This window comes from Ixodes scapularis, unplaced genomic scaffold, assembly GCF_016920785.2.
Source record: "Ixodes scapularis isolate PalLabHiFi unplaced genomic scaffold, ASM1692078v2 PGA_scaffold3__209_contigs__length_174095766, whole genome shotgun sequence".
NCBI classification, from domain to species: domain Eukaryota; kingdom Metazoa; phylum Arthropoda; class Arachnida; order Ixodida; family Ixodidae; genus Ixodes; species Ixodes scapularis.
This window is the reverse complement of record NW_024609868.1, coordinates 74872438-74944526: the sequence shown is the minus strand read 5'-3', so window position 1 is coordinate 74944526 and position 72089 is coordinate 74872438. Positions and strand designations below refer to the sequence as shown.

At 46.3% G+C, this 72089-nt stretch overlaps 1 protein-coding gene across 1 annotated transcript; it reads left to right on the top strand.

Annotated features, from left to right (window-relative positions):
• Positions 1-18308: 18308 nt before the first annotated feature.
• Positions 18309-50194, top strand: LOC120846642. The gene is made up of 6 exons (XM_042293019.1): positions 18309-18464; positions 22993-23165; positions 23261-23349; positions 45754-45840; positions 46727-46798; positions 49992-50194. The coding sequence occupies exons 1-6, from the start codon at positions 18309-18311 to the stop codon at positions 50192-50194; spliced, it is 780 nt and encodes a 259-aa protein (XP_042148953.1).
• Positions 50195-72089: the final 21895 nt, after the last annotated feature.

Here is a 72089-nt window from a genome sequence, read left to right as displayed (position 1 = left end):
TGAGATATTAGCTGGCGTCTCAATTTAGCGACATCGTTCGAACGAGTTGCTTTTTCTATACGCAAGAAAACAGGTAAGTGATCGCTAATATCGGCAGCGATGCGACCGGAAAAGAATGCGTTGTCATTATTAGTAATAATTAAGTCTAAAGTGGAAGCAGAAGAAGCTGTAATGCGCGTTGGACTATTTATAACATTTTGAAAACCTGTTGAATGAAGTGTGAGTAACATTTGCTGTTGCATTGGGCTATTCGTACCCATATCAATATTAAAATCGCCAGCTATGATGGACAAATAATTTTCAGAACTAAATAAAAACGTTTCACGTTCAAATATCTCCCAAAATTCGCCAAAGTTTCCATGAGGTGGTCGATAGACAACCGAAAATATATTACGTCCAGATTTCACGGTAAGCATTTCAATATCAGAGTTGGAAAAAGAGTGATCAGATAACATATCACAGGCATAGCTACTTTTTATCAGCATAGCTACGCCCCCGCCACGCTTTTCTGTGCGATTGATATAAAAAGAATTATACCCCGGAATACGTACAACATCACTATCAGCCCGATACCAAGTTTCAGACAAGAAAATGACATCGAAAGAACACGAGGAACGCGTTAGATCGTCTAAGAGGACAGTTAGCTCATCAGCTTTATTCACGGCAGATTGCATGTTAAGATGTATAACTTGAATATATTTATTCGCATCTAGTGCTATAGACGCATTAAACTCAGAAGGTGTGAAAAGAGGGGTGTCATTCATGAGGGTATAAAGAATCAGGTAATAAATCTATGAAACAATGGCGCCATTTACGTCATTTTGGACAAGTCAATCAGAGAATAGATCCGGAGGACATTAGAGTCGTCTGTCTTCCGTGCGAAAACAGCGCCATTCCTTGTCCACACGTGCTTCCAAGATACTTGTTTCTTTCTAGAAATCGTAGCACCAAGTAGCCGTTTGTTTTCTGGCGTTAGATGCTCATTAACATAGACACGCTGGTCTGGTCCTTCGAACCCGATTTTAGAAGTAGACAGTTTCAGCTTCTTGGCAGCGGCCAGGAACACGTTGCGCTTTGACCTAGACATGAACCTGACAATTATGTCAGGTTCATTTCACCCTTCGCCGCTCGACTCCGGCAAGGTTCACCCTTCGCCGCTCGACTCCGGCAAGGGTCGCCTCCTCGTCCCAGTCAGGCTCCTCTTCGTCATCAGAGTCCTCTTGAATAAGTGCGGGCGGAGGGTTGTCGAGAATCGCACTTTGGCCTGTTGCGGGGGGGGGGGGGGGGAGGGGGGGGGGGAGGAGGGAGGGAGAAGGAATGAGCTCTCGCGCGGCTTCGTGTGCTCTCTCGTTCCCCTCGATCCCGGCATGGCCCGGGACCCAGGAGATGGTGCCCATCTCCTATGGGACTGTGTGGAGCTCAACCGGACGCGGGAAGAAGCCATTCGAAAACTGCAACCTAAGCTGCGGCCGTGGTGCCTTCGGGACTGAATACACCCGAGGGGCGCACCGCTGCGCCGCAAAGCCATATTAGACTCGATTCTTGACTTTGTCGCTACAGCAAACATCCAGGACTCCATCTGAATAGAGACATTTCTGGTACCCTCCTACCTATCCACACCCCATTCCCCCACCCCCTTCTCTCTCCGATGTCAGTGGACAATTGATTAGAGAGAGTCGTACGCGCTTTACTCCTTTCTTTATTAATAAAACATGCTCAATCAATCAATCTTGTTGCGTGATGAAGAAAGGCAGGTGTATTTCACCCACGACCTTTACCACTCCACGAAACTCGTACTGGGGTGATGTAAACACAACGGAAGCATCCGTCAAGATGACGTTCTTGGCCCAGTGTACCCAAAGTCACTGGATCTGGGAAAGTAGCACCATTGCCTTTCCACCTGCTAGGCGGACTCAAACAAATACCAGCATAGAGACAACAAAACCTAACAAAGTGCTTGGCTCATCGATGCCGCTTGTCATGGCGATCGCCATTTTGAACCTTTCAAAGCTTCGAAGCTACGAAAGGGTCGTTAAAATCAGTTGAACCAAGATCGATATGGAGCATCATCGTCGTGAAAGCGTTCCTCGGCTAACATGAGCGCCTTTGGCACTGTGCATGCAATGAACTTATCACTCATGCTTGTTTCCCCCGATCTCTTACAATTATGTTGCTTTTCTTGCGTGCTTCAAGACACAAATATTATTTTTCAATGCCTCCAAGCACTGACGTTGTGTGCGAGGCTCGTGAGGCTCAGGTGGTGCACCGTCTTCATTGATGACAGCCGTCCTCCGCGGCGTATCTTCGTATGACCGAAGACAAAGTTGCTCGCAGCAGCCAAGAAGCTGACGCTTCAATTCAGGGTCCATTTTACGCGCAGTTCGCACAGAACACAAAAGCTACCTGGGGTTTCCCCAGGAATTGAAATTAGAAAGAAGGGGGGGGGGGGAGGGGGGTTCTAAATTTTTAGGGGGGGGGGGGGGAGGGGGCATTAAGAATAGAGGAGCCGTTGCGAATTAAGGGAGTGCCTTCAGAACAACAAAGGGGCGGGGGGGGTGGGTACATTCACTTTAGGGTGTGTAAAGGGGGTGTAAGTAAACCACTGGAAGCTACGAAAGGTTGCAGTACGCACACAAGACGCACCGGGAATCGAGACGCTGCGTACGTCGTTCAACCCTTAGACTCCGCAGCCAGGTCAATCCAAGAACGAGAGGCGTTGCGTACTTCTCTGCGCGCGCGGGGCGAAAGAGCGTAAGATTCAAGTGTGGAGAGGTTGTTACCCCGACTAAATTACCTCCTGTAACATAATAATTGCTAAATTCTTTTTTTTTTTTTTTTGTTTCGCGGAAGATTAGTCTTGTGAAATGCTTGTCCCAATTAGGCTGTTGAAAAAACACCTCTTTTTTCTTTTTAGTTACTCTGGAACGCGATAGCTTTATCGGGCCCCGTTCGCAAAGTCTTCTCATATAATCCCACGCTCGTTCCCAAGCCTTGCAAGCGTGTGCGTGGCATAGTCGGTAGCGTCACTTGTCTGTGTAGAATCACGTGTCACGTGACGCCACAATGACACGTGACGCCACCGTGACGTCATGTGACGTTACACATGAGCGTTGTGTGTTAGTAATACCACTCAAGGTCACATGGCCTGACGTCACACGCGTGACGTCACGCGAGGGTGCTACATCATGACCCTATCCACTTGCCAACTTTTCCCAAAAATTTTACCGCTAAACTTGGCGGTAAAAAGTTTCCGCTATATTTGGAGGGAAACATTTTCGCTAAATTTGGCGGGACAAATTTCCACTAAATTTAGAGGAAACTTCTTGCGCCAAGTCTAGCGGAAAATTTTTCCGCCAATTCAGCGGGTCGATAGGGTCATAACGCCACTGCAGAGTGGGACGTTAAAGTGGCTGTGACGTCATCACCCAATCGACCCACTAAATTTGGCGAAAGGATTTTCCGGTAATTTTAGTAGAAAATTATTCCGCCAACTTTGGTGAAAAAGTTTTGCGCCAAATATGACGCCGCCGGATTTTCTACGGTACGAGCTCCTCGAAGGGATACCGCAACAAAATTTCGTCGCTTCATTCTTGGCCTATTCGTGTTAACGGAGCAGTATCACATCAGGCCCACCAATCTCTTGTTAAAAAAGTCACGAAAAGGAGTTTTAAAATGTAATAAATGATTAGCAATGAGCACCTGGTGGATGTCGCTAAAGCCTCGTTTGTAATGCCCGTCAAGGAACCTTTACAAGTAGTGACAATGCCTGTCTCGCCTCCGGTCACCAGGAGAGAAGAGGTGAAGGAGGAACTCCTCTATCACAGGGACTCTTTCTTGTGTGTCCTATTGTCCCTCTACAAGATTATAGAGCAGGAGTGGCCAGGCAGACCCGGCCTAGGAGCCGCAAACAAAACCACGAAAGTTACAAGAGCATCAGAAAAGGGGGGGGGGGGGGGGGGCAGGGGAGGGGGGGGGGGAGCCTTTAGAGCAATAAAGGAAACTCGAACTACTTTCAATCTATGCCAGTCAAAAGCTGTCCAACTGTACTACCTTGATCACATTTAGCGGGAACGCCGGAGCGCGTGGCAGCGGGTACTATCAGAGCAGGCGCAAGTTCCAGCGCATGCGCATCGCGCCTGCTGAGGGAATATGCTCTCATCGCGCGCATCGCGTCATCGGAACGCTCGCGCGTCGTCTGGTACGGGCGTCGTCTTCTACGCGAAGCATGTCGCATGGAAGCGCAGGGGTTAAAATGCGTGTAAATGAACTTATCTGCCCACGGGCATGCGACAAGCATGCGAATATTTTGATGTATGATACAGTATCATACCTTTTTTGTTTCTTATATTTTATTTAAAAAAAATATTCGAGGCCCCTTCCCCCGCATGTGGTGTGCTTGATAAATTTAGGCGCCTTTGCGTTGCTGTCAGAACGATTGCTGCACCTCGTCATGGCCAGAGTTCCAGAGGCGGACAGGAGATTGATCATCGAGCTCTCCCAGAAAGGGCACTCGCAGCGGGCCATCGGGGCCCTTGTAAAAAGGCCTCTAAAGACGGTTAATAGGATCGTTCAAGCTTTCCGTTATGTAGGCCGGATCCACGACGCACCTCGAGGGACTCCCCCAAGAGCGACGACCGAGGATGAGGGCCGTTACATTATTCCCGCTGTCGTCGAGGACCCCTTTCTTTCGGCCAGGGAAATCCGAGAGGAGCTGGAATTGGACGTTTTGGACGTGACAATTCGTCGGAAGTTGGCAAGCGCCGGCCTGCACAGCGCCATGGCAGCGCAGAAGCCCCTGCTATCTCCTTAAAACAAGCGAGGCTTTGCTTTGCGATGGGACATGCGTTGTGGCGGCGGATGACTGGGGCCGGGCCGTCTTTTCAGACGAATCGACGTTCTCTACCAGGCAAGACAAATGCGTGCGTGTGTGGCGACCCCGCGGCGCACGGTAAGGCCTGCTTAGTATGCTAGCTGTTCTACGTAGATCTTGATGATTGTTTTCGTTGCGAAAATATTTCGTCGTTCGTTTACGTTCTCGCTACACACTCGTGATTTACTGCAATTCCGTTTGATAAAAGGCTGGGGTCCCTTAACAGTTGAATTTTCTGCTATGTTATTCGCAATGTATCCATTGTTAGTTAAAACTAATTACATTGTTTATTTGTTTTTTTATTATCGTTGGCTCATATGTGTAGTCGTGACAGTCTTTGTTCCTTTCTCCTCTTTACCTGCGTAATTTCAGTGTATACAGTTCGATAGCTTGGCTGAAAAATCACACCGCCCAACTAGGGTCGATGCGCTCCTGCAGGAACGATCCTGCCTACGTGCAGCGTGTTGCATCCAGCGTCAGGACGTCCGTGAACGTTTGGGGTGCCATCACAAAACAAGGCCTCGGTCCTCTGCACCGCATAGTCGGGAGGCTGACATCGACCAGTTACTGCGACGTGGTGGACACCGTCCTTATACCCTTCGTTCGGAGTGGTCTCTTCCCCGACGGGAACTTCCTTTTTCATCAAGATCTCGCGCCCATCCACACTGCGCGCACCGTGAAGGACCACTTGCGGCAGTGCGGCATAGAGGAGTTGCCACGGGTTCCGAAGGGCGCGGACCTCAACATCAATGAGAACGTGTGGGGCCGAATGAAGGCGGCCATGGTGCGGACTCCTATTTATTCCGCCACAGAAGACCAGCTGTGGGACGCAGTCCAAGCAGAATGGGAACGTTTGAAAGGAGACGCGTCTTTCGTGTCAAGTCTTTACGACTCGCTGCCGCCAAGGATGGCGGCTGTAGTCAAGCTAAACCGTGGATATGACCCGTTACTGAGCCTGTTTTAGTTGACTTGATTTTTCTTTGACTGCAGGTAGCAGCCATTCAATTTTACTTCAGCAATGAAGTTTGCACTTTTCTTACCCGACACTACTGACACAACGTCGTCGTTACAGCAATTGGCTGCAGCAAACCTTATGGGCAGAAATCTTAGACGTCTGCACCCCACAGTCACCAACACACATCTATCACAGGCCAAAAGGCAATAACAATAAGGAAGACAAAAACCACAAGCTATAAATGCAGTTATCAAAGTCAGGACCACGTTAATTAATGATGCAGACGCGCTGGCCGACAATTAATTTATGATCACCGCGCCCGAGATAGCTCTATAGACTTCACAGGAAGCGGGGTCGGCGAAGCTGGCGCAGACTGACGCGAGAAGAAAAAAAGTCACAATGTTTATTTGCTTTAACAAATACTGAAACTAAACCAGGAAAGCAGATGAGCACATTGGAGGAGCTTTCATTTTAGGGTTCACCACCTTTCGGGTATGCCAAAGTTCTTTCTATCACCAGTAGCATGCGCTAGACAACAGCCGTATCAGACAACACACGTAGCAGACAACAGCCGTAGCAGACAACACACGTAGCAGGCGAGGCGCGTAGCAGACGACAGGCATAGCAGACGACACGCGTAGCAGACGACAGGCGTAGCAGACGATACACGTAGCAGACGACGGGCGTAGCAGACGACAGATGAGCGCTCAGATGACGTGATGCGCGCGACGAGAATATAATCTCGCCGCACGCGCGATGCGCATGCGCAGCAGTTGCGTACCAGTCCGGTAGAGCGCTCTGATAGTGCCCGCGGCCACGCGCTCCGGCGTTCCCGCTAACTGTGATCAAGATAGTACGTAAGGTGGCAGTACCACCATGCCTATTTTCGAAGCGCTTGCCAGAGGGGACCGTTTATAACTAAAAAGACAGCCTACAGGCTCAAAATACAAACGTGGGAATGCAAGATCCAAGATGCAGCCGCTATTATCCTGCCCCTTGACAAATTCAATATAACTATAACTTTTATAATATCAAATTTTGATTGCACAGGAAAAACTAACTCACGAGCGAGCTCACTCACCTCACTCACCCTCACCGATGTGGCGTGAGCCTGAGGGTGAGTGAATTAGTATGCCTCGAAAACTCACGAGTTTGAGGTTGTTTGAGGGGCGTGAGTTAAGTGAGTTAATGAGTTGGGAGAGTTCATCAGTTGGGTGAGGGGCGTGAGTTCGTGAGTTCGGTGAGAGGCGTGAGCTTGTAAGGTCGGTGAGTTTGAAGGGTAGTCATCTGCCTTTTATTTAGTTACATGTATGCACATTCGATTACAGTCGAAAGTTGGCGATGGTATCCTCTGTCACGGGCCTTGAGTGGATCTCTAGGACTCTTGTTCTTTTCTCTTGCTTGCCCTGGCTGGCTCTATATCACTCTCCCCTTCGGGAAGGCCACGGCACGGGTTGCCAATGCACATGTCTGCAAATTGATGACTTGGTGGGAAATCGTGCTGGTTGTCGCAATGCTGACTTCGGTAGTGTCTGGGGCGAAACCTGCACACTCTCAATATAATCGGGTTTCAGGCGATCAACGGACACCATGTCCATGTCTGTTTCCTAGGTCTAAAAGGAAAGTCTTGGGACCGCGTTGAAAACTGTTCGTCATAAGGGGCCTGCAGTGGTTTCGTCACTGCTTCTGGGCCAACAAAAACGTGTGTACACGTATCTAAGTATTAGCTTATGAAAACATTCCTGTTAAATGGTTGCCGTGTAGGCGGTGGGAGGAAACCTTAGATCGTCAGCTTCAGTCTCGATAAATAAGGATGCATGTCTGGCACCGCATCCTCTTCAAGAGTATGGAAAAACTCGCCTGGCAGTCAGGGTCGTGTGGTAAACAAGTTCAGGCGGTGTGGAGAAGAGATATGGTTTGTAGACCAAACGAAGACCCAGTAGAAGCAAGAGCGCTTCTGGCCAGTTTGCTGGATTTTTGCATGCCTTCAGTTTATCCTTGCAGAAAACAAACAAACAAAAAAACAGTATAAACTGGATTATACCGTATTTGTTTCGGTGGGCTGCCTTCGGGTGCCGAGCAAACCCCTCCACTAGACCGTTTGAAGCCGGCTGATAAGACGTGGTTCGGATTCGCGTCGCAGCAAAAATCTGTAAGAGTTGAGAAAAAAAGGCGTGACTCAAACTGTCCAACTCTGCATGTTGCGATTTTGTGTGGTACGCGAAAGCGTGGGACACATGTTATCATAAAGGCTTATGTGACCTCTTCAGCTGTGATGTTGGTTAGTAGTGTTCCTCCCAGCCAGCGAGTAAAGCGATCACTGCACGTGCATGTTGTGCATGTTGCGCAAAGCCACGAGAAGATGGTAATGGCCCAACGAGGTCGATGAGAGCTTTGGAAAATCTGGCATCTGGGAGCTTGAACCTGGCTACTGGTGCAACGGTATGGCGATTAATCTTTGAATATTGGCACTGCTGATAAGTGTGTGTCCCTGTGCGAACAACGACATTAATTTTGGACCAGACCAATCGTGATTCCACTAGACGTTGGGTGGCCCAAATGCCAGGATGGGCCAGTCAGTGCAGAGCCGTGAAGATTTGACGACGGAAGTCGTGAGGAACCATCGGCCATGGTGCGCTTGTGGAAATTTCGCACGTTAAAGTGGCACTACATCATGAAAGACGAAGATCCTCGTACTTGGGCGCTGTGTGTCCAGAGCGTAGATTTTGAAGTTCTTGGTCGGACTGTTGAGACCGCGCATGTGATGAAAATCCATGGTACTAAAGAAGGTTCGTTCCAACGACTGTATTACTGCGCGGGAGAGAGCATCGGCTGAGGCGTTGCGAGAACCTTTGACGTACCTGATTTTGGTACTGAATTGCATATTGAAAGCCATTTGTCTGATTTCTCGTGGAGAGTATGTATGTCCATTGGATGTTAAGCCACAAGGCAAGGGTTTGTGGTCGGCGATTACGTGAAATGAGCGTCCTTCAATGAAGTATATAAAACGTTTAAGAGCAACATGTATTTCCAAGAGTTATCTTCTAAATGTACAATACTTCTTGCCTGATTGGCACAGTTTCTTAGAAAAGAAGGAGAGAGGTTGCCATTGTTGCTCAAGGTACGGTTGCGAAACTGCTCCGACGCCTTGTACGGACGGATCAGTCATAAGACGCGTGGGTGCATTAGGCACTGGATGAACCAACATCGTGGCATTCGCGAGGTCATTCTTAATCTTCTCAAATCCAAAGACTCCGCAATGCGTCCAGATGATGTCTAGGTTTTTGGTTATTCTAGGAGACAAGGCTTCTGTAAGAGGCTGGATAGTAGTAACACAATTAGGAAGAAAACGCCGAAACAAGATTTATAAATCCCGGGAATTCTCTCAAATTCGTAAGGTTGTGGGGCTTCGGAAAACGAATATTTGCTTCTACTTTATCCGGTAGGCGTCTAATGCCGTGGTATTCAAGACGATGCCCAAGGAAAATCATTTCCTGAACGCTGAACTGGCATTTGTTGGGGTTTATCATCAGGCTATTCTCCTCCTAGGTGTTTCATGACAAGGCGGAGGTGCTCCAGATGTTCTTCTTGATTTTTGCTTGCAATAGGAGGTCGGCAAGGTAAGCAGAACAAAAGTCTACTCCTCTTGCCACCTGGTCAATAAATAGCTAAAGAGTTGGTGCAGCGTTTCGAAGTCCAAACGGAAAACGTATAAATTCGTATAGTTCAAATGGAGTGATAAAGCTGTTTTGGAATGTCGCTTGGCTCTATGAGGATTTGGTGGTAAAACTTGATTAAATCTCTTTTTAGACAACATTTTCATTCCGTGAAGCTTGATTGAGACGTCTTGTTCAGCTTGTGTTACGTTGTTTAAAGCGGGATAATCCCTACAGGGACGCCATGTCACCTGGAGTCATCTTAGGCACCATGTGGAGCGGAGACGACCACAAGCTCGAAGATGGACGAATGATGCCGAGTTCCAGCATGTCGTCAAATTCTTGACGGGCGATCTGAAGCCGCTCCAGAGCTAGTCTTCGAGCGCGAGCGTAAACCCGAGGGCCGGTTGTTACTATGTGGTGTGTTCTGTTCCGAAAAGTCTCTCAATAAGGTGTCAAACATAAAAGTGGTGCTTTCGAGCGCAAGTGAGGGTGAGAGAGAGGCTCCATTGATGGGCCTCAGTAACGGTTTGTCGGGCTGTGGTGTCTGAAGACATGAATGACGTAAATCGACGCAGAAGCCCAAGCATGAGAAACATTCTGCTCCCAAGATGGGATGGCGCACATCTGCAATAAGGTTAATCCAGCGAAGAAATTCACGAAAATCTCAGTATAAGAGTGAGAGCCTTCCCTGCTTATGTAGCTATGCCGGATCCATTTATCACCTGTCGGCTCGAAGGGACGTTTTTGAATTTAAGCGCTGTGGCAGATGGTGGTACTACGCCTACATGGGCTCCAATATCAACAAAAAATTTTATTTCTGTGTTCTGTTCCACGACAAAGAAAAGGTCACCTAGAGAAGGAGCGAGCACTTGACATCTTGAGTAAGTGCAACTGGGGTTTCCCTGCGCGCACGACTCCGTAGGTCCGGTGGAACCAGCAAACTTGCGGTGTCCCTTGTCGCCCTCTTAAAGAAGAGTGTCTCATTTAATTTGGTTCAGGCAGGTTAGGACAATTTTGTCGAAGCGCAGATACCTCAGTCATCAAATACGCGACGTCGTCGTGAACCCTTCAGAAATCAAAAGGAGGTGAAAATGTCGCATGTAGCGGCTGGCCAAAGGTGGGGTACGTGGTAACCTGAAACATGGACGGGTCTGTTTCTACAATCCTGTCGGCAAGTTCGGCGAGGTCGTCGAGAAAAATATTTCTGGCCGTTGCAAGGATCTTGCGGACATTCGAAGGCAGACGCTGCAGATAAAGTTCTTGTAGAATGGAAGAATCCCGCGAAGAGGCTCAATACCCCAAAAGCTGTTCCACGCGCAGGAGGACCTGCGATGGCTCGCGGTCTCCGAGCTCCTCAGCCGTGAGCAATTGCTGCAGGCGTCGCTCCTCTGACGCAGTGATTCTCCGGATTAGCTCTTGCTTGAGGTGTTCATAGGGCTCTTGGTCTGGAGGGGAGATGACGATGTCTCTTACTTCCTGCGCATCAGGGGCCCTACGTTGCGGTTTCTGGACTCCCGGGGCGACCGGGGACACGGAAGTGACGTCAACAACGCTCTTTGGATGTTGATTGGTGGAGTCACTGATGACGAATCTCTGCGATGTCTTGATGGCGTCAGAAGGTGAGTTTCCGCGATGCGTGGTGTTGCTAAGATACGTTCATTCACACATTCGTCACTTCCTTCTCCCTAACCGGCGTAAGATTCCAAAAGCGCGACTTAAGTCCTTTGCAGACGATAAAGACGTGAGGACTTCGCGAAATTTTGTCCTTTGAGCGGCTGATGTTTCTGCGGGAAACCTTTGCTCTACTTCCGTGAACCACAACTCAGGGTCCGCAGTCCAGAATGTCGGTAGTCGACGGAAATATACAATTGTTTTTCTCGCTAAATTCTACTATGACCTTATGTACATATTAAAAAAATAATTGGGCTTATAATGCTGCCACGGGCACGCCCGAAGTCAAGTCTCTAACATCTGACGATTGGCTGCTGAGGTGGAAGTATTGGGGAGGAGGACTGACCATGACGCCCCAAGCGGTTAACTTTAGAACTGCACGGATGGGGACAACAAATACAATGACTCAGCGCTCGGCCGACATAACCGAACGCGGCGTCAGCGTTCGGCTGGAGTTCGTGTTCTCCGGTGAAGGGTATGAGGGTTATTTTGCTACCACACTCTTAGAAAAAAGGGTCAGTATAGTCCTCCCTAAAGGGAGGAACGCTCTTGACACATATGTTCCTTCAGAAAGGGAGAAACTTTCGTCCCTTAAGCAGGGGAGGAAAAGTTCCTCCGTCGACTGCATCTCATTATGGCGGCCACGTATCGAGCAAATCGAGCTCGGTAAGGCTTAACGAGAACACCAAGTCTATTGCACGAAGCGAGAGGAGCAGGAAATAAAAACGTAACACGAGCTCTCCGCGAACTGTATTTATTTCCGAAGCTTCTTTACCCCTGCAGGTAAAGAAACTTACGTTTCGAAAGCATGCAGTCACTCAGTCTTCTCATCGTCAGCACTGCGATGTTCAACGGAGACAACCGGCACTCAGTTCGCGCACTTTATGTCCTACCTTTGCTATTCCTCGAGCCAAAATTCCTTCGTCAACCGTAGCGTCAACCGCACATCACGGAGGAGTGAAAATCATTCGCCCGCAAAAGCAAAAGCCGCTCTCAAAAAAAAAGCAAATCCGAAGCAACCTCTTGGCTTATCTCAGCACGGTAACACGAAATTATGGCGTAGCCGCGTAGCGTAAAAGGATGTTAAATCGCTTGCCACCAGATGGCAGGGTCAAGCAGAGTAATCGCACGTAGCTAGGCTAGGTGGCGCTAGGTACCGCCCAATTCATGTTTTACAAAGAAATATTTTTATTTTCTTACGCCACAATTGCGTTTCCTTTTCTTCGGAATCTCTAACACATGTAGACACGTTGCGCACACTACAAACATCAGGTCAACATATATTGAACGCATACACAGGCATCGCACATACAAACATCAATACAACAGCACACTACCCCGATCACTACTACCGAACCCTGCGTTTCCGTCTTTTATAGTGGTCATTTTGAACGTACGGAATTTTTCGGTGACTCCCTAAGCAAAAAAAAATATTCCGAACATGTTCATTTTTTTCCAGCAATGTCATACATCTGAGGCTATTTTTAATGGCTCAGGGGATGAATCTCTTATTAAAAAGAAGACGCTCGATCATGCCATAATTATTTGAAAGCCAATAAATCGAGCCGCTCCAATGTGGTTCCAAGCCATGAGTTTGTTTTCCCGCATGGCCCTTCGTAGCCAGTATTTATATTGTAGTGTTCGTTTTTCTATTTGTGCTGTTCGCGCAAAGCTGCAATTGCCGTCTTGAATTAATCTCTGTAGAGCGGATATCCACTCAGCTGGAAGTGATGCTTCACGGGCACAGAAATCGCTTTTCGATCAACTTGAATGCAGTCAAAGCCGCGACTTCCGACAACTGTTAAGTGTACGGAGCTGCGCCGTTGCGAGCTCGAAAACTTCTAGCGCTCATCCCAGCGCGCCACTTAGAGGGCAGTTTCTACAGGAACCGTAATATATTTAAACAGTAAAATAAAGGATAGCGTTTTTTTTTCGATTTTGCCTGTCTTTTTTTTTTTTTTACGCTAAACTTCCATTATAAATATACGTACTTTCCGTCATACTTTCGTAGTGTTGTCTTTTCCCCAGAGCGCAATCGCTCTCGGGGACCGACAGTCACATTGGCCACTGTACGATAGGAGCTTACCGTTCAGACCAGCGTTCCAACATGACTATCCACACGTCGATCGACTGCACCTAATCCCTCAAGTGGTTTTAAACTCTTTAATGTAAAGCGGAATGTCATCCTGCGACATCCCGGCCCCTCCGATAACGGCCCGACTAGCGGCATCAATGCCCGACAGTTTACGTCATCTCATCTTGTTGATACACCACTGATACGCGAACACACGGTCACATCGGCGATAATTCCAGCCTTCTGTTCACAACCCACAACACTGCCATCACGATGTCGCTGACACGAAGAAATACAGAACCACGTTGACGATGTTGCTGACACGCAGAAGAATCACGTTGAACGCCGGTTGGCACTCGGCACGGGACAACGGAACCGAACTCAGCACGGATGGCACCCAGGCAGCCGGCAGGAAAACCTGCCTTCCTTGGACGCAGTTCCCGCGATTTCCATAACGTCAAAAACGTCGACACAGTTCCTCGTGGTTTCGCTGCTGTAGTTCCGCGTGTGTCCCGCAAATTGGAGACGGCCGCGACGGCCGTCTTACCCAGTGTATGTAGCGCTGCTGGCACTGCTCCGGAACTTCGCTGTTTCTAGCGGCTTCGTTTGCTCGTTTGATAAAATTAGTGGTAAAGACGTCAATGCAACCGAAATGTTCTGCACGTTTGGACTAGAAGACGGAATTACAGGCGGCCTTCGCTGCCGCTGAAGCTCAATCAACTCAACATTAATTTATTAAATAAACAACGTGCGCGATGTGCTCGAGAAACGAAACCGAAAGAAGATGGGTCGGGAGGGCGAAAGCTTTCTCCGGTCTGCCTGGAGGAGGAAAACGTCTCGGAGAATAATAAGGACTTTAATTTTCCTTTTATCGGTCTGGGTTTGTTTATGTGTGTTTTGGTAAACAAAAAAAAAAAACAAAAACAAAAAAAAAAAAAAACACTTTTTTCAGGATCGAACCGTTGACCACTTGGTCAGTAGCGCGATGTTCTACCTCTGCGCCAACTTTCATCTGAACTGCCGTTCCTCCCTTCTCTGGGCAACTTGTCCGCAACAAGGAGGAACAGTTGCTTTTGCTACCTTTCTCCTCCCTTTTTTCTTAGAGTGCACACCGGCCTGCGTGTGCAATGCAGCATGCACGGTATTCAGCTCAGCACAAAAGCCTAAGCAGTCTTGAGTAGTAACGCGTTACTAGTAACGCGTTACTGTAATTTCGTTACTTTTTTGGTAACTTGTAACTGTAACGAGTTACTTTTTAAAAATGTAACTTGTAACTGTAGTTCTATTACTTTTTTCTGAGGTAACGATGAAAGTAACGACGTTACTTTTGTCGTTACTTTACAGTTTTTTATGAATAACATATCACTGAACAAGGGTACAATTTAGCCATTTTTTGCGCTTTACAAATTGTCTCTTCCGACATTTCGAGTGTCAAGTTATTTTTTGCACAGACTTGTGAATACGTTCTTTCTCGCCAGTCACGTCCCGAATATAGCCACGTGTAGGTTTGGTGTAAAAAAAAAGTAGTTATCTTTAGCAGGCGCTTGTACTTTGAGACTGAACACTTGCATCTTAGTGTCTTGAAGAACTATCTCTTTCGCGGTTTTTCTTTTTTTCTGCGCAAACGCTTTTTAATCGGGTGAATCAAACGTGAAACAACAATACACGCGGAGGGGACTGCGAATGTTTCGTATTTTGATTAGCGCCGCCACTCCGCACTGTGCATGTTTCGTATTTTGATTTGCGCCATTAGTTAGGTGTAGTGTCTACAGTCGAGGCAAAATTTACTGCTGTATGCGCGGGGTTTATTTCTGGCTTGCCGGGTACAAACTGAAATATGTCCAGGGACTTTATGAACCCAGCGCAACCGTCAACGAGCCAGCAATTTGCTAGTGGTACCAAGGATATAAATGTTGATAAGAACAAAGAAAAACTACCATGGCCGGCGTACAGAGAGTATTTTGCTGACGTGGAGGAGGCTACTAACACCTTGACTGCAGAAAACGGCACTCTATTGCCTCACCGCCTACCCGGCAATCAAAAACCTTTTCCGGCGAAACAACACAGCAATGCCAACCAGCGCGTTAGATGAGCGCCTGTTCAACAAGGGCAGGGACGTGTTCGTTATCAAACAAGGGAAACTTTCAGAAACTAATTTCGGGAAGCAACTGCTGCTAACTTACAATACGAAGTAAAAAACACACTTTTTAATTTTATGCAAATAAACTTGGTGAAAAGCGTTTTCTAGTTTTTCCTAATTTTTTTTTGTTATAGAAAAAGTAACTGAAAAGTAACGTCGTTACTTTTTAAAAGTAACTGTAACTGTAACGAGTTACTTTTTTGTTGCGGTAACTGTAACGGTAACTTCACTACTTTTTTTCTGAAGTAACTGTAACTGTAACGAATTACTTTTTAAAAGTAACTTACCCAAGACTGAGCCTAAGTGGGTCAAGCTTGCATTCACTGAGCCTGCTTTTGAGATAGATCAGGCACTTAACGTCACTTCGTCAATTGTTATAATTTTTTACATTACACCGTGCCCCGCGCTCTATTGTAGAAGATGACATGGACATGCCCATAAGGACTCTGGGCATGTGCACAGGCCTTGTGTTGAGTAAACAACCGAGATGTGGGGAAACAAACGGGTCAGAGCGCCCCCTATAGTTCGATCTCCTGCCCAATACACGAACTCATCTCTGTTACGTCACGGCGCGGTGCTGGCGCGTCGGGCGCACTTCCGGTCTGGGCTGTGGGCAGAAGTCCACATGTGAGACGTGCATTCCTGCGTTGTTTTTAAAAGAACCAGGCAAAAACCTGCCTTCTCGTCAAAAACTGCAACTGTGACTGTACAAAAAGAGTCGAGAAAGGTTCGAAGCCAAGTTTCATGTGCTCGTTTCGTCCGAAAACGTGAATATGTGCCGTGAAAAGGAAAAACCAAACGCCGTCGGACCATGATTGCTTGGGCGGGGAGCACTTTGGGTTGAATTCACGGTTACTTGTGGCTGTCAAATTTATTTGTGTTCATGCAACATGAACACCGGAGTACCATCAAGAAGTACGGACCACCTGCAGACTACGTTCAGTGAGTCTTCAAGTTCAAACGGTCGCCTGATCGTTCGAACTGTAGTCTGGTCTTTGAAACGTTTCTGATTGTCGTCTATACTCTTTTAGCCCACACCAGCCCGTGGACCAAATGTTGGCCCGGTACTTCCGATAAGAAGTAAGTGTAGGCCTTAAAAGGCTTAAGATTGAAGGTTGGTAAGCAGGCTCGATGTAAACAGTAGAAACAAGGAGACGTTGATCATTGTTACCAGTGGCCATCACCGACTAGTCATGCCGGATTCACTTGGTCCGATTCTGCTTGCGATTTTCAGTATCGACGTCGACCATCTCACCTACGAATCACGCTTTTGCAGTTCGAGCGACGTCGCGACTGAAAATTGCGAGCGAAATCTCATCATGCGAATCAGGCTTAGCGTTCATTCTGCGGTGTCCACGCGGAATAAATCGCCGCATGTCACATTATTCACGCGAAGTTTTGCGGTGTAACGAGTCTCGGTAATTTCGCTGAGGCAGCTCAAGTAGTCAGGCTTTGTCGAGGAAGACATAGAATCAACAATTCGAACGCGAAACAGGGTAGGGAGACTCACACTGACGCCGACAACATCGCATTTAAATGCTTTATTTCTGGGCGACGGCGAGCTTCTTGCCCACACTCCATCGCGCATGCGCGGCGCCGGTGGCGTCCGCGAGGGGCGCTCCGGTTTGTTTGTAAACATGAGTAGGTGTATAGAGCCTGTCCTCCATTATCATACATATTTAGCCTCTGGAAAAGTAGATTATGATTGAGGTAATCAAATAATTTTCTAAAGTCCACTTATAGGATGTTTCTTCTTTTTAACTTACACAAATTTGTTTAATGAAAGCCGTGGGAGTCACACTTATGAGGTTCGTGAAGGTGAGTTATACGGACAGAAAAATATAGTGTAGGGGGCTACCGGAAACTATCAGTCGGATAATTAAGTTAAATTTGTTAATAACGAAAGTTTACAAATTTGTTAGCTTTAATTAGTGAATATGAAATATGACGACATGTTATAGTCATCAGTGATAGTTGATAAGTCACTCAGTAATTCACAAACAGTATTTCTACCTGCTAAAATTGCAAGGTCGCCTTCTCGCTTAGCTGTACGGTTAAGAAAATAAGTAGCGTGCGAAGGTAGGCAAAAACCTTTACTATCGTCGGTGCACCGTGATTTTGTGAGCACGATGAAGTAAAAACAAATTACATTGATAAAAAAATCTTTTAAGATCAGAGACCTTATTTGGGGCAGACTGTACATTTACGTGGAAACACTTTACAGAGGAACGAGGATCAACTTCAAGGAAACTTCGCAAGTAACGAGGCAGAAAAGACGCACGGTCTGCCATTACAAAAATAAAACAAAAATTGCCTACAACGACGTACGAAGAATCCTTTTAATCACTCGAACTTAAGTAGGTCATCCCCGTCCTTCACAGCCCGTGGTCTTCATCGTTGTTGTTGTTGTTTTTAGATTAGAATGATTTTATTACGATGCCATGCGCACTCATACGGTTTGTCACGGGCTCACTCGTACGCAGTGTGAAGCAGAGCCGTGTTTTTCTCGCCAGGTTTTCAAGAATGTATAGGCCAGATTGAGTTCGGTTCAACGTTCCCTGCGCATGCAGCCAATCTTCTCTCGTGCTTTGCTTCGTAAAGAGAACAATAATGAACTTGGAACGGATCAGAACGTCAGTGATCTTTCGGAAAGGTTGCGAACTCCACAGCGGTGGATAGTTTAACTTGTTTTCCTCAAACCAGCTGTACTCCACATTTAGTCGAAATTTCCAACCACGACAAATATAACTTTTTTTTTTTTTGTTGAAGGTTTTTGAATTTAGGTATATAAACAGGTGTTAAGTGCCATTACTGCAATTTATCCACTCTTCAAAGTGACTTTGCGACCTCTCGTTTGACTTCTTGTGGACAGATTAACAGCTAGATTGCTTCAACGCAAAGGGCGGATTTCAAGACAACATCGGACCCTTGGTCGGAATATGCTGCAAAACGTAGGATCTTTGCTTACAGGCTTAGTGCTAATCGTAAACGCTGCATCAACCGACCCAAGCTCCGACGAGACAAGCGTATGCCAAAACGAGTCAGTACCTGATGGTTTCAAAGACATCCCATCGTCAGAGCAGGACGCCTGGAGTGTAAGTTGTATGGCGAAAATATCGTATTACTTTACAATTATCAGCGATCTCATGAGTTGAGTTCAACTGATTGCATGATTTCTAGAATCTTATAGAGCGCTATTGATCTGCCAATATTCAGTATAAGGATATGTTTTCTATCTCGCTGAATTACATATGTTAATAAATTACATCTCACTTTTTAAATATGCGAAATGTTTGGGAGAAACAAATTGCGCTGTTTTTCTTCCTAATTTGTGTATGTAGATAAAAAAAAAACTAAATTAATTGCAAGAAAATGCACCTTATTTTTTTTTTAATTGGATCTTGTTTTTCAGCCTTTTCACAATATCTTTTTGGGCAGAATGGCAATTTAGAGATCGAAGCGTCGCAAGCGAGAACGGGGTGTCGACAAGTCTTTCGGCCCTGATACCGGATCTTTAACAGATTATAACGGTGTTTCTAAACATTTTTTTGCACATCCCATTTCACTTGAAGTCCGATCGTAGGCAGCATTAGAACCCGATAGAGCCAATCAAGCGGAACCAAAATTGCAAAATCATGGCACTTTTTTTTCCTTTTTTTTTTTTTTTTGGTGTGAGTTTGCTTTATCACTGGCTTGAACAATCACGCACAGAGTACGGCGAGACGAGGGTTCCTTGACGAGAAGACTGCGTAGAGCATAACCGCATAACACATAATCGAGGAAGGAAAAAAAAAAGGGGGGGGGGGTAATACGTGAGACGCTGAGAATACAGGCGAGGTAGAGTGGATTAGTGTCGTGATGTAGGCGAGTTGGTTCATGGTAACGGAAATAAACAGCGCGCAAAAAATACACAGGACGAAAGGAAGGTGTGAACGACACAAGCGCTGAACTCACAACTAAACATTTATTGAAAAAACACCAACGAAATAAACCGCACTATCGCTTCAGCACGTGTCAAGATAGGAAATTTCTTTTTTGTGAAGAAAAACCGATGTTTGGCTAACGCATGCACGTTGCCCCTCTTTCGTTATTGCATACGCTTCCAATAATTCCCTGGTAGTTTTATCTGCGCCCCTCCCGATGATGGTGATGTTATTGAATTGGGGCTGGCATTTACAGGCAGCACATTGCAGAGGCAAGTGACCCCCAGCGGTCGACCGGAGTGTCCAGTCATGCTCACGTGCCCTGTCATTAATGCATCGGCCAGTTTGGCCGATGTACACTCTTCCGCAGCTTAGTGGTATCTTGTAAACCACCCCCACCACACAATCAACATACTTGTTCCTGTGCCTTACGGCACATTGGCTCCTGCCCCTAGCCTTATCCGCAATTCTAGGGCAGAGTTGCGCCAACTTTCGTGGCGCCGAAAAAACAACAGCTAGGAACGTCAAAGCGCTCGGCTACCTTTTTCAAATTGTGCGAGAGTTTGTGCATGTAGCGGAGTACCTGGGGTCTGGTTGCGGGTCTCTCTTTTTTCTGACTTGACCCTCCCTTAATATTTTTTAGTAACGTCTGCGCCACTGCCAGTATAACTGACTCTGGGAAGCCGACATCCGTCAGCCGCTGTACCTGCATCTTAAAACTTTCTGACATTGAATGGTAGCACGACTTTTCCCAGGCAGTCTGGAGGCAAGAGGACGCAATGCTCCTTTTTACTAGTTTAGACTGGGCGGAATCATAAGGGAGAAGTCCCTTCTTAGAGCGTGGTTGGTAAAGCCAACACACGTGACTTTCTTCAAAATCTAGTCTAAGGTCTAAAAATTGGAGGTGTGTCCCATCCTGTAGTTCATGGGTAAACCTTAGCCCCCCAGAATGCTGAGCGAACACATCCAACACTGCTCGTTCACCGGCCATATTTTGAGCTTTCGCCGAAGCTTCAGGTAATCCCACCCATCCGCAGAATTGTTCTCGGAAAAGGTATACACTGGGCGCTTCTGCGACCCACCTGGAGGGTCATCGTATGGTGTTGTCCGAGCCCCTACTCCTGCGTTGACTCTACAGGTTATACTTGACGCGAGTGTGCTTGCGTCCCCTTTTTTGTTTTAATCTACCTTAGTTATTTGTTTGTTTTTTCCCATCGTCTTACACCGAACGAGACTGCGAGGAGAAGAAGGATACTCTGAAGTAAAACAGAAAAAGAGTCAAAATTAATGAGCGCTGCCATATCTGCCATTCTGTTCCTTTCCCTTCCACTTAGGATTCTTCACGTTCTCCGCCCAGTCCGCGGTGTGGCCCAGTCTCGGGTGGTTTAAAGGGGTGCTGGATCGAAACTACAAATATACGCAGAAAGTTCGGACATACGCCGAATGGGATCAATAATACGTGTCAGTAATAATTGCACGCTCGTATTGTGAGCCACATTGATATATTTTTCGCTTTTAATTACGAGTTTTGGCGAGCGCTTTAAAAGGCCCTGCAAAAATATTTAAGCGTCTACCTTTTCTTGCGGTTTCCACATCTCCTGAGGTTCGGGCAAGCCAGCGGGCGCGGAGAGAGTAACTAAATATCTAGGGGCTCTGAACTCGTCAAACACAAAGTTGGGGCCGACGTTCACGGAGCGAGCCGATTGGACGATCACGACGATGAATTCGCGCTTTTTTCGCCAGCGTCCAATCGACGCGCTCCGCGAACTTTGCTCTCCAACTTTGTGTTTGACGAGCTTAGGGCCCCAGTGCGTCATATTTTAACCGGATGACGGCTTAGACCGGATGACGGATAACCGGCTTGACAAGGCGTCGCAGTCGGCCTCGTCGTCGGCGTGACCACGCGCGTTGCATTATGGGACGTTTCCCCGCTAAAGTTAGCGGAAATATTTTCCCGCCAAGTTTAGCGGGGGAAATTCTTCCGCTAAATACAGCCAGAACGTTTCCCGCTAAATTTAGTGGAAAGCTTTTCCCGCTAAGATTAGTTGGAAATTTTCCCTGGTAAATTCTGCGGGGAAATTCACGTCACGTGACCTCAACACCAATTCACTTTCCCTGCTAAATTTAGGAAAGAAAATGACGTCAGGAATTCGTGTCACGTCACCTATGAACAAATTCAGCGGCAGGAGGAAAGGAGGAGGAGGAAAAAGGAGGAGGAGGAGGGACGCACCTTCCCCTCCGTAACCCTCCCCTCCTCCCCCTCAAGAGCTGCGTTCTCGTTTCCCATTGCAGAGATTTGTAAACGTATTTTATTTATTTTTTTACCTGAAGTTCAGAAATCTAACCAAGGGGATTGAAAGTTTAGAAATGTTTGGTACTATCGAACTTACTACATTAAATATTTTGAGGACTTTTAAATCTTTAAAGTTGAATTACGCAAAAAAAAATATTTCATTGATTGGGAAGCTTCGAATCTGTTGCATGAATAAATTCACCAATTTTGAAGCTTTTCGAACTTCGTCCGTCCTGAAATCTGAAATTTTCGAACTCGAATTCTCAGGAACCTCTAAATTTTCGACCTTTTCGATTTAGAACATAAGTAGGCTTCGTAAATTGCAAAATTTTGGATTTGAACCGTAAGAAAGCTCGACGTTTTTTAAATCTTTCGAATTCTGACCGTTGGAGGTATGCGAAATTTCTAGTTAGTACCGTGAGTAATTTTTGAAACCGGTTGGTTCTGCGAAGACTTTAAAAATGTCCTCGAACCGTATACTTTGTTTCAGCTTAAGTCGAGGGGCAACCGATGCTACAAGTGCGATCATCTCGCCCTAAACAGTGCTTTTATTATACGAGCGCTCGTGTTAGGCAGGGACGCTAAAAGCCCGGTGCTCGTGCTTGAAACCAATCGGTTGCGCCTATAGAAAGTGTAGAAAGTATTCACTGGGCCCCATATTTGAGGGCGATGTTTAGGGCGCATGCTCACAATGAGCTCACATTAATAGGCTGCTAAGACCAGCAATCTTGATGGTGCTGAATGCACGTTGCAAAAGAACTGTGGAAACTGGCCGTCAGCACGCGCTCAGCAGTCGCGCACACAGCTATGGCCGCCAGTGAATACTCCCTATAGGGTGCTTGAGAAAATAAAAAAGTATTCTCGGGAACAAACTACCACCAAATGCAGATCGCAGAGATTCCAATAAAACATATTATTAAGCAAAATATGAACATAAGACACACTGATTAACTTTTTTTAATTAAGGAAAATACACATATGATTCCAATTAAAAACATTCTCAGCGTAATAAAAAAACCTGGATAGCTCAATTTTATGACGTCTTGAAGCACTGAGGAAGCTCGAGGGCGAGCTAAAAGTTACCGCTCGTGCAGCAGGCACAAGGCCGGCGATGCGAAACACGGATGATATTCTTGTCATCCATTTCATTCGTTCGCGTTATCGCATGAAACAACCGTGGCTAACCACTCGTTACCAAAAAAAATAATGTTTTTCTTTTTTTTACGTTAGTGTTGGGTACGTTTGGAAATCTTTGCAGATACATTCTTATCAGGGCGGACTCGCGACTCACGCAAAACGTCGTAGAGGGAATCACATGCAACGTTGTTCCTAGACACTGACACTTCATAAGCAATAATCACTAGGAGACATATATGCACATCTAAAGTTTTTTCTCTGTCTGCATAGTTTATCGCTGCACCCGGAAACTTCATGTACGTGCTGTACAGAAATTTTCACAGTGACCGTCAAAACAAAGGAACAAATAAGTGTGTCATGGTACAGAAAGTTCCCTATGACGATACAGCGGAGACAAGATTTGCTAACTACACAAAGTGGTACAATGAAACAACATGTGTATCGTAAGCAAATATAGATTTCATTCCTACTATACCAAGCTCTCAGTTAAAAACAAACATGAAGCTTATTAGCGCACAACTAACAAACTTGTTTTCAGGTACGCGATGCAATCGTTCTACAAAGTCGTAATGTTGGATGGAAGTAAAGGTAGAACAAAAAACGTGTTGGCTGCACGACATAAAGTTGGTAAGCATCAAACACCCTTTACGAGAATGCTGATAGCTCGTCGTGACACTGTCTTAAGGCCCGTTCACACTCTTGCGACCGAGTACGACTGAGAGAGACGAGATCTCTTAAAACTTGTTAAATGTTTTTAGAATGAGGGAACACACTGGGCATTGTGGCGCCATCTATGCGGTGACCCTGGAACTGCATTTCACAAGAGCGAAGGTTTTGCGGGATTTCATAGGTCAAATGTGCATAATACCCATAGAAAGGCTCGTTTATAACATTGAAAAAAGTTTTTCGAGCCAAGAAAGAAAGGATAATGCGCGAGAAATAAAAAAAAAATGGCGGACCGCCGAGTTTACACTGCTTCCCAATAGATGGCGCCAGTGTGTTTTCTGGTTTAAGAAGTTTTAAGGAACCCAGGTTTAAGAGGTCGCAAGAGTGTGAACGGGCCTTTAGAACGCACGATTAAAAAGTAAACAATTCCAGGTGTGCTTAATGCATTCCAAAAATTGCTGCGCGCGAGCCTCGCAGATCAACGCGAATGATAGCATTGAGAGGCAGGTCAACGCTTGTAGCATTTAGAGGCAGGTCAACACGAATGACGGGATCGCGAAAAGCAATTGCATTCCAACACACAATCTGCTTGAACAGAATGATCCTGGTGTATCAAATGTTGATTGTACCTGTGAAAATCACGTTTTTTATGGCCTAATCGTTGTTAGCGCGCATCGTTATTTGCTGGAAAAGCCCCAACTAAGCACGTTCGACCAAACAGGAAATGAATACAATGATATCTTTCAAGTTACGAAAGGACTTAAGAAACATTGACCGCTTGTTGGCTACAACTTTGTTCGATCGCCTCACTGAAGGCGATTTTAGCCGTCAACGATAAAGAGCATTTCCGCGCCTCACAAGAGCGCAGCGAAGCGGATTGGCGGCAAAGGGAATCAGGACGGGGCTTGAGCGCGCTTGTGCGGAGCGGACAGGCTTTTTGACCTAGACGACAAAGATCGCGTTCGGTGTGAGAGCCTTTACTTATCTCTGCACGTATCTGATGGGGAAGAAAAGATGGCCTTGGTGCGATTGACTCAGGGGGTTCATGAGGCGTGGAACCAAGCTCGAGAGGATTACGTGATAACACATCCATCGAGCTAGTACACGGTGGATATACCAGTTCGTTGGATGTGTTGAGATGTGTATGGATGTAGCTGCTCGATGAATGTAGTTGCTCTTTGTATGTAGTCGCTCGATGGACGTAGTTGCTCAATGGATGTAATTGCTCATCCTTCCTGTTTCGATGCCTAGCGCGCCATTACATCCATCGTGCTAGCGCATCGACAGAAGCCAAGATGGCTGCCAATCGGATTTTTGCGTTATTTACATTCTTATGCGAAGAACAAGTTCATCTGCCTCTTTTGCTAGGGTTCCGGTGACGTCAGAACGCCGAGCTCCGACAAATTCTGAATGAACCACAGTGGGTAGACCTCAAGGCAGCTTGCTTTGAAGTCTGCCCACTGTCCTTCACTTGAAACCAATCAAAGCTCGGCGTGCTTCTGACGTCGCCGCCACCCCTGCGCAAGAAGCAGACGAATTGCTCTCCGCAATGGTTAGGGAGCCACAGGGAACAAACGGTAAGCCCCAGAACGTTAGTATATCATAATTAGATTCTAAAGGACATTCAGACTATTTTCTCAAAGCGAAATAAAAGGTGTGATTTTGTTTACCGTCCTAATTTTAAAATAAAGTTTATATTCAGTTAATTTCGAGGATGAAAAACCGTAACTAAAGTTTGATCACTGTGGAAACAACAAACAAAGAGCCGACGTAGCGTGTCCCACTTCGGAGACGCCGAGGGCCGCAGAAAGTGCATAACGCACAAAGGGTCCTTTTACTCGCTTTTGTATATTCAATTTAGCGCTTAACTCCTTAAAATAACGTGAACTGTTATACAGCATAGTTAATGGAAGAAAAAAACCTGAATGATTGATGAATATGATCTCACGTTTTTGGGACAAAGCTGCTCGACGGATGTGATGGCGCTATGGATGTGGTGACACGATGGATGTGGTGACACGATGGATGTAACGGCACGATGGATGTAATGACACGCTTTTGGACGAAGTTGCTCAATGGATGTGATGGCGCGGTGGATGTAATGTCACAATGGATGTAACGGCATAACGGACGTAATGGCACGCTGGATGAACTGGGCAAAAATGGATGCAATGGCACGATGGATGTGCTGGCAATATGGATATACGGGCACGATAAATGTAATGCAGACTTGGACGTATAGTTCAACTACTCTACTCAAACTACTGTAGCTTAACTACTTTTCCGAGTAACTTGGTAACTTCCAATTACAATTTTATTTGGGTAATTAGTAGTTTACTTAAACTACGTTTTTCAGGTAACTTCTACTCAAATTACTAACTACTTTCAAAATCTAGGGCTAACATTGCTCATCACGAAAGATTGAGCGCAGAAATGAATAAGACGCCGGCAGATGAAGTGGCATTCCCGTACAAAGTGCCCCATCATTATACACGGCAGCCGTAGAAACTGCATCTTAGGCGTCCTTGGGCCGAGGTAGCGACGAGCAGCCAAAACATAACACCGGCGCGCACGAACGCAGGAAGAGACGCTTAAAGGGCAACTCCGCTTCATTTTTGATATTTAGAAAACTATGTAGCCCTCTTCAGTATCGTGTAGGAAGACGCCATGTCAAATATTACGATCTAATTCCGTTTATATATTTAATAAACTGGCCAGCAAACCTTCAAACGATCAAAGTTGCCGAAATCATGCCAACTCGAGCGTGCGGCGTGAGGCGCAATCGTCAGCGCAGTCAATGCGACGGAGTTTGAGCGGCAAACGTTGATCCACTACGTCAGAGGCATGACTACGTCATTCTCACGTTTTGTTTGTTTTTACTTCTCAGAGCGAAATTGAACGATGATGTCATGAGTTTCTCCTCCCGGTGTTGGCTGACCGGGCGTTCACGTGATCACCGTAACGCGGAATAACGCGGATGCGCTAGTTTGCGCTGTCCTGGCGTTTATCGGTCTGTTTCTCCGCTCCCATTCCCCCGGGCCATCACCGTCCACGTCATGCGAAGCGACCTGCCCGCGTCGCGTGTCCTGTCCCTCGCTCCCTCCCGAACGTCACAAGACCACGTGGTTCGACGTGACGTGACCATGACTCTGACGACCCGAGACCAATGGTGCCTGACGCAACCGAAGTTTTGGTTTTGGTATCAGATGATGTTTAAATTATGATTACAAAAATAATATTCCACATTCCGCGAATCCGAAGACGTAGAGTTGTTTAGTAGCGGGGGGCTTTGTGAATTTGAATAACATGTAAGCCTAAATTTCTCGGAATTGAGCCGAGTTGCCCTTTAACAAGCCTTGGACGGGTATTGACCTAAGCCGGTAATGCACGCAGGCGCCGCGCCTCCAGCTGCAACCGTGGAAGGCGGGGACACTCCCAGGATTGTTGTTGTTTTCATGTTGCCTGCCTTTAGTTAGTTCCGGCTCAAGCGGTAGGTTCCACGGGAGGCGTCAGTGGAATGACCTCGCAGCTGGGCACGTGTTCCCATGGTCGCTTCGTCGTCAGCGCATACTCCCTTGCCAAAGCCGGACTCCCCCGCGTACAAACGCACGCACAGATAATCCGTTCATGGGAGCAAGTTCCCGCTTCCAGCTGAAACTGTACGAGTGCCGATACCGGTTCACGTACTTCTTCGTGTCCTTTCGACCTTCCACGCCAGGGAGACCTCCTCTCTGTTAAAAACGTTTTAATTTTCAGGCGTGTCAGGCGCGTCAGGATACCGTAGTCGGCGGCGGGGATTGCGAGTCACCCTCGAGTGCTCCTTTTTTTGGACCCGGCGTCAGCCGCGAAGTATACTTCGTTTCATCTTCTGTTAAACCATAACTTTTTTTTAGTAGCTCAGCACTAGCACTGCAACGAGACGCGCAGTCGTCTGGATGATCTCATCGTCCTGGAGCGAGACTTGAACCCTTGACGGTCAGGTGCACTCGCTCCGCGTACTCTCCGAACATCGTGGGAGTAAAATGGGACCAGTCACAACATTCTCAGCTTGCCGAAAAAAAAATAAACAAAGCAGAAGAGTGTTATAAACCACTCTCTAGCCGAGGCAAACCTCACACATGTTTCGTCATGGACACCTAAGATGCCGATACTCGCTTACCCGACCATGCACATCCTGTTTCTCAAATTCAACGCTGTCGTTCCATCTAGCGCGTCGGTGGAACGTCTTTCTAGTTTGGCTGGGGACGTCTTTAGGAGAAAGAGGAGAAAACTCTCCGATAAGAACGTTGAAAGTGAATTGCTTCTGCGAGTAAATAAACTAGTTTGGTGAAAACGCAAGCCATAAAACGACTGCATTTATTTTAGGCTCGCAGGGTTTTTCACGGGTCGAAACTGCTGTTCATTTTGCTACCACAAAAATAGAAAAAAGTAACTTCGAAAGTAACTTCGAAGTAACTCGCTACTTCTTTACAGCAGTTAGTAGTTTACTCAACTACTATCTCAAATGCGTAATTTCTACTCTACTCCAATTACTTTTGGCGGCGATACTCACTAACTTAACTGCCTTTTTTGAGTAATTTGTACATGTCTGATGTAATGGCACGAATTTGAACGTAATTGCTCGATGGATGTAATGGCGTAATGGATGTGATGGCCCCCAGCCGCGCGAGGGTGCTGGGTTATGTGCACGGATCTCCAAACATAAGACCCTTCCGCTAAATGCTCTCAGGACGGTGTATAGTTTGCTCGAAGGCAGCGCCGTCTTGATACACCCGGGCACTTAAACAGATTCGACAAGGTTTTAAAAGAGGCACGCACCCGATCCCGATAGGAAACGATAACCTGACAGTTTATTTATTTATTTATTTATTGTACCCTCAGGGCCCGAAGGCATTACAGAGGGGGAGAGCGTAGGCAGGGAAAATATAACAATTCAGCAATACTAAAACAAATAAAAAGTGAACAAACAGGTCAGAAATCAGCGCAAAAATGGTTATTTATGGCACTTCGAAAAAGATTAGAGTCTGTTATGGCAGCAATTAAACCGGGAAGGTGGTTCCATTCTTGAGCTGTGCGTGGTAGAAAAGATGAATGAAATGTGTTGGTTAATGAGCTTGGGACTCCAACTTTGTGCTGGTGATCTACACGAGGCGAGATGTAATAGGGGGGAGTTATGAAATGGTCGCGTAATAGGGGATTATGAAAATAAATTTTATGAAAAAGGCATAAGCGTGAAATTTTACGGCGAAGTGAAAGAGATGGTAAAGATAAATTATTCTTCATTGACGAGACACTGGCGGTGCGGTGATAGTTCGATAGAATGAAACGAGCTGATCTATTTTGAATGGATTCTAAAGCAGTGATGAGGGTAATATGATCGGGATCCCAGATGGATGCTGCATACTCAAGCTTAGGTCTTATTAATGTTTTATAGAGGACCAATTTAAGTGAAACAGGTGCTAAAGAAAAATTCCGTTTTAAATAACCCAGCATGCAGTTAGTACGATTAGTGACATATTCTATATGGGGTTTCCATGAAAGGTTAGAAGTTAAGTTAACACCAAGATACTTGTATGACGACACTTGTTCCAAGGAGTTGCCATCAAGGTAGTAAGAAGGACTCTCACTAAACTGACGGGTTACTCTCATGTGTTTACATTTACTAGTGTTTAGTTTCATTAGCCACAACTCACACCAACGAGACACAGAGTTAATATCAGACTGAAGTGTGAGCGTGTCTTGGTTACTTCGGATTTCACGGTATATTACGCAATCATCGGCATAGAGACAGACGGATGATGACATATTAACTGGTAGGTCGTTAATATAAATTAAGAATAGTAAGGGACCTAGAACAGACCCCTGGGGAACACCAGAGTTTACTGACGCAAGTGGAGAGTTTTCATTATTGACTGTTACAAATTGCGAACGATTAGTAAGAAAAGAATGAATCCATGCAAGAACGTTAGGGTCAATGTTAAGTTTAGCAAGTTTCAATAGTAATAGTTTATGACACACTTTATCAAAAGCTTTTGCAAAATCCAAGAAGATGCAGTCCACCTGGGAGCCTTGGTCAATGAGAGAATGAATGTCGTGAGTGAAAGATAGAAGCTGAGTTTCACATGACAATGATTTACGAAATCCGTGCTGAGCTGTGGTGAAAAAATTATTCATTTCTAGGAAGTTTACAAGATGGGAAAATATGATGTGCTCGAGAAGTTTACATGGGATGCTGGTTAACGAAATGGGACGATAGTTATGAGGAGAATGTTTGTCACCAGCTTTTGGAATAGGGACCACCTTCCCCACCTTCCAGTCCGAGGGTAGGTCACCCTCTTGGAGTGACTGTTCGAATAATTTAGCAAGAATAATTGAAGAATATAACTTGGTGCTTTTAAGAAATTTTGAATTAATGCCGTCCACTCCTGAAGAAGAAGACAATTTCAGCCCATCTATAATCTTAACTATACCAATAGGGTCAACAAGAATAGCATCCATTGGTAAATAACCGGCACACACAATTGAAGGGTAGCTTATGTTACTAATATTGGAAAATGATTCAATAAACACATTATTTAGTATATTAGCGCAGTCATCACTAGAGGCACTATCACTACTTGACGTTTTGAGTAAAATTGAAAAAGTGTCTTTCTTGCTGACAGTGTTCCAAAACCTTTTGGGGTCATTTATTAACATATTTGGGAGAGTATTTGAAAAAAAAATTGATTTCGCATCTGCAATCGCCTTTTTATATACTTCTGCAGACAACTGATACGCAGCCCAGCGATGGGCTGCGTATCAGTTGTCTGCAGTTTTTAACGATTGGGAAATACTGTCCTAAAAAGAAAAAAAAAACAACGTTAGTGCAATACTGTAAATTTACTGTGCTGAACTTGTAACGCTCGCTTGCATCTGCCGCTGAGAAGCGGTTTACGTTTTTAAAGACATTAATGGCTGTTCTAGGATCATTTCATCATGCTCTATTATTTCATTTCAGTAAATGTTCAGCTAGAGTAGCATCGGTCGGTTACTTCCATGACAGTGGCATCAGCCGATACTACCTTCAACATTTGCAACTATTGCGACAATCTTTGTTTTTAGTGAAACGCCGCTCCAAGTTACAATTTTTTTTTTTTAACTTGGAAGTTAGAAACAAGTCACATAGCGGTTTTCCTTACGTGCGCCCACTCATATATGATATGTGGTTTATTCACAAATCACCGTCACGTCAAAGTTAGCTGCTTCACTTTCTTGTTTTTATGAATGACAGCAAACTACTTTCGCACAAAATACGGTGCTTGCACCGAGGCGTGGTTAAATAATTGGCAGCGCATTGAAGTGAATTGCGTGACCACTAGTCGCTTCTCATGCACTACCTAACCTTCAACATAAAAAAGGTTTTTTGGTTACAAGTACATCAATTTTTAGGAAATATGTTTATAGTACACTATTTTTATGAATAACAATTAACAACTTTTGCTCAAAAAACGGCGACTGCCCATAAGCGTCCTTAGGTTTTCGGCGGCGGATTAAAGTCAATTAGTCGCTTCTCAAGTACCACCTCTCAGTAACATAAAAAAATTGATTTTGGTTGGAAGTAAACACTACTAACATCTGCGATAAGCTCTCTAAGGTCTTCATATTCAATGCTGCAGGCGACAAGTTTTGTGGGAATTCGTGTGTCATTAAAATACCATTTACGCAGTACTTGTTTCTTTCCATTTTTTTTTTTCTTTTTTGTGTCGAGACATCCACTCATAGTTTGCTAAAGGCAACCATGAGTGGAAGTCACCGATGCCATAACCCATAGGTACGAACTCTATCTAGCAAAAAGTTACTGCAATCGCACTTGCATTTCGTCGGAAACGAATGACGGATCATACCGTATTCAGAACTGTTTCCACTTTCTTATTTGAACAGCGTGCGACAGCAGGAGAGTTCTCGGTTAATCTTATTTTGTTGTGCGCAACATTGTACGATAACTTTCAGATATAAACTCGTGCATTTGCGCTTGAAATGTTGATAATGTGATCTCATATTTTTGCTCAAGTGCTTGCACGGGTATTATGACTTTCCTTTTATTGTGTCTTGCATCAATCTAAATGTACCTATTGCGCACTTGATCTCATCGAGGGCGCGTGAAATTGCACTGAATCTTTAAATAACCGCGTTTGCAACCGTTTTGCGAACGCGGATCCGCTTCCAGTGTGAATGAGTGGTAACAGCGATACAAAGAAGGTGCCGTCTGTGGTGGTGACGCATCCTTTCGTCTAATCTTTGACGCGCTGTGGGAGAAAGGATGCCCAGAGGATTTGGTGGGATCCCAAGTATCAGAATTGCTCGGCCCGGGCTTGGACCAGACTGGCACGAGCTAGAGCCAACTTGGCTCCGGCTTGTCCCAAGCTTGCACCGAACTGGCCAAGTATGAGCCGGGGAATCGTGCTGCTAGGGAGGCGACCTTCTGATCAGGAGTCGTACTCCAGCGAGAGGCCGCACCTACGTAGCAAGCACGGCGGAAGGGATTCGTCTTTCTGGTGACAGTCGCCGTTCAGTGCTGCGATAACCTTGCCACTTGTTTTGGTTCAAAGCGTGGGAACGCCAATGCTTCCAAAAGAGTTTCTCCTTTCTGTTGCTGACAGAACGAGAATTTATTTGTTTTGAACAGAAGGATGTGTCCTCCTTGGCATGGGCGCTGCCATCTTGGAATCACGTGACGCGTCAGCCATTAGGTTACTTCAACTTGCTGCTCCGCTCTCCCCTCCGCGCCTTGGCGGATGCGTTGTATTCGCCTCTTTCGTCGCGTTTCACCGCGCTCTCTTGCGTTACTTCGGAAACTGCAGTCCGACACGCCTTCTCGACAACTAAGACATTATGAGGGTTCAAAGGTCCTTATGGCAACTGAGGTTTGTTTACTAATAGTGGCGGAAAATTCTCAGTAAGAAGCGCGTATATTTATATCGCGCATTTAGGATCGGAAGGCGTAAAAATAGTCAGCGCAAGGAGACTATCTGTATTTCCTGAAAGTATCGTTATTTATATTCATAATATATCGAAAACAGTTTCTTTAGATTATGTGAGGAAACTCGCGGAGGAAATAGACAACGAACGTTTAGCTTGTATTTTATCTGAGGCTAGAAGTAATAGCACGTCAACATCAGGAGGTTTGTTTGTTCATAACATCACACCTACATGTGTTCGAGGTTCCCAATATTTTTTTGCGACATAAACATTCAGTTGGTCGGTTTACTTATGAACTTTGCGAAATTGCATACCGTGCTCGCTCCCATTTCGACAGTCATTTAAGTGATTTATTGATTATATTTAGATAACCAGTGCCCTCTACTTAATTTATTTTAACACAAAGGTTGAGACTTCCTGCGTAAGAAACTGCCACAGACACTTGACAGTAGCAAGTTTTAGAATAGTGTGCACAAAGAAATAACGACCTTTCTATTTGCACATCCAAAACGCAGCTTAAATTCGACGCATGCGTAATAGTAACGGTATTCTTTTCGTTTTCTGCGTACGTTGTTTTAATTTTTGTTAGTATCCGGTTTCCACAATATTTGACGCCGAAAAAAAGAAGAGTCGTCTGCATAACAATCATTTGAGTCCAGGGTTGTCGATGGGGAATAGAAGCCTACTTTTGGTGGTTGGCGACGCCAAAATTTACAAAGCAAATATGTTCAAACAAATAAATATGTGTTCATATAGATACGTGAAGTGGTGCCTAGCGCTAGAATTCAGCCAGACTTTCCGAGGTATTTCTCCTCGTGTGCCCTTTAATTTTATTTGGCCAATTTTACGAAAGACAAATGCCAAATATAATTCAGCGGGCATGTCACTTATATTGCCGCGCGCCAAGTAGGCAGCGCGGCCGCAGCCTAACGGTTATCGCACTTGCCACCCACGCAAAGGGCCAGGGTTTGATTCCTGGCCGCGGCTACGCATTTTGTTGACACTGTAATGTGATGTTTTGGTGAATTCGAGAACCATCTAGCTGATTCGAGTTTAGGAGGTTCTACGCGTCGAACCTTCTACGCCGAATGCTCCAGAAGCCAACGCGTGTACAAAAGCGGCTCCGCGTGACAAGCCGGAGTCAGTTTCGCCCCAGCGTTCGACTCTGCTGCTACGCCGACTTCGACGCCCGCGACGCTCTGTTATTATCTTTTGTACCCTTTTATTTTGGCACAAGTTCGCCACATTAAACGTTTATTTCTTCCTCTTCATTTATTGTTTATTGGTCACCACCCGTGACAATATCACATCTTGAAAAAGAAAATGTTGATATAAAAATAATTTGTTTCCTAGGTCCAATATCGCGAAATGCTGCATATCAGTACTTACTTTAGTAGGGTTGCTAATTTCAGAAATGTCCTACTCAGCCTGTCAAAACATTCTCAAGTAGTTCCTGGAAAAAAAAAAGAAAAAGAGTCTGAGACAATATTACTTATTAATATCAATTATCTGCGTCATTAGTCTGCGAATTTCACTAAAGGTTGGGTGCCCACGAAAACCAAACAGTGAGTAGTAAACTCGCGAGCTTATCTGTTCTGGCCGATCCAGCGCATTGCTAATCAAGCTGTCGATGTGCTTCTTACCATTCGCGTGCTAGTCTTTTCATTAGTTTGTTTTTCTGGAAACTGGTGTCATCGGGTACGGCCGTAGACGATAGTAATCTTCCCTGTACATGAGTCAGGCGTTTCGTAACCAACCATAGTCAGATACATCTAAAAAGTTGGTAAAAAAAGCCCGCAATTTAGTCTCAAAAACACCTCGCAGTCCTCAAAGTGGCTCAAAACAACTGTTTCATTCGTTGTGTGATACAAGGAAAATAACCTAATTACAAAATTGAGCAAAAACAACGTAAAACAGCAACATAGGCGCGTTCACGTTGAAACCGGAACCAACCAAATTGAAGCAACCTAATGGCGCCGAGCGCGTCAGCGCTCTCTATCCGCCAGTGAGGCAACTACTAAAATGAAAAGGCCTATAGGGACGCTGAGGCCAAATCCTTCGAGCGGCGCCAGGCTGTTGTCTTTTGAACGGATGTCTCATTCCAGCGAGACTGCTGCTCATTCAGGGTACGGCGATGGTGATTTTAGCAGCTTCTCCACAAAAACTGCACTAAGGACGCTTAGGGGTTCCGCGCAGCGATAATCTCGCGCTTTTTAAACCCGGTCGTGGAAACGCTAAAAGTGTATTCCGAAGGAGTTTAAAATGACGCCCTCTATACATAGCTCTATTGGGGTTTCTTTGCATCTTGATGTACAGAATAAAAATATATTGCTTTCAAACAATCATGCGGTCATTTTTAATCAGAACTAACGAGAAACGGGTGACGTAATTTGATAGGAGATACTGTAAAATAACAAAGGCATTACTTTGCTCGTTAATTACTTGGGACTCTAAAAAGTACTTTAGTACGTCAGTAAAAAACTAACGCGTTACCAGTAACGTCGTTACTTGTAACGCGTCAGTTAAAACACTGGTCAAAAGTAATGTTGAATCACGTTCTTAACGTTTACATCAAATTTATTAATCCAATTTTCCTGCACACAAGCAGCAAAAGGATGAAAAATTTAGCAGAACAGCGTATTGAAATATTCGACTTGATATCCCATTTCTCGCAGAGGGTAGAAGCCCAAGATTCTGAAGTACAGCTTGTAGTCGGCGGCATTAAGTTTTATATTTCGGCGACGGTTGAGAACTCGGTCGATCTGAGAACGGTCCCGGACATGGCGAGGGTTCCTAAATTTGAAATTACGAATGAATGACTGAAAACAGTTTAACCGTGTCCACTTCGAGACAATATTTTTCACAAATGGCTCACTTTCGAGGATTCACAATGGTAGTAGCTTGTAGTCGAGAGCCATAAGGTTTGTATTTCATCACCAGTGTAGAACTCTGCCGACCTCAAAACGTTCCTGGATGAGGCTTGTGTGCCCGACTGTGAAATCATGAACGAATGCCTGGAGGTAGTCTTACATATCCATTTCGAAACAAGTTTGCCCAAAACATCATGAGCCATTCCACTTTGTGAAGGTTTATGACCAGCGAAGTTGTTCGGTACACGACACAGACCGTCCTCGAGGAGCCGAAGGAAACAAAACTTGCACGACGGAACCGCCACCCCGGGAGAGCGGAAGGAAATGAAACTATTACGCAAGCGCTTGGAACGACGACAAAGAGAGGGCGGTGCGAGCGTAGACATGGCCGACGCTATTTGCACAGTGGCAAATATTTTGGAAGCCTTTATGATCGACCTGAGAGTCTATGGATAATTAAAATGGTGCCTATTCATAACTACCCTACCGAAAAAAGAACAGTGTAAATTTACGCTAACTGGATGATAGAACAGGAAATGTAACTGGTTTTATTGCTGGAAACCTGAACTCCAGTTTGCCGATAACGAAAAGCTGTATTGTTTTTTTCGGTAGGATAACCTACTGGATAGACTTATTGCTAAATTACCCAAGCATCAAAGAGAATGCAGGGAACGGTGTTCTACGCACCGTATGTGCCGGCGTCTGCAGCAGTAACTGTTCTAAAGCAAAAGCCCAAAACAAAAGGCATTTTGCACGCACGTTTATGGTCACACACACGAATAATCCACGGAACCCTAGCCATAGACGGCTTTACTGTAAAATGACTTATTTTGGAAGATTCTCCGTAGCAGCAGCATATACTCGAGAGTCCTTAATTTTTTTTTTTTTTTTTTTTTTGTATTGAGTAACGAGTTAAGCTTTCTCTCGATCTCGTTGGAGCTTAAAAAGTTCCTGGATGACGCGCGGGTGCCAGAATATCAAAAGATGAGCGAATACGTAAAAACGGCCGATTCATCCCCACTTTGAGACCGGATTTCACATAAAAGACTCATTTTTAAATATTTCCCATAGTATCAGGATGGGCTTGAGGGCTTTACATTTTATATTCCGCTTTTTGTTCTTAACTGCTTTGTGCTCAAAAAATTCCCTGGCGGGGCACGGTTGCCCAATTTTCGAAAAAATTAACAATGCGCAAAAGCAGCCTAACCACCAACACTGTGAGACCCGTTTTCTCGAAAAGGACTAATTTTAAAGAATTTTCCATCATATCAGGATGGGCTCGAGTACTGTAAGTTTTGTATTCTGTTTTAGCTGGAAACTGCGTTGTGCTCAAAAAGGCGAGGCGCGCGCGCCCAAATTTGTAAATATGAACAAAAGCGTATAAAAAAGCTGAACCATCCCCATGTTGAGACCGGTTGTCTCAGAAAGTAATATTTCTTTTTAATATTTTTCATAATACCAGGATGGGCTCGAGGTCTCTACATTTTATAGTCCAGCATTAGCTGGAAACTGCGTTGTTCTAAAAAAGTTCACAGGCGAAGCGCGTTTGCTCAAATTTCAAAAGATGGACGAAAAACAACCGAACCATCCCCATTTATAGAAGGTTGTCTGAAAAAGTAAATGTTTGAGCATTTACCATAATGCCAGGATGGGCTCGAGGGCTCTACATTTTGTACTCTACCTCTTGTTAGGAACTATAGGGTGTGCTCAAAAAGTTCCCTGGTGAGGCGCGCGTGCCCAGATTCCAAGAGAATAACGAATTCGTATAAACGGCTCAACGTACCCCACTTTGAGACAACGCTACTCAGTATGCTTTGATTTATGAGGATTTGGCTTGATGGACGCGCAGGACAAAATTATAATTCGCGTTCTTTCTGCTATTTGCTGATTTTGTGGTTTTGAATGACGCTCAGCAAGTTTCTAATTCAAACATTATGTTTATTTTCGCTAATCAAACCTACTTAGCAAAATTTGGTTAAATAGTCAACTTATTGTAGACACTAACCCATATATAATGTCCCCTTGGCAGTATAACTTACGTGATTATATTGCATTACTTTAGAATTGACGAACTTTTAACAACGATAAGAGAATCCAAAAATAAATACCCTCTATACATGATATAAATGTAATAATTTTAATATCGTAGTACATTCGGACGTGGCATAAATGCCACATAAGCGGTAGTTTTTATACTTTCTTTCTGCCCAAGTCCAGGCGCAGCTGATGCTACGAGCTAATGGGACCAATCAATCAGCGTCAAAAGTGCAAGTCACTAGGCCTTTTCTGTTCATGATTGGTTCAGCGATGATAGACAAGTGCAAAAACGCGACGATCACCATGATGTGCTTTTGACGCTTTATTGATTGGTCCCATCAGCTCGTACCGTCAGCTGTCTGGACGTAAAGGTGAAACGAAGTATGGGCCCTTTAGATAAAAGAGCGCCATCTGTCGCACGGAAGAGCAACCAGCCCCCGACGCCATCTTGAAGGATACTGCGTCGCTCAAGCCAGTCAGCGCACGTTTCAATGTCGCAATACTAATCACATTTACGTTCGCGTTTTGTTGTGTAAAGTCAGATGCAGAGTGGTCTGGTGTCCCGAATTAGTGAAGAAACTGCATTTGTCTTCTCTTGCCGTTATGTACAGACTACAAATTAGCCACGAGGTGGTGATTGCCCATTCTCCGCGTTTAACGCGGTGATTTGCAAGTGAGCCGGAAAAAGAGTTTCTGTTGTCATTTTTGAAAAGTGTGCGACTTTTTTTTTTAACACAGCTTTATTTGTGTGAAGGCTTTACCAGTTAACGCGGGCGATAAGTAAAGCTGGGGCCTCGCGTGCGTGTCTGGAAAATTAATACAGCTGAATAATGACTGCGCTCAAACTTCTAAGTACAATTCAAAGAGACGTTATCATTACATTTTTGTATGAATACGTGTAACGATTGGTTTCTGAGGATTGGTTTTTTAGCAGCTGCGTTACAGAAGGCGTCGGAAAATTATTCAGCTATGAATATGACTAATTAAACAATAAACTAAAATTAATTTCGTGCAACAGGTTTTAAAGTAGGTGCTTAATCTATGTGTGCGCCACTGTTAGAGTCTCTGGCAGAACTGTAAAAGAGTCCAAGGAGAATTGCAAAATAGTCAAATTTTGCTTTTACATAAGATGTCTAGACAGACTAGCGCCATTCAAGCGAACGGAAAGGCACAGTGCTTTCCAAAACTGCTTCTAGACATGAAGCCTGCTTGGTTCGAGTGTTGTCTGCAAACGGATATAGTCTGTTACAAAGAAGGTAGGGCGACGAAAAGGAAGGCCGGGGAGGAGGAAGCAGACAGAACGCTGGAGAGAGAAGCAGGTTTCCCCTTTCCTCTCCAGCGTTCCGTCTGCTTCTTACTCCCCAGTCTTTCTTTCACTCGCCCTACCGTCTTAAGTTCTAAGTTACAATAGCGACTTTGTCAGTGAGAGGACTTGCAAGCGCAGCACTATCAAATCGGTGGGACCGTCCTCACCGGATCGCCCACAACTGTGCACTGCGTGCTATATAAACTCGCAATTGATCGGGAATATATCTAGAATGGCAGGATGATGCAACCGCAAGCCTTTCAACTCGCGTAGTTACGAGCACTCACTTATCTTTCATATACACGGTGGCTGCAAGCGCATTACCGAAACCCACACAAAGAAATTTTCAAGGGAATAATCCACTCTCACTTATAATAATTAATAATATCCCTCAGTCTCTCCTCCCGTCCTTACTGCGAGCATAAAAAATATAATATCTTGTTGGGTGATGAAGAAAGGCAGGTGTATTTCACCCACGACCATCTCACCACTCCACGAAACACGTCCTGGGGTGATGTAAACACAACGGAAGCATCCGCCAAGATGGCGTTCTTGGCCCAGTGTACCCAAAGTCACTGGATCTGGGAAAGTAGCACGATTGCCCTCCCACCTGCTATCCAGACTCAAACAAATACCAGCAGAGAGACAACAAAAACTAACAAAGTGATTGGCTCATCGACGCCGCTTGTCATGGTGATCGCCATTTTGGAGACTTTGAAAGCTTCGAAGCTTCGAAAGGGTCGTTACAACCAGTCGCACCAAGGTCGTTATGGAGAACCATCGTCGTGAAAGCGTTCCTCGGCCAACATGAGCGCCTTTGGCACTGTGCATGCAATGAACTTATCGCTCATGCTTGTTTCCCCCGATCTCTTACAATTATGTTGCTCTTCTTGAGTGTCTCAAGACACTAATATTATTTTTCAATGCCTCCAAGCACTGACGTTGTGTGCGAGGCTCGTGAGGCTCAGGTGGTGCACCGTCTTCATTGATGACAGCCGTCCCCCGCGGCGTATCTTCGTATGACCGAAGACAAAGTTGCTCGCAGCGGCCAAGAAGCTGACGCTTCAATTCAGGGTCCATTTTGCGCGCAGTTCGCACAGAACACAGAAGCTACCAGGGGAGTCCCCACGAATTGAAATTAGAAGGAGGGGGGGGGGGTCTAATTTTTAGGGGGGGATGGAAGGGGGGCATTAAGAATAGAGGAGTCGCTCCGAATTAAGGGAGTGCCTTCAGAAAAAAATTACACCATCTTCCCGAGGGGAACCATGGGGCGATGCGGAGCATCGTTCCATTACACTTCATCGGAAAAACGGAGTGAAGTGGAGTCAACAGCAATGAACTGAACGCGCGCAGAAATTGGTTTGCTCTTTATGTTTTATACAGCCTTGATGGAGATGCGCCTCAACGGGTAATCGGTCTCTTAGCTGTAGATGAGAAATTTATCCAGTGCAGTACAACCGCTAACCTGGGGTTTTTAACGTGCATCACGCAGTAGTCATCACACGAACGCGTGCCGGTACGAAACTCATCCACATCGAAACGGGCGGGGGTGGCGGGGACTCGAACCCAGGAGGTTCCCAGCTTAAGCTTTCGCTCCACGCTCCACGCTCCGAGCTGAGACGCGTTAGTCCACTCGGCCACTTCCTCCCCTTGAACGCGCGCAGCGCGCTACCGCTGCTTATATTCAAACTTGAAGGAGAGGAAACTAGAGGAGGAGAGTTGCGCCTGCGCGCGCGGTGTGAGTAGAAGCGAACGCACCCGAAGTGCACGCAGCTGGTAGCTGCGTGAACTTCGCGCAGCTGTTGAAGAGAGAGAGAACGCACGCGCAGCTGTTGCAGAGAGGGACGCAGCTGGTAGCTGCGTGCACTTCGCGCAGCTGTTAGAGAGAGAGAGAATGCACGCGCAGCGAGGAGAGTTGCGCATGCGTAGTGTGAGTGCGGACTACGACGCCGCGGGACATAGCCCGAGCAAGAGATGCTCCGCATCTAAAACAAATCGTGTGGGGGGGGGGGGGGGGGGTACACCCACCGTAGGGGATGTAAAAGGAAGCCACTCAAAGCTACGAAAGGTTGCAGTACGCACACAAGCCGCACCGGGAATCGATACGCTGCGTGCATCGTTCAACCCTTAGACTCCGCAGTCAAGTCAATCCAAGAGCGAGGAACGGGGCGTACTTCTCCGGGCGCGCAAAGCGAAAGAGCGGAGGTTAAATAGGCACCGACTAAATTAGTCCTGTAACATAACAATTGCTAAATTTTTTTTTTCTTTCGCGGAAGATTGGTTTTGTGAAATGCTTGTCCCAATTAGGCCGTTGAAAAAAAACATCTTTTTTTTTCTTTTCAGTTAACCTGGAACGCGATAGCGTTATCGGGCCCCGTTCGCAAAGCCTTCTCATATAATCCCACGCTCGCTCCCAAGCCTTGCAAGCGTGTGTGCGTGGCATAGTCGGTAGCGTCACTTGTCTATGAAGAATCACGTGTCACGTAACGTCACACAGACACGTGACGCCACCGTGACGTCATGTGACGTTACACGTGAGCGTTGTGGGTTAGAAATACCACTTAAGGCCACATGGCCTGACGTCACACGCTTGACGTCACGAGTGGGTGCTACATCATGAACCTATCAACTCGCTAAATTTTCCCACCAAATTTTTCCGCTAAACTTGGCGGGAAAAAGTTTCCGCTATATCTGGAGGAAAACGTTTTCGCTAAAATTGGCGGGACAAATTTCCACTAACTTTAGAGGAAACTTCTTGCGCCAAGTCTAGCGGAAATATTTCCCGCCAATTTGGCGGGTCGATACGGTCATAACGCCACAGCCACGTGGGACGTTAAAGTGGCTTTGACGTCATCACCCAATCGACCAACTAAATTTGGCGGAAGAATTTTCCGCTAATTTTAGTAGAAAAGTATTCCGCCAACTTCAGGGTGATCAATTTTCCGCCAAATATGACGCCACCGGATTTTCTGCGGCACGAGCTCCTTGAAGGGATATTACAACAAAATTTCGTCGCTTCTTTCTTATCCTATTCCTGTTCAACGAAGCAGTATCACATCACGTACACCAATTTCTTGTTAAAAAAGTCACAAAAAGGAATTTTAAAACGGAATGAACGATTAGCAATGAGCACCTAGTGGATGCCGGTAAAGTTTCGTTTGGAATGCCCGTCAAGGAACCTTTACAAGTAGTGACAATGCCTGTCTCGCCTCCGGCCACCATGAGAGAAGTGACGGAAAAACCCCCTTTTCGCCGGGACTCTCTCTTGTGTGTCCTATAGTCCGTCTACAAGATTATAGAGCTGAAGTGGCCAGGCTGACCCGGCCTAGGAGTCACAAACAAAACCACGAAGGTTACAAGAGCAACGGAAAAAGGGGGGGGGGGGGGGGGGGGGGTGTTGACTTTTGCTTAGAGTAATAAACAAAACCCGAATCACTTTCAATCTATCCGAGTCAGAAGCTGTCAAACTGTACGTATAAGGTCGCAGTAGCAGAAGACTACCAGGCTGCAACCTGTCTCTCAATTTAAAACGCGTTCCATTTCTCTTCTTGGGGAAGTGATCGTGTGACCGGTGGGTAGGCGGGTGAGCGTGTGTGTGTGTGTGTGTGGGGGGGGGGGGAGCAGCGAGCCGCACTTAAACACTCGAAGAGCGGCATGCGCCTCGCAAAACGCAGCTTGGCCACCTCTGTTATAGAGGATTAACCAGTCAGTCAAAATTCGTACAAAACAGGCTTTGAGATCAGTTGCGGTGGCGCTATCGCTGCCGTGCTTCGGCCACTCCGGTGGCTGGCTGGAACTGGTAGGACATCCTGTTGACGTCAGTGCCACCGCACATTCACTCATCCCGAGACAATCTACGTCACGATTGCGCCGAATGTCACGTGCTCTCCCATGGCTGTTTTCGAAACGCTTGCCAGAGGGGACCGTTTATAAGTAAAAATACAGCCATCAGGCTCAAAATACAAACGTGGGATTGCATGATCCGAGAAGCAGCCGCTACTATCCTGCCCCTTGACAAATTCAATATAACTGTAACTTTTATAATATCAAATTTTTATTGCACAGAAAGAAAGAAAGGCAAAGTAACGTGCAGCCCGGAAAAAGAACATGGAGATCCTTGTGCAGTTCCTGACAACCACCGGAAATACTATGTAGCTATACATTTGAAAAAAATGTACTCACATGTGCATGCATACACACACACACACACACACACAAAGGAAACAGTGGAACTCAGAGAGAAAGCAACACATCATACATTAAACAGCCCGTAAATCAATTTCAGAAATCACAGTTCATACACCACGATCAAGAATTTTTTTCTAAAAGCGCTAAGTAACTGGAATTTTGAAAGTTCATTGAGAAACAAATTATGGTAATGAGGTATCCAAAAAAGTGAAAGCTGCTTACAACTCCCTGTAACGCCGAATTAGAGCGCAGCTCTTGAGGAGGAGGAGGGAAGGGCACGGGGGGGGGGGGTTAAACTAACCAGGGGGGTCACGTGACCCCCAATGCCGATGATGTCATCACTGACGTCACTGATGACGTCATCAGTGACGATGACGATGCGGGTACCGACGACGTCATTAGTGACGTCACTGATGACTTCACCAGTGATGATGACGATGACGATGCGAATGTCGGTGGCGTCATCAGTGACGTCGCTGATGACGTCATCAGTGATGATTACGATGACGATGCGGATGTCGGTAACGTCATCAGTGATGATGACGATGACGATGCGGATGCCGGTGACGTCATCAGTGATGATGACGATGACGATGCGGATGCCGGTGACGTCATCAGTGACGATGACGATGTGGTGCCGGTGACGACATCAGTGATGACGTCATCAGTGATGATGACGATGACGACGCGGATGTCGGTAACGTCATCAGTGATGATGACGATGACGATGCGGATGCCGGTGACGTCATCAGTGATGATGACGATGACGATGTGGATGCCGGTGACGTCATCAGTGATGATGACGATGACGATGTGGATGCCGGTGACGTCATCAGTGATGATGACGTCATCAGTGATGATGACGATGACGATGTGGATGCCGGTGACGTCATCAGTGACGATGACGTCATTGGGGGGTCGCACGACATCGGCGGGGGTCACGTGACCTCAGGGGAGTCACGTGACTTCGGGGGGTCACGTGACCTCGGGGGGGTCACGTGCCCCCCACGAGGTCACGTGACCCCAGTGGGGGGCTCGCGCAGTGCATTATGGGACATTTCCCATGATGCACCGGGGTCACGTGACCTCGGGGGGGTCACGTGCCCCCCACGAGGTCACGTGACCCCGGTGGGGGGCTCGCGCGGTGCATTATGGGACATTTCTCATGATGCACCGCGCGGTTACGCCGACGCCGACGCCGACGGCGACGCCGACGCTGCTCAAGCCGGAAACGGGCCCCTAAGAGCTGCGCTCTAAAAGATCGTACTATTTTTAGAGCGCAGCTCTTAGGGGCCCGTTCCCGGCTTGAGCGGCGTCGCCGTCGCTGTCGGCGTAACCAAGGTCATCCCAAAGTCCCTTGACCCCCAAGGTCATCCCAAGGTCACGTGAGCCCAAGGTCACCCCAAGGTCACGTGACCCCTCCCCAAAGGTCACGTGACCCCCAAGGTCACGTGACACCCAAAGTCACGTGGCTCCCCAAGTCACGTGACCCCCGCGGTCACGTGACCCCCGATGACGTCATCAGTGACGTCACTGATGACGTCACCGGCATCCGCATCGTCAGCGTCATCATCACTGATGACGTCATCAGTGACGTCACTGATGGCGTCACCGGCATCCGCATCGTAGTCGTCATCATCACTGATGACGTCACCGGCATCCGCATCGTCATTGTCATCATCATTGATGACGTCATCAGTGACGTCACTGATGACGTCACCGGCATCCGCATCGTCATCGTCATCGTCACTGATGATGTCACAGGCATCCGCATCGTCATCGTCATCATCGCTGATGACGTCATCAGTGACGTCACTGATGACGTCACCGGCATCCGCATCGTCATCGTCATCATCATTGATGACGTCACCGGCACCGCATCGTCATTGTCATCATCACTGATGACGTCATCAGTGACGTCACTGATGACGTCATCGGTAACCGCATCGTCATCGTTACTGATGACGTCATCGGCATCGGCATCGTCACGTGACCCCCCTAGGTCACGTGACCCCCACCCAAGGTCACTTGACCCCCCCAGTACCCTTCCCTCCTCCTCCTCCTCAAGAGCTGCGCTCTAATTCGGCGTTGCAGGGAGTTGTAAACGGCTTTCACTTTTTTCTTTCACTTGTATACCTACGACAACCAAAGCGTGATGCCCTGCGCGCCCGTCTGTCACGGCTCAGCTTCTAAATTTGACGAAAGCGTTTCACGCCTGCTAAATATAACGGGAACCTTTCATTTCTGTTGGGTCATGCTCCAATTTAATTTCCCCGCTAAATTCAGGAAGTAAACCTGAACTGTTGTATATAGCTGTACACTAACTCACTGCCCTGCTGAAATTAGTAGGGGCAGTTTTTGTCTAAATTTAGTGCAAAAACCGCTAAATTTAGGGAAGAACTGCTGCATGATACACCAATTCAATTTAGGAAGAATTGGCAAGGACTTGGCGCGAAAATGACGCCGCTTTGAGGCACGCCGAAAGCAGTGAGCTAGATCGACGTCTGAAGAAAATAAACGGATCCAGAGAGGGGGGTAATGGCCTTACTGTAAATGAAATTACTTGAATCGAAAGTACTTTTTTGTGTAATTAGTAATATAATTAATTACTTTTATTGGCTGGCAATTTAGAAATGTAATGAATTCTTTCAAGGCAATCATCTTAACAGCATTACTCATTGCTTTCGAAATTACATTTCCGAGGCCCATCTAAGTGCAAAATGTTTGACGGGATACTCAGGTGCGAGACAAAGACATGAGTGCATGCTATTGGGTTGTGGTCCTACTCAGGATCCTCACTGACAGTGAATAAAAGACAAAGCTATTGATTGGCGTTTTACATGCATCGCAGTTTAGTATGCGTGTAGGAACTTCTGAGAGTGTAGTTCAACTTCTTAACATATTGCAGCTTGGCGTTTATTATCGAATGCTCTCAGCCTGGTTCACCTCTCAAACAGGTAAACAGATTCCACCCTGATTTCGAACTGCCGCCTTGTATCCTTTCAGGTGGGATCTTTACGAATACAACTTGCTATCCTTTTGCATACACTAATGCAAAGTGTGCCGTTGTGTTGATGAATCATTGGAACCATGGTAAGCACTCGATATCCGAACCGAGCATATATTTCGTAAGAATTAATGATCATTCAATCTAGTCTACTTAATTCATTACATCTTTCTGTTTATTGTTGTTGTAAAATTAAGAAACACTCCCACATTATAGCAGCTTGTTCGAAAACAGGAGCACAGCTACCTCGCCGTCGTCACCGGTCACACTTTTATATGCCTACCCTTCAGTGAGTCAGTAAATATTTTCTTAGTGGGTAGGTGACGCCATCTCTCGACCAATCTTGGGCTCATCGACCAAGATTGCTCATTGCACTGGCGTGCGGTCGTGCATCACGTCTGTGTGATGCACGTTTAAGACCCCAGGCGTACAGCGCTGGTAAATTTTATCATCTACAGAACGCTGCCTAAACATCTAACTAATTTTATTTTTGCCTCTAACACTATAAAAAGCGAAAATCTGTCCTCTCAGTTAATTCCGAGTCATTAGAACAAAAAAAAAAAAGAAAGAGAGCGAGAAAGACAGAGAAAATATTTTTATTGTTGAACATACAAAATTTCCGGCGTTGGTTTACTAAGACCGTACAACAGACTGTTTCGTGATATTAACCATCTAAAGAGCGTATTTAAACGTAAATTAAAAAAAAAAAAAACAATCTAGGACAAAAAGCAGACACGAAGTAAATGAAAGCTCTGTCCCTCCTTTAAACAAGGGTGTTTCGATTTCCTCTTTGCGTTACATTAAATTTGCGTTGAACCTATTTTCTTAGGAAAAATGTTGATTTTTATTGCTTATCTGAAGGAAACGCGGAGCATTCAAGCTAAAATATTTTATTTTTGTTTTTGAAGCGAGCGATTTTGTAAATTCTAGTATAATGTTTTTTTACTAAATTGCTCTACTTTTTTATTTAAGCTGCCAAAAACCAGTGCAAAGAGGAGACCCCAAATCAGGAGGATGGAACTGAGAAAATAACGGCCACTACTGGTAAAGTGGGGATATCTTATTTATCTATTCATGGAACTTGCCTTCAACGTCACTGTGCAATACAAAAACGCTATGAGAAAACATGTGAATTGAAGGCAGTTTAAGCAAAAAAGTTTTTGTGTTGTGCAGAGGGTATCCGACCCTTGTGAAGCTCCTCAGATGTGACCTGTGACACTGACCCAAAAACAAAAATCCGCCATCGGTCCTTCGGATGTAAAAAACACTGGAACTCAGAATATAAGACAAAATAGTTTTCAATTTTGTGGTAGTGAAAAATTTGTCCAGTGTATATATATATATATATGTATAAAAATTAAAAATGTTTATATATATATATATATATATATATATATATATATATATATATATAAACATTTTTAATCTTTTTGAAAATGTTTACACATGGGTTCTTTTATTTGCATGATTTGAAATGAAATTTCCTAATGGTTTGTTAAATTTGGCCACCATGGAAGCTTGTCATGAACGAATGAAATGCATGCCCATTTTTAACACAGTCAATTGACGCAAACATAGATCTATCCGTTGTACTTATGAAACCGATGCCAAGAGAAACACATTTGTTATTGTGATTCGTCTGCCTTGAATTGTACAACAGTTCACAAGGCAATGTATTTTTTTCGTGTGTGTGTTGGTTTACATGCCAATAACAAAGACGGTAACCCACGCACACGTCGCTTTCTTTTAAAGGGTTTGAATTAAAATACATTCGTTTATGCGTTCCTTGAAATATTAATATCATTTGAAAATCACAAACTTATATGAAGCGTCACGAAGCAGTAGATACAGAAAATGACCTACAAACACGTCGTTCAGCAATGGTGACAGATGGGCCAGTTCGTACATGACTTCTTTTGACAAAATGCGCCGCAAGACAGGGACAGTCAAAACGATCCGTTTTTGATTCGTAATTAAGAGGCGGCCATCCAGTGCTTGTCTGCAGATGTTTTCTATTCGGGCGAGTTCTCCATCGCTGCAGAGGACTTGTTCTATTGCATAGGGCACGACGAATTGTTCCCTGTGTTTAAGGCAGTGCATAGAGCGTAACGACGAGATCGCGTTTAGGAACTCCAGCGGGCTTAGTGTGGACTCATTTATAGAACTGCTCACAAGTTACCTGGATTCTACCATTGTGTCTTTTGAAATTGACTTGTATGTTCAAAAGCATCGGATCTGTATTAGGTCACGAGTCGCCCCCGTACTGTGCGACATTTTTTTGGCGCGATTTGGCCAGGAAGTGTTCACCAGTCTAAAAGAAAAGGGGGATGTTAAGATACTAAGATACGTGGATGACATCCTGGTGCTGGTACCGCAGCCCACTGTGTTGGATGACAACCTCATTTAAAGAGTGCTGGGGAGTTTCAGTTTGAATTCGCGTGGACTAACATTTACTCGTGAAACAATGGCTTCAGGAAAGCTTCAGTTCCTAGATTTAAGTTTAGATTTTCAAGAAGAGCACATGTGCTGGGAGTACAGACAACACTCAAAGAAAACTGTCTTGCCCTTTAATTCAGCAAACTCTAAGCTGGTTATTGACAAGTCGTGCCAGCACGCCATGAAATGTAGTTTTATCAACCAGGTAGAACGCCTAAAGTCGTCGGGTCACCCTGATCGTTTTCTTCAAGAGGTAGCTGAAACACTTGTTTCCAAGATTAAAAAGAAAGAATAGGAAGCACAGGATCCCAGGAGGAGGCTGAGACCTGCTGTTATAGCCTATATCCACAAGGTCTCACACAACCTAAAAAAAGTGGCGGCACACTTTGATTTTCCGGTTGTGTTTTCTTCCCCGAAAAAGCTGTCCAGCCAGTGCCATAAAATTAAACACAAACAAGACGGAGGTTGCGTTTGCAGAAACACTCTAGAAAATTCGTGGAATGCGCATCTTCGGTCGTGTACGAAATTCCAATGACGTGCGGGAAAGGGTTCGTGGGCCAAACGGGCAGATGCGTTAATGGAAGCGGAAGAGAGCACGCACTATCAGCAAGAAATTCCTCCTCGGGCAATTTAACTATTCATTGCGATAGATACCCCTGCGCCCCGGATATGGAAAAAAGAAAATGTTTGGGAAAGCTCAGAAGTGAAATCTCGAGAGAGATGTTCGAGTCATTTAACATTATACTGCAGGGGGATGAGATGCACAGACAAGGAATCTGAATTCTTGCTTCAGAAGTTCGATTGGGTGTATAAATAGTGTGTTGTTTCAACAAACATTCAGTTGAAAGTAGCGCTTCGTGTTGTCTTACTTACTCTGTCCTTGCTTCGCGGCGCATTTTGTCAAAATACGTCGTTCACTTCGAAGAAGGCTCACAGAAACTCAGCTACAAGAAAATACAAATTAACTAGTGTGAAATAACTTGTTTAAAAAAGATACATTTAAAATAAACTATTTGGAATGCTATAAAAATGTACGCACCTTGCAAACATTAAACCACTGGACTTATCAAGAAGGAAGGCGTGAGTGTATACATAACGATAGTAGAGAGCGGTTTAGACTCTTGGCATGGTTCCTTGAAAACAGACTGCAGCGGCCGTAGATGTCGCCCATACACAGCCATGCATTGCATGATAGAACTAAGAAAATTGAAGTAAACTTAGAATATGAGAAAATCGAAGTCGTTCCTCGTGCCTCCTTTCAGTTGCAAATGCTTAAAACAAAGCCAATATCCTTGACACTATGTTGCGTACCTCAGGTAATCCCGGCTGCCTTTATCGCTCTGTCTACATTTTCTTGTAGTTTCCATCAAAGGATGCCACCATTCTGATTCTTAAAATGCCAATCAATTTATTTATAATCGAATACAATAGTCTTTTGTTTTTGGTTTGTCTCTCGCTCATTATTATTAGAAAAACCTAAAATATGATAACAGGATAATTTAACATAATTTTATTTTGATGGCTTTGAAACAAAATCTGTAATGTGAGTGTGCCATTAGCGAAGAAAGTTAACTGCAAACAATCCTGAACACTTCAAAATTGATTGGTTAGTGTTTTATTTGTATGTGCATTCCACAGGATATAAAATAACCGTCCAGAAATGACGGGAATTCATGCGTGTGTTAGGTCTCATTCATAATAGACATGGGTAAGAAATGATTAGGAAGGTCTCTTATTTTTTTAACCCTTGGCTATATTTTAGTATTTATTACAAATATACTCTTTCTCAATGATTTTTCAGGTAAACAAGGACCCTGCGAAACAGCCTGCGAAATGTGGGTGAGGCATGAAAATCTAAACGAAACTTCTCTAAGCGAGAACTGCACCAAATACTACAAACAGTTTTGCGGTGAAACCAAAATATTTCTCTACGACAAGCCAATTTGTGATCAAGTCGAAAAATTACCCATTAACATAACTAACTCTTATTCAAAAGATGAATAAAAACTGACCTTCAAATGCTGCATTTCATTTTGTTTTGAATCAGTGTTACAAGAAGTGTCCCAAAACACTCTAAAAAATGACTACGCGTCTACTTATCCGCTAAACACTCAATGAGCCAATCTCTGCGATGTACAAAATCAGCTCAGCGAATGATGACGGGGAACATCCGTTTAGATCCAAAAATGAAGTCTGCGTTGTTGCATTACGCAATGCAAAGCGCAATGCAAAAGCGCAGACTTAATTTTGAGGTCCAAACAAATAATCCGCCTCATCATTTGCTGAGCTGACTTCATAGATTAGAAAGATTGGCTCTTCGAGTGTTTTGTAGGAATGTAGACACATAGTCATTTTTAAGAAAATAGTATCACGAAAACAGCGCTTAACGAAGTGCTAAAGTTAAAGGGGCGGTAGTACATCGGCGATTTATCTCTATGTGGTATGCAAAGAGAAAGGTCGGGTTCCTGAACTAAAAACATGTCTTTCGTGTAAAGCTGGTAGGAGTTTAGGCGCTGGAGAAACTAAGGCCATCTGCGTGAAGTCTTCTTTTCTAAGAACTATAGGGAGTATTCACTGTCGGCCATAGCTGTGTGCGCGAATGTTGAGCGCGTGCTGACTGCGAGCTTTCACAGTTCTTTTGCAACGTGCATTCCGTACCATGAAAAGTGCCGGCCTTAGCAGCCTATTGATGTGAGTTCGTTCTGAGCATACGCCCTAAACAGCACCCACAAATATGGCGTCCAGTGAATATTCCCTATTGTTCACTTTCCACCGATTAAAAAGCACGGCAAAAAAAACGCATCTCCACGTGTTGAATGATGTTGATTGAGGCGAAGCTCTGGTGGTGCTTGCCTGCGTAGACGCTGAGCCGCAGCATGCCGAGTCTTTCGTTCGTTTTCATCCATATCACGCTGCGATCAAATGCTCAAATGCGTATATAACCACTTTCAATACCACACATTCTCTTTCTGACATGGATTAAAACGAACGAAAGGCTCGGCATGCTGCGGCTCACCGTCTACGCAGACAAGCACCACCAGAGCTTCGCCCCACTAAAAATAATTCACCACATGGATATGCGGTTGTTTATGTTTCTTTTGCCCTACACGAGCACGGGAGCACGTGGTCACGTGCTCGTGAGCACGTGAGCGCATGAGCTCACGAGCAGGAGCACGAGCCCCCGACGCCGGACATCGGACGGACATACGGACATGGCTAGCCCCTAAGGAGCTTCGCCCCCAAAAACTGAAGCATCCACCTCAACTCCACACACAGCCGTCTCATTCGGCACAGTATAGGTCCTTAAATGCTGTTGGCAACGTTAACCATGGCAACGAAGCCTCACCTGAAAACACGCACACGTGAACGAAGAGCTTGAAGCCAGCAACAACGGACGCCATTTTTAAAGTACCGTCGTGTTGGTAACTACATTCCCTTCATCCTTAAACTGAGACTGCAGTCAAAGCTACAAGTGCGAGCTAACTGGCGCTCCTGGCTTTGAGACATGCATTTCTAGCGTGAGCGGTCGTTCTGCGGAAGAACGCTTCAAAGCAGCAGCCTCGAGCTCTCGTGACTATGGTATTGGCTGCATGCAGTCTCAGCTTAAAGGGGCACTGACACCCCAAAGGTCGTATTTATTTTTATTGTCTAAAACGATGCAAGTTGCAGTCATAGACACGCAAAAAAACCGCATCGCGAAAAATAATTTTCCCGCGCGCGCGCGCGCCTTTTTATTTTTGGCGTTTGATTTTCCCGCCTCTCGCCTCCTCGCTTCTTTTGATCGGTGACGTCAAAAATCAGGAAATTTAGAAGCTTTGTAGGCGACATCTCTATAACATTTAATTACGGCAATCGTAAAACATGTTTTTTAACGCAATTGCGAACGCACTACGGCCCTTCTTTTTGAAATACCAAAAATCGGGAGTTCGTTGTGGTGCCGTCTCCTGGATTTGTATCCTCCAACGGAAAACAGGCGACACCGCTCAAAACCGGTCCGCCGTAACGCCGCCGCTCACTCCTTTCCTCCTCGCTTTGGGTCGCCATGGCAACAGCAGGGAGTGGTGAAAGAAAGTCGACTCTCAGGTCTCCGCGATTTTTGACGTCAAGGCACCGGCGCCGATCGCGCGGGAACTTCGAATTCGGCATTTGGAAATTGTTTTTTTACTTCACAAATACTGAACTCCCAAATTTCAAATTTTGAGGATAATGTCCCGGCATCGTTTTCAATCGTTTCGGATAATAAAAAAAAATATGATTTTGATGTGTCAGTGCCCCTTTAAGTACAGTATAGACCGTTCCATTAGGGTCAAGCAGAGAGGGTAAAAAGTGAAAAAAATGCCCTTTCCCTCTCACCTGCATGTCGTCCGCTCCGCCGAGTGGGCTGTACCTATAGCATCCGGCTGGCGTACAAACTCTGTTTCAAATCGCGTCATTTTGGAAATTTCAAGGGAAGATGCGCAGATTTGGTTATGCCAGTTACCGCATACTACTATGCTAGATAAACAGACTTACAGGGTCCAATCGCGCTGTAACCTGCGTGCAAATAAAAAAAAAAGAAAAAGGAAAACCTTGTCAGATTGGCCGGTTTCTCCGGCAAAAAATAAATCCGGTTTTCGTACCTTTTTTACTATACAAAGTTCGTACTGGTGTAGGCCTTTAGCGACCATGAGTGGAAGTCTGAAATAATAAATAAAAACGCGCTCTCCTGCCGCAATACACGCAGTAGTTGAGGGTAGTACTGCCGGCTGTTTAAGTAACCGAAAAAAGATATGCTAGTTGATCATTTACTGAAATAGAACAACATAGAGCTCTAGGCTGATTTTGGAGTAGCCGTAACTATTCTAAGAACGCGAACCAATTCACAACGGCAGCCTCGAGAGAGAGTTCAATGTTCCGTACTGCCCGCCGGTACAGCCCAAAGATGGCAACCTCCCAGTTTGTCGTCCGCTAGCGGAGTCGTGCGCGTGCCCTCTCTCTCGTTTTACCCCGCCGAACTCGCTGAATTTCCCGGATGTGTGGAGAGGGCGCTGCTGTCGAAGAAAATGGTGCCGCCCAGACAGCGCTAATTGGAATGGTCTATTGCTTAAGCGTGAACTGTGTATTGGGCAGGAGATCGAACAGTCACGCCACTAGCGGTGCGCTTCAACTGCGGGGGCAACAAACCGCTTTTTATGTTGTTGTTTTTGATCCGAGAAAGCGAAGATCACGTTTCGAAGGCCGCTCCTCGTGGGACTAAAGCACTGCTCAGAGCGAAGCGCTCGCGCCCAGAACGTGTGGTTCAATTTCTTTATTATGCTCTGTTAGTAAACACCGGGCTGTGGAAGAAACAAGCTAAAAAAAGCGGCCCCTATAGTTCCCCATCTCCTGCCCATATTACAAAACCGGGCATCAGTACGGCGGTCTACTCTGAGAGCGCGAAGCTGTCGCCCACCGAAACCTAGGCAGTTCCTAAGTGGCTTGGCACAAGCTGAAGTCGGGAATTATAAGCCATTTTTTCCCTACTGGAGTGAAGCGATAGCAAGCCTAGCTTGGAGCTCCAGCTTCGCGTTTCCGCGTTGAATCATCCATTCCTCCGCTCAGCTCAATCCGCTCGATCTCTCCGCGTTGAGCTGGCTGTGCATCTCACGTGTCCACATCGCAGTTGACCTAATGAGTGCAACGGAGGGGTATAGTGGAGAATCCAAGTCAGTGACGCACTTCGCCGGGTTATTTTCGATTTTAAGCCGCGCATAAGAATTACATTTCTAGCCTCGTAGCGCCCACTACGAATTTTAACCCAGATTGTGTTTACGGGACGGATTTCATGCGAAGAGCATCACGCTCAAGTGGTATGAAAAAGAGATATACACACGCACCAACGTAACATAAAGCATACACAGCCCGTAGCAGGCGATGCCCAAAAGCATTTACACATAATAAGGCGTAAACTATCGTAACCTGCGTAACCCAGAAAAACTAACTCACGAGCGCGCTCACTCACCTCACTCACCCTCACCGATGTGGCGTGAGCCTGAGGGTGAGTGAATTAGTATGCCTCGAAAACTCACGAGTTTGAGGTTGTGTGAGGGGCGTGAGTTCAGTGAGTTAATGAGTTAGGAGAGTTCATCAGTTGGTTGGAGGGGCGTGAGTTCGTGAGTTCGGTGAGAGGCGTGAGCTTGTAAGGTCGGTGAGTTTGAAGGGTAGTCATCTGCCTTTTATTTAGTTACAAGTATGCACATTCGATTACAGTCGAAAGTTGGCGATGGTAAGAACTTCGAACGTTACTTCATTCCTCGTCGAAACGTGGTGTATGAGAGAGCCATGTTCAACACAAGATCGCAACTGGAGACGGAAACCGTCGGGGAGTACGTCACTGCTCTCCGTGGATTAGCCACTGCGTGCAACTATGGACCACTGAAGGAAGAATTGATCCGCGACAGGCTGATTGTTGGTCTTCGGGACAGCAGGACTTCAGAAAAACTACAACTGGATCCTGATCTGGACCTCCAGAAGGCCATCGCTGCTGCGCGACAATCGGAAGTGATTAAGAAGCAACAAGTGGAACTCCGACTTACAAAAGAAAAGGATGCCAAAGTTGACCGTTTAGCAGCCAAAAATGGGACAGCAGCAGGACCTGCTCAGTGAGGAATTGAACGTTCAAATGTTCGAACTCCTACTAAGAAGACCGCGACACCCAAACCAAAAGGCAAACCGTGCCGTTCGTGTGGTCGAGAAGCTCACCCGAGGAGCGTGTGTCCGGCGAAGAACGCAGGCTGCAACAGGTGTAAAAAAACGGACGTTTTGCAACAGTCTGGAAATCTTCAACTACCGTGAACTCCCTTGTACACGAGCAAGGATTCGTAGGAGTTGCAGCTTCTCCTCAAACAGCAAAATGGTACATCGAGATATTCGTCGACGAAACTCCTGTTGTTTTCCGAATAGACACTGGAGCAGATGAAACGGTGTTACCAGCTGCCATCTTTCAAAAGGTCTTCGCAAAGTGCCACAAGCTCTCCGAGCCCCAACGCCGACTTCATGGTCCAGACGGACGACCCCTTAAAGTCATGGGATCAGCTTGGATGAAGCTCAACTGCCGTGGGCAACAAGCACTCGAAGAAGTTTACATCGTGAAAGGACTTCGCAAACCTCTCTTGGGTAAGCCAGCTATCGAAAATTTTCGGCTTTGCCCTCAAATCTGCATGACTGCGAACAAAGCTTGCGAACCGAAGAAAGAGTTCTCTCACCTGTTTCAAGGACTGGGATCTCTCGAAGGTGCTCACGTTCTCAAGCTGAAACCTAACGCGACGCCGTTTGCTATCGCATCACCGAGAAGAGTACCGCTTTCGCTGTATCGAGAAACGCAGAAAGAGCCAGAAAACATGCAGTCGCAAGGTGTCATCTCTCCAGTAGAAGAACCTACTGAATGGTGCGCGCCGATGGTCATCGTCGCCAAACCGTGTGGCAAAATTCGCATTTGTGTTGATCTTACACAACTGAACAAACACATTCAGCGCGAATATCACCCCATCCCATCAGTGGAGCACACGCTTGGAAGGCTAGCGGGAGCCAAGGTCTTCTCAAAGCTGGACGCGAACTCTGGGTTCTGGCAGATCCCTTTAGACGAGAAGTCACGACTCCTGACGACATTCATCATTCCGTCTGGAAGATTTTGTTTTAATCGCCTACCATTCGGAATCACGTCGGCTCCGGAACACTTCCAGAGACGTATCACACAACTTCTCCAAGGAATGGAAGGAGTACTTTGCCACATGGACGATATCTTGATATGGGCTTCATCGTACGATCAGCACGAACAACGTATGCGAGAGGTCCTCAGACGACTCTCATCAGCAGGACTCACGCTCAACGAGGAAAAATGCGTCTTTCGAGTGGGAAGTATCAAGTTCCTAGGTCATCAAGTAGACAGCGATGGTGTCCGTCCAGACGAGACAATCGTCAACGCAGTGAAACAGATGCCCATACCGACTTCAAAGCAAGAAGTCAAGAGCATCATGGGTATGGCGACATACCTAGGACGATTCGTGCCACACCTGTCTGACCTACTGCATCCATTATCGTCACTGCTCAGTTCCAAAGTGGACTTCGTGTGGGATCATCCTCAGCAAAAAGCCTTCACAAAATGGAAGGAAATCCTCTCAACCTGCCCCGTTCTCGGAATTTACGACGCCAACAAACGATCGATTGTATCGGCAGATGCGTCATCCTACGGCCTGGGAGCAGTGCTGCGTCAAGAGCAGGAGGATGGATCATATCGCGTCATCGCCTATGCGTCCAGAACACTCACCGAAACAGAGAAGAGGTACGCCCAAATCGAAAAAGAAGGTTTAGCACTCACGTGGGCATGCGAAAAATTCCAAGATTACATCGTGGGAACGCATTTTGTATTGGAAACCGACCACAAACCACTCATTTCTCTGTTCGGATCAAAGTCATTGGACGACCTAACCCCTCGGCTTCAGAGACTGCGCATGCGTTTAATGCGCTACTCATTCGAAGTTGTCCACGTTCCGGGCAAGGAACTCCAAGGAGCTGACTCGTTGTCAAGAAGCCCTCTGCCACAGCGGCAAGACAGAGAGATGAAAGAAGAAATCGATTGCTTCATTCGACACATAGAGACGTCCCTACCAGCAACGCAAGCGAGTCTCCAATGGATAACGGCAGAACAAAACCAAGACCCTGTTTGCCAAAGACTCGCCAGCTACAGCCACAAAGGTTGGCCAAATCGTCGAGATCTCGGAACAGACTTCAAAGAGTACTACGAGTACCGTCATCACATTGCCGTGCAAAACAGCCTTCTCATGAATGGTTCTAGAATAGTGGTACCAGAATCCTGCCGTCCACATATCCTGCAACAACTTCATGAAGGATACATGGGCATACGAATATGCAAAGCACGGGCAAATGTATCAGTGTGGTGGCCGAGGATAAACGATCATATCGAGCGCCTGGTCAAGAACTGCGAAAAATGCATTAAAACTGGCCAGAACCGAAAGCTCCCCCTCATCCCGTCAGAGTTTCCTAGTCGGCCGTGGGAGAAAGTGGCGATGGACCTCTTCTTCATTCACGGAAAATGGTGGCTGGTCGTCGTCGACTACTACCCTCGCTACCCCGAAATCGCCCGACTGAAAAGCCTCACAGCAGCGTGCGTAATAATGCACTGCAAATCGATATTTGCGAGGCATGGCATCCCAGAAGTAGTGGTGTCTGATAATGGTCCTCAGTTTGCGGGAACCACAGGTTCAGCATTCACAAAGTTCTCACAGACCTACGGATTTAAGCACATCACATCAAGCCCTCGCTACGCGCAGAGCAATGGGATGGCGGAGGCTGCGGTGAAGGTCATAAAGAGATCACTCAGCAAAACGGAAGATCCGTACGAGACACTCATGATCTACCGTTCAACGCCTCTGCCCAACGGATACAGTCCGACAGAACTTCTCATGGGGAGAAGGATGCGTACAACCGTACCGATCGCCACTGAGCTACCGGAACCAAAGCTACCCGACCAAAAAGAACTGCGTCGCTATGAGCAAGAAAATAGGAACCGACAAAAGCAATACTTCGACCGGCGCCACGGAGTGCGTCAACTCGATCCACTCGGCTCTGGAGAGCGAGTTTGGGTCATTGACCTAAAGCGAACCGGAGCTGTTCAGAACAAGGCCCATACACCACGATCTTACTGGATAACGTCCGAGGGTCAAGAGATCCGAAGAAATCGCACGCATCTAATTCCTTTCCCCGACGAACAAGATAAACAATGCATTGAAGAGTTCTCCGAAACAACCACGAGGCCCAAGGAAACGTGTGCCGACACCTCCCACAAACATTTTCGGCACGGCCGATGTCTAAAAGAGCCAGACCGTTTCAGCAGTTCTTCGAAGCTCCCTTAGAGAGAGGGATTGTTCCCCTTCTCCAGGGATTATTTTCATCATGTTATGGAGGTCGCCGACGCGCCGACGCTAGCGAGCTCCAAAGTCCAAAGCGACCGAGCGAGAGCAACCGTTCGCGCGGAGCCCCGTCCCGCCGCTTCGCGCGTAACCTGAGCGCCCCGTACCCGAGGCGCCTTTCTTTTATTTCATTTTATATTTAATAAACGAGATGTCAGTCTTCAGCCTGACTCCGGCACGAAAGGTTGTCCATGTGTGCCCTTCGCAAAAGAACGTAAAACGAAACAGGTATCCTCTGTCACGAGCCTTGAGTGGATCTCTACGACTCTTAATTGTTCTTTTCTCTGGCTTGCCCTGGCTGGCTCTATATCACACTCCCCTCCAGGAAGGCCACGGCACGGTTTGCCAATGCACATGTCGGCAAATTGATGACTTGGTCGAAAATTGTGCTGGGAGTCGCAATGCTGACTTCGGTAGTGTCTGGGGCGAAACGTGCACACTCTCAATATAATCGGGTTTCAGGCGATCAACGGACACCATGTCATGTCTGTTTCTTAGGTCTAAAAGGAAAGTCTTGGGACCGCGTTGAAAGCTGTCCGTCATAAGGGGCCTGCAGTGGTTTCCTCACTGCTTCTGGGCCAACAAAGACGTGTGTACACGTATCTAAGTCTTAGCTTATGAAAACATTCCTGTTAAGTGGTTGCCGTGTAGGCAGTGGGAGCAAACCTTAGATCTTCAGCTTCAGACTTCATACATAAGTCTGCATGTCTGGCACCGCATCCTCTTCAAGAGTATGGAAAAACTCGCCTGGCAGTCAGGGTCGTGTGGTAAACAAGTTCAGGTGGTGTGGAGAAGAGATATGGTTTGTAGACCAAACGAAGACCCAGTAGAAGAAGCAAGAGCGCTTCTGGCCAGTTTGCTGGATTTTTGCATGCCTTTAGTTTATCCTTGCAGAAAATAAAACAAAAACAGTATAAACTGGATTATACTGTATTTTTTTCGGTGGGCTGCCTTCGGGAGCCGAGGAAACCTTTCCACTAGACCGTTTGAAGCCGGCTGATAGGACGTGGTTCGGATTCGCGTCGCTGCAAAAATCTATAAGAGTTGAGAAAAAAAGGCGTGACTCAAACTGTCGAACTCTGCATGTTGCGATTTTGTCTGGTACGCGAAAGCGTGGGACACATGTTATCATAAAGGCTTATGTGACCTCGTAAGCTGTGAGGTTGGTTAGTAGTGTTCCTTCTAGCCAGCGAGTAAAGCGATCAATGCACGTGCATGTTGTGCATTGTGCGCAAAGCCACGAGAAGATGGTAATGGCCCAACGAGGTCGATGACAGCTTTGGAAAATCTGGCATCTGGGATCTTGAACCTGGCTACTGGTGCAACGGTATGCCGATTAATCTTTGAATTTTGGCACTGCTGACAAGTGTGTATCCATGTGCGAACGACAACATTAATTTTGGGCCAGACCAATCGTGATTCCACTAGACGTTGGGTGCCCCAATTGCCAGGATGGGCCAGTGAGCGCAGAGCCGTGAAGATTTGACGACGGAAGTCGTGAGGAACAATCGGCAGTGGTGCGCTTCTGGAAATGTCGCACGTTAAAGTGGCGCTACATCATGAAAGACGAAGATCCTCGAACTTGAGCACTGTGTGTCCAGAGCGTATATTTTGAAGTTCTTGGTCGGACTGTTGAGACCGCGCATGTGATTAAATTCCATGGTACTAAAGAAGGTTCGTTCCAACGACTGTATATCTGCGCGGGAGAGAGCATCGGCTGAGGCGTTGCGAGAACCTTTGACGTACTTGATTTTGGTGCTGAATTGCATATTAAAAGCTATTTGCCTGATTTCTCGTGGAGAGTATGTATGTCCATTGGATGTTAAGCCACAAGGCAAGGGTTTGTGATCAGCGACTACGTGAAATGAGCGTCCTTCGATGAAATATCTAAAATGTTTAAGAGCAAGATGTATTTCCAAGAGTTATCTTCTAAATGCACAATACTTCTTGCCTGATTGGCACAGTTTCTTAGAAAAGAAGGAGAGAGGTGGCCATTGTTGCTCAAGGTACTGTTGCAAAACTGCTCCGACGCCTTGTTCGAACGGATCAGTCATAAGACACGTGGGCGCATTAGGCACTGGATGAACCAACATCGTGGCATTCGCGAGGTCATTCTTAATCTTCTCAAATCCGAAGACTCCGCGATGCGTCCAGATGATGTCTAGGTTCTTGGTTATTATAGGAGATAAGGCTTCTGTAAAAGGCTGGATAGTAGTAACACAATTAGGAAGTAAACGCCGAAACAAGATTTATAAGTTCCTGGAATTCTCTCGAATTCGTAAGGTTCTGGGGCTTCGGAAAACGAATATTTGCTTCTACTTTATCCGGTAGGCGTCTAATGCCGTGGGATGCAAGACGATGCCCAAGGAAAATCATTTCCTGAACGCTGAACTGTCAGTTGTTGGGGTTTATCACGAGGCTATTCTCCCCCTAGGAGTTTCATGACAAGGCGGAAGTGCTCCAGATGTTCTTCTTGATTTTTGCTTGCAATAGGAGGTCGGCAAGGTAGGCAAAACAAAAGACTACTTTTCTTCCCACCTGGTCGATAAATAGCTAAGGAGTCGGTGCAGCGTTTCGAAGTCCAAACGGCAAACGTATAAATTCGTGAAGTTCAAATGGAGTGATAATGCTCTTTTGGAATGTCGCTTGGCTCTATGGGGATTTGGTGGTAAACCTTGATTAAATCTCTTTTGAGATAACATTTTCATTCCGTGAAGTTTGATTGAGACGTATTGTTCAGCTTGTGTTACGTTGTTTAAAGCGGGATAATCCCCACAGGGACGCCAGTCACCTGGAGTCACCTTAGGCACCATGTGGAGCGGAAACGACCACAAGCTCGAAGATGGACAAAGAAGGCCGAGTTCCAACATGTCGTCAAATTCTTGGCGGGCGATCTGAAGCCGCTCCAGAGCTAGTCTTCGAGCGCGAGCGTAAACCCGAGGGCCGGTTGTTACTATATGTGGTGTGTTCTGTTCCGAAAAGGCTCTCAATAAGGTGTCAAACATAAAAGTGGTGCTTTGGAGTGCAAGTGAGGGTGAGAGAGAGGCTCCAGTGATGGGCCCCAGTAACGGTTTGTCGGGCTGTGGTGTCTAAAGACATGAATGACGTAAATCGACACAGACGCCCAAGCATGAGAGACATTCTGCTCCCAAGATGGGATGGCGCACATCAGCAATAAGGTTAATCCAGCGAAGAAATTCACGAAAATCCCAGATTAAGAGTGAGAGACTTCCCTGACTATGTCACGATGGATGTAACTGCATAATGGACGTAATGGCACGCTGGATGAACTGGCCATCAATGGATGCAATGGCACGATGGATGTGTTGGCATAATGGATATACGGGCACGATAAATGTAATGCAGACTTGGACGTATAGTTCAACTACTCTACTCAAACTACTGTAGCTTAACTACTTTTCCGAGTAACTTGGTAACTTTCAATTACAACTTTATTTGGGTAATTAGTAGTTCACTTTAACTACGTTTTTCAGGTAACTTCTACTCAAATTACTAACTACTTTCAAAATTTAGGGCTAACATCGCTCATCAAGAAAGATTGAGCGCAGAAATGAATAAGACGCCGGCAGATGAATTGGCATTCCCGAACAAAGTGCCCCCTCATTATACTCGGCAGCCGTAGAAACTGCACCACAGGCGTCCTTGGGCCGAGGTGGCGACGAGCAACCAAAACATAACACCGGCGCGCACGAACGCAGGAAGAGACGCTTAAAGGGCAACCCCGCTTCATTTTTGATATTTAGAAAACTATGTAGCCCTCTTCAGTATCATGTAGGAAGACGCCATGTCAAATATTACGATCTAATTCTGTTTATATATTTAATAAACTGGCCAGCAACTTCAAGTGAGCCAAGTCGCCGAAATCTGCCAACTCTAGCGTACGGCGTGAGGCGCAATCGTCAGCGCAGTCAATGCGACGGAGTTTGAGCGGCAAACGTTGAGCCGCTACGTCAGAGGCACGACTACGTCATTCTCAGGGTTGGGCAGTATCGCGTTACAAATGTTTCGCGATAGTATTTCAGGAATGCATTTCGTATCTGTATTTCTGTATCGCGATACATTTTTTTCAGCAGTATCTGTATTTCTGTATCCAAATACATTTTGAATATTTCTTTGCATCACGATACAATCAGGATGAAATGTATTTCGTGACATTTCTTAAGAAATACACCCCCCCCCCCCCCCGAAAAAAAAAATCCGAACGCTTTTTCTTTTTTTACTTTTGAGGGCACCAGGGTCAACGAGATGCTGGGGCATCGGTACCACACTCTAAAAAAAAAGGGTGTAGTACTTACACCCAGTGGGGTGTATGTGACTTGTCCCATATACGACACCCCCATGGGTATATATGCGACACCCCAAAAAGGGGTGCATACATGCACCTCATTTGGAGGTGCACATGTGCACCTCAGCGGGTGCATAAGACACACCCCACCCCGGGGTGTACATATATTCCGTTTCTCACTTACTGGGAATACTGATGCACCCCATTTTTAGGTGTACATATATTCCGCTTCTCACTTACTGGGAATACTGATACACCCCAATCTTAGGTGTACGTGTATTCCGTTTCTCACTTACTGGGAATACCGATACACCCCATTCTTAGGTGTACGTATATTCCGTTTCTCATTTACTGGGAATACTGATACACCCCTCTTTTAAGTGCACATATATTCCGTTTATCACTTACTGGGAATACTCATACACCCCATTCTTAGGTGTACATATATTCCATTTCTCACTTACTGGGAATACTGATACACCCCATTCTTAGGTGCACAGATATTCCGTTTCTCACTTACTGGGAATGCAGTTACACCCCATTCTTAGGTGTACTTATATACCGTTTTCCACACCGTTCTTACTTACTGGGAACCGATAAACCCCACTCTTAGGTGTACACGTGCGAAGTCAACAAAACTAACACTAGAACATTTTCCATCAAATTGACAGGAAATGTCTTTGCAGCTCTTTTCCAAGCTTTTAACCGTCAAACGACGGTGTTTTGTGTCATTTTCATGTCCCATTTGTCAACCCGAAAACAATTAAGCTGGCAATCCCACATTCTATCGTCATTTCATTATGTGGCCTGGCATCATTTTGACGTCCTAACTGTCAACCTGAAATACAATTGAGAGCTTTTGTGTCACTCCTGCGAATATAATATTGTTAGGATCATGCAATATTTTATAAAATAAGCTACGAAAATTGGTATCTCTTCCTACATATTTATTGCTCATAAACACTGGGTGAAACATATACTACAAAAATACACATTGAATGTATGCGCCAGAAACGTCGCTTGTTTCCTTTCTTCTTCTTTTTGCATGTCTTATCTTTTAGTCTTGTGCCTTGGGTGTTGACCACCAAAAGAGCCATGGAGCATTCCTGAAAAGGAAAACCCAGTTGTATACCATGATTAGATACATATAGGACACTGTCAAGGCCCCTCACCTTACTTAATGAGCATTACCAAAAACCAGGAACTCAGCCAACTTCATAAATATTTTGCACACCATTGAAGAATAGTGGGGTGGAAAGTTTACCAGTTTAGATACAGGCGCAAGGCTGGCAAACCGAAAACACAGATAAAAAGCATGTGTTTTCAATTTACTTAAACAACTGATTTTGGCGGTTTTCAACAATGCCAGCCTGTTTCTTATTGCAACTGTGTTTATTTTTTACTAATAAAATGCACAATTAGCCGAAAAATGCCATAAGCAACCTTGTACTGTGGCGCCTAACCAGATAAACGAATGTCAACATCAGAGGTGTCCTAATGCAAGCTTCCTTTAACAAAATTTTGGACCACCTAAAACTGTGCTCTCAAACACATTTGAGTGTAGAGGCCAGATAGCCCACCCCCAAAAGATCGAGGGCTTCTGTAAGGCATGGGGGTCAAGAAATTTGTTAAAGGGACCTTGCGCTCTCCACATTTTGTAACTTGCAATCTTGACAGTGACATTTTTAGCCGTGATTCATTTGTAGTGCTCCCCTTATCCCTTTCCTGATGCAATCACAAGAATTAAAGTGGTACTGCCACCAACATACTGGCATTTTGTAAGAGGACAAGAGAACAAGTACACTGTTGTTGCCGTTGCTTATTTCACTCAGGATATATTCAAGCTCAACATGTCTCGAAAGAATGCCTTTTGCTTTTCTGAGAATTTCTGGTAGCACCAGTCTGAGCGAATACTTGTATTTTACTGGAGATATTTTCTGAGGGCGAGAATCCAGAGCTCATGAATTTATCTTTGGTGGTTGCTTCGGACAAGCGATAGTTCATGCAGTTGAAGTGCATCCTTGGGCAAAGAGCTCGTGGTTGCAGCCTACCAGCGGAATTGTCGTGCAGGTGCTAAATACTAAAAAAAAGACGGGAAGGAAAAATAGAGACTAAACACCTGAAAAATAAAAACGAAACTACATTAACTATGTGGATATGTTATAAGAGCATAGCTACGTTTTCAGCGTAAATGAATAGACCGATCCCACCAAGTTTTCCACGCATGCGTGACGCCGCCATAACTGCAGTTCGTAAGAGGCAGACTCCAGTTCACGCGACAGGTCATGCTGCCTCGTGGTCTGCTCGCGCAAACCTCCAGCATGGTTGTCGCGCGTGTAGAAAGACTACAGCTCCCACGATGCATATCGGCAGCGGTGGCGTACTCAAACTAGCTGGTGAGATCGGTCTATTAGCGACATATTATAATGCATGCGATTTGTAATGCTCGTTATGAGAACGGGAGGTTGCAGCTGGTTTCCTGTGGGCCGTGTTCAAGCAAGTCGCGAGCTGCGTCTTCAAGCACTGAGCAGATTAATTTTACCCAGTTATCTATTCCCTGCCAGTGCATCATAATCTGTACAATGGTGAATATATTCCGAGTCACTACTTGCGCGCCGCACAGGCTAAGGCAATGCCCGAAGAGGGGAAAGGGCAAGCGCTAGAAAGGCGGGTGAGGAGAGTAACCTCCTCTCCTATCTAACATTCGTAGTGCTTTCCCCCTCTCCCCAAGCCCTGCCCTCCCCTCCCATATGCCTTCCTAGTGCTCGCCTTTTCTCTCTTCGCATGGCCGTTGCATTCACCTGGACTGCACACAACTAGTGACACGGAGTATAATTGAAGGACGGTACACTCACAGATGTCAAAGCACTTGAAGAGTTCGCAACTTCGGTGCAACGCCACTGGTTGCACTTTTGTATCGCACTTCAGATGGGTTGATTTGCCCGAAGTACCTGGAAAATAATAAGAATGATAGAATAAATTAATGTGCCATAAACCAAGGCTGGGCAGACACACTCCAAAAAGCATTCGGGAATACTGAGATACATCTGCTTTAAGGCCAAAAATACAGATACTGAGATATATTGTCTTTTATGCAATGCTATATCCCCGAGACACTTCCGCGAAACTGGTGAAAAAGTATTCAGGAATACAGATACAATGTGTAGTTGTATCTGTATTGTGGAGGGTGTAGTTCGTGGGGAACATGTACGGTCAGTGGCGTTCCAACTTGTTTTCCAGTCAGGAAGGGGGGGGGGGGGGGGGGGGGAGTGCTCTTAGTATCCCTTGGGCGCCGCCGGCCAGTCTTTAACCTGCCCTGTGGCGGCTGTTTTAGGGGGGTGGCACAGGGGGGGGGGGGGACAACACAGGACAGGAGGAGGCAAAAGCGGGGGTATGCACACCGAGGCGCTTGCACCGTCGGCGAAGCCGCCGTACCGGTGGCTTCTTTGCACGGCATTTGGAGTCTGCTCCTCACGTGATCGGATATCGGCAAATAGCGGCGCGGCGGCACGTGGAAACCAGACGCGCAACTCTGGCTGGAGCCTATAATCTCAATGCTGCACTAGAGTACCAGCCAGAGTTGCGCGTCTATTTTCTACGTGCCGCCGCGCCGCTATTTGACGAGATCCGACCACGTACCGGTACCCTCTCCCTCTTCGAAGTGGCCGAGCAGGGAGGGAATATGATTTTGTTGTGTTGACCTCGGGGGCGGAAGATTACGCACGATGGGGACAAAGGCGAGTTTGGGGACTCAGTATCTAGGTCACAGCGCCTCAATGGTTGAACAGGATGTAGCTGACGTTTTGGGTGTAGAACGGGTGGGAGAGGCCTTGCGCGCGCGTTGTTTTCTCGACACTTAGCCTCGTGTCGAGGTGGCAGCACATATTCGCCAAGAGGTCCAAAAGTCGCGTGAGGAGCTGGATCAACATGCCGTGCAGGAAAGACGGCGCTAAGAAGATGAACGCGCAACTCTGACTCCCGTAGGGAACCTATAAAAGAACTCTAACTGCCTTGCCTTGAAGCGCCACCTTAGTTCCATCATCCCCACTGAAAATCGCATTGCACAACCATACGTGCGAGCGAAGCCGGTAACAAGCGCGAGCATGTTGCTCTGCAATCGAACGTTTCACCGACAGATCGTTTTATAGATACGCGTTGATTCATCGCCAGAATGCTTCATCGACAGCACAAACTACCTTTTTTCTGTAAGGAGCTGCCTCACACTGTTGCCACGAAGCGGATAGTACGTGTAGGATACACCTGCGACGAAATGTCCCTACAACGCAAAATCCGCGTAACGACTGTCGATGGAACGGTAGTGTCGACGAACGAGAGTCCATGAAACATCTGTCCACAAAAAGTGTTTTTTGGCGAAACGATAGAGACCCGTTCCTCTGAATGACGCCAGCTCTACACGCAAGAATAATGTCTCGAAGCTGCGATGTCGTGCTCGTTTGTACACTCAGAGAACCGGGCACCGCCACCGCGCACACATGCCACAAATACAAAAGCGAAGAAACTCTGACATAAACAGGAGAAAAAGGAAAGCACGTCCCCAACTAGCAGGCCCCATGCCTCGCAAAACGCAGCATCCAACGAGTGCATGTAAACGGCAGACTTACCTTTATCGGGCGGGCACATCTTGGTTTGTGACTGCAGTGCAGCTACGTGCCAAGCATCGCTTCGTGAACACGATCCGCTTTGTCCAACCACCTTCTAAAAAACACGCAATTCAAAATAGCGCGAATGAACAAAGGCGATGTCACCCGCCAGCCGAAGCAAAAGTATGGCCGCCGAAGCACGCCGAGATGGAATGCAGGAGGTGAGGAGGTCAAGTCTCCTAGCAACACGAAGGCCAGATAACGCGCGAAACGCGATCGCTATCGCGATAGGTTGTCAGTCGGATGACGTGTACCCAGTGACTGCTAATCAGGACGCGCGCTCTACTCTATTACCGCGCGCATTTTGTTTGTTTTCTTGCGCTCTCCTGATAGCACTCCCTCTCCCCTTTTTGAAAAAGGAAAGGAGAGGGGAGGGGTGTAATGGTGCACCTGGCAACACCCTCGCCTCGCCCGCCGATTCCTTTGGGAGAGGAGGATTCGTGTGACGGGAGTGCGATTACGCTCGCCGGGTGTCTCCAGTCGAAGGGGGGTGTAAGGGTGCGCGATACACCCACATACACCCTTTTTTTCTGAGAGTGCATGCTGACGAAGGTTCCTTCCGATTCTCCAAACTATTTTTCTATGCGTGCTCTTTTCTCTTCTGAGAACTGTTGTGCGGTCGGGGACTTGAACCAGGTGGCGTGCCAGGAGTGGAGTCAGAGCATCTTGTGCCGCATGTCCTTAGGTAGGGTTTCTTGAGTCATTGTTTGCGGGCATCCAAAGCGCGCTGCTAACCGTCTCTCTTGCCTTCGCGTACACAGTACACCCATCCGGCAAAGCTAAGTCACAGTCCGTTGCAGCACGAGCCTGGCGGTGGTTGACTTAAAATAGTAGGATAACTCGCGCAGTGAAGTTAAACAGATATTCGAATGCGTCTGCGGCTGCGCCCATAATATTGCACGGCTCAAGGGTACGTCATCAGCCGACGTGAAAGTGACCCGCTGCTCTGGTGATCCGAAACCAAGGAAAGAGGTCAGACGTGGCCTCGCTGTGCCGACCCAGACTTCGTACACCTGCGGCTCGTCTCGAGCGCACTGTTTCTCGGAGAGCTCACACCTCTGCCGGCAATATGAAGTCGCAATCAACGAGGTCTCTATTTGGAATATGCAAGGCGAAACTTGATGACTACAATCCATGCGTCGGTGGCGGAGGGTCAGCAGGAAGGATCTTCACAACAGGGATGCCACCGTATTGTTTTTTAAACCGTAAAAGAAGATAAGACATGTGTTCCAGGATGCTTCAGGTGATCCACCATTCTCAAAAATCCTGCACGATCTTCAACGAGGTAAACGACAACGAAAGTATGTATCGTCCTTTCATACAGCAGCGTGTTCCATGTTCAAGGCCACACCTACAGATAAAGAATACTAGTTTATTCCACCGTGACGTCATGTGATAAAGGTTGACAGGGGTGTCCTCATTTGACAGTTGCGTGATGACGTTTTGAGGGGATTTAGTATGACAGAGAATTTATTTAGAGGTCGAAGTCTTTTCGCATCCCTCGTCAGACAGACAGGATGTCAGGGAAGGGACCACGGTCAGTCCTTGATGGAACGTTTTTCTGAGCCCACTGAAGACTCCACGTCGTCCGAAATCACTACATTCAAGGCAAAGCCTACGGGAAAGTAATTTCACGATCAAAAACTTCCACTTACAACTCCAAACTTCATCTAGTTTGGTCTCAAATAAATTTGAAAAATGTATTGCAGTATCAGTATTTCTGTATTTGTATTTCTGGCCCCCCTAAAATGTATTCCTGTATTTGTATTTCCCAATACTTTTTGCCACTATTTAAAATGTATTTCCGATACGTATCGCGATACCATTTAACTGATATATTTCAGCATCAGTATTTTAGCTTCTATTTTAAAGTATCCCAGTATTTGTATTTCCAAATACATTTTTGAGTATTTCTGCCCAACCCTGGACTCATTCTCACGTTTTGTTTGTTTTTACTTCTCACAGCGAAATTGAACGATGACGTCATGAGTTTCTCCTCCCGGTGTTGGCTGACCGGGCGTTCACGTGATCACCGTAACGCGGATGTGTTATAGTTTGCGCTGCCCTGCGCGCTTATCGGTCTGTTTCTCCGCTCCCCTTCCCCCGGGCCATCACCGTCCACGTCATGCGAAGCGACCTGCCCGCGTCGCGTGTCCTGTCCCTCGCTCCCTTCCGAACGTCACAAGACCACGTGGTTCGACGTGACGTGGCCATGACTCTGACGACCCGAGACCAATGTTGCCTGACGCAACCGAAGTTTCGGTTTCGGTATCGGCTGATGTTTAAATTAGGATTACACAAATAATATTCCATATTTCGCGAATCCGAAGACGTAGAGTTTTCTAGTAGTGCTTTGTGAATTTGAATCACATGTAAGCCTCAATTTCTCGGAATTGAGCGGATATCCCCTTTAACAAGCCTTGGACGGGTATTGACCTAAGCCGGTAATGCACGCAGGCGCCGCGCCTCCAGCTGCAACCGTGGAAGGCGGGGACACTCCGAGGATTGTTGTTGTTTTCATGTTGTCTGCCTTTAGTTAGTTCCGGCTCAAGCGGTAGGTTCCACGGGAGGCGTCAGTGGAATGAACTCGCAGCTGGGCACGTGTTCCCATGCTCGCTTCGTCGTCAGCGCATACTCCCTACCAAAGCCGGACTCCTCCGCGTACAAACGCACACACGGATAATCCGTTCATGGGAGCAAGTTCCCGCTTCCAGCTGAGAGTGTACGAGTGCCGATGCTGGTTTACGTAATCCTTCGTGTCCTTTCGACCTTTTACGCAGGGGAGACCTCTTCTTTGTTGAAAACATTTTACTTTTAAGGCGTGTCAGGCGCGTCAGGATACCGTAGTCGCCGGCAGGGATTGCGAGTCACCCTCGAGTGCTCCTTTTTTAGAGCGCAGCTCTTAGGGGCCCGTTTCCAGCCTGAGCGGCGTCGGCGTCGGCGTCGGCGTCGCCGTCGGCGTCGGCGTCGGCGTCGGCGTAACCGCACCCCTCCCCCTCCTCCTCCTCCGCCTCCTCCCCTCCTCCTCTTCCCTCTCCTCCTCCTCTCCCTCCTCCTCCCCTCCTGCCCTCATTATGTAGTATGGTCCGAGGGGGTCACGTGACCTCGGGGGGAGGGGGTCACATGACCTTGGGGGGCGAGGAGGAGGAGGAGGGCAGTCCGGGGGGTCACGTGACCTCGGGGGGAGGGGGTCACATGACCTTGGGCGGGGCGTCACGTGACTTCGGTGGGGGGAGGGGAGTCACCCCCCGGGGTCACGTTACCTCGGGGGGAGGGGGTCACATGACTTCAGAGGGGGGTCACGTGGACTCGGGAGGGTCACGCGACTACCCCCTCCCCTCCCCCCCCCCTTCGAGATCACGTGGCCCCCGCGAGGGGAAGAGGAGAACGCAGGGGAGCAGGGAGGATGAGCAGGGCGGACGAATCCGAATTTTCATTTCTCCGAAAAATTATTTTAAAAGACTCTTATCTCTTGTCCCTGTTTCCGACCGCTCTTGAGCGACAAGAAGGAAAGGAGTACGAAGGTGGAGGAGGAGGCGGAGGAGAGACGAGGAGGCAGAGGCGAGGCGACGGGAGGAGCTTGAAGGACGAGGAGGCGGTGAAGGACAGGGAGGGGGTGGAGGGGGAGGAGGAGGGGAGGAGGACTAGCAGGCATGATCACGAGGGAGGAGGAGGAATATAACCTCCCCTCAGTACCCTTCCCTCCTCCTACTCAAGAGCTGCGCTCCAATTCGGCGTTACAGAGAGTTGTAAACGGCTTTCACTTTTTGGACCCGGCGTCAGCCGCGAAGTATACTTCGTTTCATCTTCTGTTAAACCAGAACATTTTTTTTTTAGTAGCCCGGCACTAGCACCGCAACGAGACGCGCCGTCGTCCGGATGATCTCATCGTCGTGGCGCGAGATTTGAACCCTTGACGGTCAGGTGCACGCGCTCCGTGAACTCTCCGAACGTCGTGGGAATAAAGAAGGGCCAGTCATAACATTCTCAACTTGCCGAAGAAAAAGGAAAAAAAGCAGAAGAGTTTTATAAAACACCCTCTAGCCGAGGCAAACCTCACATGTTTCGTCATGGACACCTAAGATGCCGATACTCGCTTCTCGACCCTGCACATCCTGTTTCTCAAATTCAACGCTGTCGTTCCATCCAGCGCGTTGGTTTAATTCAAATTCAAATTCAAATTCGTTTATTTTTGACACAAACGGTACATTTGTGACACGTCTTTCTACCTTAGCAAGTTGAGAATTTTAACGTCTTTCTAGCTTGGCTGGGGACGTCTTTAGGAGAAAAAAGAGAAAACTCTCCGATAAAACGTTGAAAGTCAATTGCTTCTGCGAGCAAATAAACTAGTTTGGTAAAAACGCAAGCCATAAAACGACTGCATTTATTTTAGCCTCGCAGGGTTTTTCACGGATCGAAACTGCTGTTCATTTTGCTACCACAAAAATATAAAAATGTAACTTCGAATGTAACGTCAAAGTAACTAGCTACGTTTTTACAGCAGTTAGTAGTTTACTCAATTACTATTACAAATGCGTAATTTCTACTCTACTCCAATTACTTTTGGCGTCAATACTCAGTAACTTAACTTAACTGCCTTTTTTGAGTAATTTGTACATGTCTGGATGTAATGGCACGAAATTGGACGTAATTGCTCGATGGATGTAATGGCACAATGGATGTGTTGGCCCCAAGCCGCGCGAGGGTGCTGGGTTATGTGCACGGATCTCCAAACATAAGACCATTCCGCTAAATGCTCTCAGGACGGCGTACAGTTTGATCGAAGGCACCGCCGTCCGGGCACTTAAACATATTCGACACGGTCAAAGAGGCACGCACCCGACCCCGATAGGAAACGATAAACTGAGGGTTTTTTAACGATTAGGGAATACTGTACTATAAAAAACGTTAAGGCAATACTATAAATTTACTGTGCTGAACATGTAACGCTCGCTTGCTTCTGCCGCTGAGAAGCGGTTTACGTT

Excerpts from the sequence above, each read along its gene's own strand:
- LOC120846642 (XM_042293019.1), top strand. The coding sequence starts at position 18,309 with ATGCTGCAAAACGTAGGATCTTTGCTTACAGGCTTAGTGCTAATCGTA. Across the intron at positions 18,465-22,992 it reads CAGAGCAGGACGCCTGGAGT|TTTATCGCTGCACCCGGAAA; the intron begins GTAAGTTGTATG and ends CTGTCTGCATAG. Across the intron at positions 23,350-45,753 it reads GGCTGCACGACATAAAGTTG|GTGGGATCTTTACGAATACA; the intron begins GTAAGCATCAAA and ends GTATCCTTTCAG.